Below are 71512 nucleotides of genomic sequence, written 5' to 3'. Positions count from 1 at the left end.
ACTGCTGCCATCGGAACAGCCCCCGAGCACACCATCTTGCAGTTGGTACAACAAGTTCGTCTCCCCTGTTCATGATGCAGTATCAGAGCAGATGGCCGTCTCTCCACCCTCCATCGATCCTTCGGAGTATTCACCACCGTGGATGTAGCCTACGAAGGCATGCTTCACGACAGATTGAACACGGGCAGACCCGGCGCGCTGAGCCGTTTCTATGAGGTCGGTGTGGACATCCGGCCCAGGGCCTGACTCGCCGATCCGGCCGATGAAGACGTGAATTCCGCCGAAGGGGACCCGGTAACCATACTCAATTGAGCCGGCCTCAGGGCCCCAGCCTTCATCGTCGATGTAGATCTTGCCGCGACGACTCTTGGTCATCCGGCCCACAACGTATCCCTTGAGCCCTTTGAAGTTGCCCTTAAAGAACTCAAATCCACCGTGCGCTAGCCCCATGGTGGGCGCCAACTGTCGTGGAATTGTCACGACAGATGTCCTAGATCAAGGACTTAGTCGTAGGGCCATCGCACTAGGAAGCTTAAAGGGGTTAATCAGGACAAAGGACACGAGAGAGGATTTTATACTAGTTCGGCCCCATACGATGAAGGTAAAAGCCTACGTCTAGTTGGGATTGGTATTGCTGAGGTTTCAATCTTCAAGAGGCTCAACTCGCCGGCTTGGTGATTGACTTGATTGTTTCTTCCCCCCAGCCGCCACCGGGTCGTCCCCCTTATATACACGGGTTGACGCCTGGTGGCTTACAGAGTCTCGGTCGGTTCATAATCGTGTTCGGCTCGATGACTTCCTTTACATGCCTTTCTTTACAAGTCTTTCCGCCCATATGGCGGTTTACAATAACGGGCCTTAAGCCGCCCCGAAGCCTTTAGGCTTTCTATATATACTAATAAATTATCATCTTGACTGTATATTGGGCTTATTACGTAACCCGCCATTAAGGCTGACCCGGCCCCTCCTGGGCGGCTTTTAGCTGATAGTAATATCCCCAACAGTGTCGTTGTCACTTCTTATTGTCAAGATCTTTGCATTGTGTTGACGTTGTGCTTCATTTGCAAAGTCAATGACGGTTTGTTGGGTCTCGCTCTTCTTCTTTAAGAAATACACCCAAGTGTATCTCGAGTAGTCATCCACAATCACCAAGCAATACTTCCTACCCCCAAGACTATCGAAGGATGGAGGCCCAAAGAGATCCAAGTGAAGGAGTTCCAAAGGCCTCTTTGAGTAAATGATAGTCGTGGGAGGGTGAGCCTTATCATGTAGCTTTCCTTCGATACAAGCACTGCAAGCACGATCTTTAGCAAAACTAACATTCGTTAGTCCACGGACATGGTCCCCCTTGAGAAGACTTTGCAAAGATCTCATATTGACATGGTCTAGACGGTGATGCCAAAGCCAGCCCACATCAACTTTAGCCATTAGGCATGTCGCGGTCTTAGTGGGTCGCTCCGAAAAGTTAATCACATATAAACCGTTCTCGACATGCCCAACAAAGGCTACTTTAAGAGTCTTGCTCCACAAGAGGGCCACAGTATCGATATCAAAGAAAGTGGCAAAGCCCATGGTTGCAAGTTGACGAACGGAAAGTAAATTGTATGCAAGGGACTCAACAAGCATGACCTTCTTGATCGTGAGATCATGAGATATGACCACCTTGCCAAGTCCCAATACCTTAGAAGATGAGGCGTCACCCCACTCGACATTGGTGGGCATGGATGGAATCCTGTGCACGTCCACCACCAAGTCCTTGCTTCCGGTCATTTGATTTGTAGCTCCGCTATCGAGCAACCATGATCCCCCACCGGAAGCAAACACCTACAAGAGATCAATGCTTGGTTTTAGGTACCCATTTTGTAATGGGTCCTTTGATGTTAGTAACAAGGGTCTTTGGAACCCAAATAGACCATTCAATGTATTCATGAGGAGAACCAACGAATTTGGCATAGACGTGCCCATCACTAGCACGACATAACATATAAGAAGGATTAAAGTCACCGGCTTTGATGAGAGGAGTCGCATTGCCCTTTGTAGCGACCAGACCTCAAATAGTCTAATCTCTATGCTCCGGTGTCATCCCTGGATCAGTAATGCTGACACCACACAGTACTCGGAGGATTTATAGCAGAGTAGCATCACACACTTATTACATCGAGTGTCTCAAAAGAGAACTTATTACAATAAATATGGCTTAAGGCCATCTAATAATGATAACAGCGGAAGGCTTGGAAGATAAGTGAGTCCATCAACTCCAACGGCATCACTGAGTATAGAACCACGACCTAAAAACTCCTTAATCATCATCTGAAAAGTCTGCAACATTAACGTTGCAGCCCGAAAACGGGTCAGCACATGGAATATGCTGGCAAGGTAACACATAGAGAATAATGGATTGAAACAGCTATACTATATGCATATTTGGCTGGTGGAAAGCTCTATGGTTACAGTTTTGCGTAAAGCCAATTTTTCCCTACTTCAAAGGAATAAATTTAATTACTATCATGGTGGTTGTTAAACATTGAGAATGGTTGACAGCATTCTCAATCCCAATTAAGCATCATCATTAAACAAAACCCAACAAAATTTATTTAGAGTAACATGTTGAGATTCACATGATAATCCAGGTACTAGATACTCAAGATGTCCATAACTGGGGACACGGCTAACCATGATTAGTTTATTACACTCTGCAGAGGTTTGCGCACTTTTCCCCACAAGACTCGATCGCCTCCGTTTGGTTTCTCGCACTACATGGTGTTTGAGAAGACGGATGACCGAGACATAGTCTTTCAGAAGTGCTAGCACCTTACGATTGGGTAGACCATACCATCTACATCCCCTACATCTGCTAGTCTACCATTGTAAGAGTTCGCACGACTTAGTCAACTATGCTAGAGCCCATAATAGCTTGTGGCCGCACACGGAAGTTTCTAGTACGAATAGTCTCATGATCCCTTTGAGCCTGGGTGGCGGTCCAAAAGAAAACAGGCAAGTCCTAGAATATGCAGGTGCCTCAATCCACCTAGATGTGTGTTTAAGTTGCCACCTTAGATAAACCATTAATTAACAAACTCACATCTGTCATGGATAACACTCACCCAATCCACGTCTACTAGCATAGCATGGCATAATAAGCAACGTAGAAGTAACTCCCAAAGGTTTGATAATAACAGGTAATAGGTGCTACCTCATCTACTTCCCATCCCACAATTTAATTAGATCCTAATCATGCAATGTGTGAGGATTGAACTAATGCAATAAAACTGGGTAGTAGAAAAGGTATGATCAAAGTGTTACTTGCCTTGTTGATGATCCGGGAAACCTAACGATTCAAAGTAACAGGCGGCGCACTCCGGGTATTCTATCGCAAACAAACAAACAAGCATACAATAAGTACTCATCTAATGCACAGGTAAAACTCAAATAAGAGATCTAACCAGAAGGTTAAACTTAAGAACTTCGGTTGGCAAAAAGAATCAAATCGAACGAAGCAACGAAAGTCAAACGGCGAAAGAAAACAACTTCGTTCTAGTAATCTGGATCTAGGGCAAATTTTACAGTAGCAAAATCTTGTTTAAGTTGGTTAAACGAATAAAGGGTTTCGAGACGAAACTCTAGGCGCTTGAATCGCCTGATTCCAATAAACGAGCGAAAAGTTATACTAAAACGAAAATCAGATCAGGAATCGCGATCAGAAAAATCGTGGATTTAATCCGAGAAAAAGAAAAATGACGAACGACGATATTTTTTCTCTTTTTTTCAGCACGGAAAACGAGGCGCGACGAACCTCGGCGGCGGGATCCGGCGGCGGCGGCGACTAGGGCGGCGGCTGGGCTGGGGGCTGGCTAGGGTTTCCCTCGGGGTGGGCTGCCTCGGCTTATAAAGCCCCCCCACCCCCCGGTCGGTGTCTAGGTCGGACACGGCCCGTTAAGTCGGTTCGTTTTTTTTAAATTATTCTACTCGGAAGAAAAATAAAAAGAAATACTAAACGGACTCCAAAAATTCCGAAATAAATTTTCGCGGGCTTCTAAAATCAAGCCGCACAAGGTGAACATTTATTTGGGCCCTAAATGCAATTTTGAAAAACGCACTTTTTTCCTAAATTCAAATAAAACACCGAAAAACTCCAAAATAAAATCTTATTTGATTTTATTATTAAATCCTCAATATTTCTTTATTGTGGGAAAGTCATTTTATTCCCTCTCTCATATTTTTGTAATAGAAATAATTGATGATAAAATAAATAAAATCAAATGATCCTATTCTCAAAATTTGAGAAAACTCAAATATGAAAATAACGAAATCCCCAACTCTCTCCGTGGGTCATTGAGTTGCGTAGAATTTCTAGGATCAACCAAAAAGCAAACTAAAATATGATATGCATTGATGATCTAATGTATAACATTCCAAATTGAAAATTTGGGATGTAACAAACCTACCCCCTTTAAGATGAATCTCGCCCTCGAGATTCGGGTTGGCTAGAAAATAGGTGAGGGTGGTCTTTGAGCAAATATTCCTCTCGCTCCCAGGTGGCTTCATCCTCCATGTGGTGGCTCCACTGAACTTTGCAAAACTTGATAACCTTGCTGCGAGTAACTCAGTTGGCAAACTCGAGAATCCTGACTGGTTTCTCCTCGTAGGTCAAATCGTTATCCAACTGAATAGTTTCCAAAGGCATTGTGTCTCTCAACGGTATGTCAGCCATCTCCGCGTGACATTTCTTCAATTGGGAAACGTGGAACACATCATGTACTCCTGACAATCCTTCAGGCAATTCCAATTTGTAGGCCACTTCTCCCATACGCTCCAAAACTCGATATGGTCCTACAAATCGTGGCGCTAACTTCCCTTTAACTCCAAAACGCTTTGTTCCCCGAAGTGGAGATACTCGAAGATAAGCTCTATCCCCAACTTCGTAAACTGTCTCCTTGCGTTTAGAATCTGCATAACTCTTCTGTCTGGACTGGGCTACCTTGAGCCTATCGTGAATCAACTTCACCTTCTGTTCAGACTCTTTAATCAAGTCAGGTCCAAACAACTGGCGGTCTCCAACTTCGTCCCATGACAACGGTGTCCTGCACCTCCTTCCGTACAAAGCTTCGAAAGGGGCCATCTTTAAACTGGTTTGATAACTGTTGTTGTAAGAGAACTCTGCATATGGCAAATTATTGTCCCAACTAGATCCGTAATCTAGCACACAAGCTCTCAACATATCCTCCAAAATCTGATTGACTCTCTCGGTCTGTCCATCTATCTATGGATCAAAAGTTGTACTGAATTCTAGCCTGGTACCCAAAGTTTCGTGCAACTGCTTCCAGAACTTTGAGGTAAACTGGGTTCCTCTATCTGATACGATACTCCTCGGAACTCCATGCAAACGTACGATCCTGGTCATGTATATCTTTGCCAACTTAGCACTAGTGTAAGTGGTCTTTACTGGGATGAAATGAGCTACTTTCGTCAATCGATCAACTACAACCCAAATCGAGTCATAGCCTGAACGAGTCCTGGGCAATCCCGTGATAAAATCCATGCCTAGCTTATCCCACTTCCATTCGGGTATCGGCAATGGTTGTAACAATCCTGCTGGCTTCTGATGCTCTGCCTTTACTCTCTGGCATACATCACAAACTGCTACGTACTCCGCAATATCCTTCTTCATTCCGGTCCACCAGAAAATATCCTCCAAATACATCTTGGTATTTCCTGGGTGAATTGAATACGGTGAGTCGTGTGCCTCTTGCAAAATCAACTTCCTAATCTCCGGGTCCTTGGGCACATAAACGCGGTCTTCAAACCATAGGGTGTCGTGCTCATCCTCACGAAATCCTTTAGCTTTTCCTTTTCTTAGTTTCTCCTTTATAGCGGCAATCTCTTTGTCAGCTTTCTGAGCTTCTCTGATTCTATCCATCAAAGTTGACTGAATCTCCAATGCTGCTACATAGCCTCTCAGAACTATTTCCAAACATAGTTCATGAAGATTTTCGGCTAACTCCCTTGGTATTTCTCCCATCATTAATGTATTGACATGGCTCTTATGGCTTAATGTGTCTGCTACTACATTAGCCTTTCCAGGGTGATAATGCAATTTCATATCATAATTCTTGATAAGCTCCAACCATCTCCTTTGTCTGAGATTTAACTCCTTCTGTGTGAAAATGTACTTCAAACTCTTATGATCCGTGTACACCTCACAATGATTTCCAATGAGGAAATGTCTCCATGTTTTCAAAGCATGCACTACGGCTGCTAACTCCAAATCATGAGTAGCATAATTCAATTCATGAGGCTTCAGTTGTCTTGAGGCATATGAAACAACTCTCCCTTCCTGCATAAGCACTGCTCCAAGTCCTCGACGTGAAGCGTCGCAATACACCTCATAATCCTTGGTCTGGTCTGGCAAAATCAACACCGGTGAAGTAACCAAACGTTTCTTCAACTCCTGGAAACTAGCCTCACACTCCTCTGTCCATATGAACTTGGTATCCTTCTTCAACAACTCAGTCATAGGCTTCGCAATCTTTGAGAAATTCTCAATAAATCTCCGATAGTATCCTGCAAGTCCAAGAAAACTCCGGATCTCTCCAACTGTTGTTGGGGCTTCCCACTTGGTCATGGTTTCAACTTTAGCGGGATCTACTGCTATACCTTCTCCAGATATAACGTGTCCGAGGAATCCTACTTCCTTCAACCAAAACTCACATTTGCTAAACTTGGCATATAATTGATGTTCTCTGAGCTTTCCAAGTACCAAACGCAAATGTTCCTTATGCTCCTCCTCATTCTTCGAATAAACCAGGATATCATTAATGAATACTATGACGAACTTATCCAAAAACTCCATAAACACTTTGTTCATCATGTTCATAAAATAGGCAGGTGCGTTAGTTAGACCAAATGACATAACGGTATACTCATACAGCCCATACCTGGTAGTAAAAGCTGTCTTCGGAATATCCTATTCTCGAATCTTCAACTGGTGGTATCCTGATCGCAGATCGATCTTGGAAAATACCTTAGCTCCTTGCAATCGATCAAACAGATCATTGATCATTGGTAGTGGGTACTTGTTCTTGATCGTTACTTCATTCAATCCTCGGTAATCAACAACCATCCTTAACGATCCATCTTTCTTCTCCACCAGAAGTACTGGCGATCCCCAAGGCAAAGAACTTGGGCGAATATATCCTTTATCCAGTAACTCCTTAATCTTCTTCTTAATTTCCACCAAATCCTTTGCTGGCATCCTATATGGTCTCTTTGATATTGGCCATGTGCCTGGCAGTAGCTCAATCAAAAACTCAATATCTCTATCCGGTGGCATGCCTGGCAACTCCTCCGGAAATACATCGGGAAAATCCCTTACCACTGGTACTTCCTCCTGCACAACTCCTATTAGGCAATTTACTTGAGTCCTCTTTGGCACATGCCGGGATACATACTTGATCCTTCTCCCTTCCGGTGTGGTAAGCAAAATTGACTTACTAGCACACTCAATATTCCCTTCATACTTTGATAACCAATCCATGCCTAATATCACATCCAATCCTTGAGATTCCAATACTATTAGGTCTGAGGGAAAAACATAGTTACCAATCCTTAATGGTAACCGATCACACCATAGACTAGCCACATACTCTGCTCCGGGCGAGGTTACTAACATGGGTGACCTAAGGGCTTGGGTTGGTAGGTTATACTTATCCACAAATCCCCTTGAGATGTATGAATGCGATGCACCAGTATAAAAAAGAACGAGTGCAGTAAATGACTTAACCAAAAACTTACCTATTACTGCATCGGGCTGAGCTTCAACCTCCTCCACGCTAACATGGTTCACTTGTCCCCTGTTAAAAGGGTTCGGCTTCTTTCCAGAACTTCCATTGCTATTTCCATTTTGTAATTCAGGACATTCATTGGCATAATGTCCGGTCTTCGAACACTTAAAGCAAGTGACTTGGCTTAAGTCCTTCTTGGCTGGGGTTGATGGGTTGGTGCGGTTCTGGCCATTGCTTCCTCCATTGCCATTACCATTTTTGGTGCCATTGTGATTGTGCGAGCTACCTCCTCCATGGGTATGCTGAAAATGTCCTCCCGGTCTAGGGGTAAAACGTGGCTTCTGCTGAGCTCCTGAATTGTACTTTCCTTGTCCATACTTCCTCTTGCGATTCTCAATTTGCTGCTACTTCCCTTCAATCATAAGAGCAAAATCTACCAACTCCTGGTAGTTGTTGAAAGTTGCTACCATCAACTACATGCTTAGCTCATCATTCAGTCCTTCCAGAAACTTCTCCTGCTTAGCTGCATCCGTAGCAACGTCATCTGCGGCATAACGTTCTAGCTTACTAAATTCCTCCACATACTGGCCAACTGTCCGTCCTCCTTGGCGCAAGTTGCAAAACTCACACTTCTTCATGGCCATAGCTCCTGCTGAAACATGGGCAGTACGAAAAGCCTGCTGAAACTGGTCCCATGTGACAGTGTTGACAGGGAAAGTGGCGGTGAAATTCTTCCACCATGATGCTGCGGGTCCTTCTAACTGATGTGCGGCAAACTTCACCTTCTCCGCATCTGTGCATCCTGCTGTGGTCAACTCCCTAGCTGTCTTGCGGAGCCAATCATCTGCTACTATCGGCTCGGTGCTACTGGAAAACACTGGCGGATTCAGCCTAAGAAAATGGGCTAAGTGGTCAACAGGTGGTGGTGGTGGTGGTGGGTTGTTGTTGTTGTTCCCCTGATTCGATTCTGGACTAGCAACTTCATCAACGTGTTCTGCTGCTGGATCAACTGGGTGAGCTCCGGTGGGAAGGAAAATCCGGGGTCATGTCTCGGAGGCATCTGAGGGTTTAGAAAAGATGAGATGTAAGAATAGAGGGGGTCTAAAGAGAAAACACTACCCATATGCACATGAGGCAAAACAAACAATTCACCTCAATCAATCAAACAAGGGCATACAATCGATCTATCTATCGCAAAAGTGCTCGGACTACTATATTTACATGGTGGGCTACTACTACTGATGAGGTGGTCTACTAGAAATATTCTTCGGTCATTGACTCCATAATATCTGCTCCAACCTCATCAACATAGTCATCATCGCTACTATCTGGTTCCGAGTCGGTGCTGTCGATGATGATGTAGTCTTCCGGGCTAATCTCCTTGGGTTCTTCGTCTTCATCTACTGGTGTAGGGCCTCCCATAAATATTCCAATCTTCTTGATCAGGTCATTATTCTTCTCCACCAATACTTCAATTTCCTCTTCATAATCTTCACGTGTAGCCTTGAGTTCTTCCTCCAGTTCCTTGATTCTTGTCTTAGCCTTCTTCAGATCTATCATGTCGGCGCACATCTGGTTCTCCTATCGTCGAATGTGCTGGTTTAACTCCTGGATAAAAGTTGCAATTGATCTATCCTTTCGGGTGCTGATCATCTCCCAGTGCTCATCTCGGCGCCCACAAATCTGGTAGATAGTATCCTTGAGATCCTTGCGGTAGACTTCTCCAATGCGTCCCATGGCGATGTGAGCTTCCATGCTCTTTCCTAGACTCCAAGTTGGTGCATCAAAAGAAAACTCTATGGGCTCGGTGACTGGCATGAACGTCCTTCCTGGAACTAGAACTTGAATCATCCAGCGCTCTTCTTCAGGTAAAGTGGCGTTGTAGGTTCCTGTGAAGCTTGGTACTCCTATATTCAGGTATCTAGTGACTTCCTTCAAGTGTCGTCCAAAGGGTGTATCTTCATCCGGTTGTGTGAACTTGTTCCTTGCATCCGCCATCCTAAAGAGTAGAAAAGATGAGAGGTCAGAAGAGAAGAGAGTGAATAGTGATCTAGGTCTTTAGCTTAGTGGTCGTGTCCTACAGTCAGCGTGTGCTCTCATACCATCTCTGTAGCGACCAGACCTCAAACAGTCTGATCTCTGTGCTCCGGTGTCATCCCTGGATTAGTAATGCTGACACCACACAGTACTCGGAGGATTTATAGCAGAGTAGCAATCACACACTTATTACATCGAGTGTCTCAAAAGAGAACTTATTACAATAAATATGGCTTAAGGCCATCTAATAACGATAACAGCGGAAGGCTTGGAAGATAAGTGAGTCCATCAACTCCAACGGCATCACTGAGTATAGAACCACGACCTAAAAACTCCTTAATCGTCGTCTGAAAAGTCTACAACATTAACGTTGCAGCCCGAAAACGGGTCAGCACATGGAATATGCTGGCAAGGTAACACATAGAGAATAATGGAATGAAACAGCTATACTATATGCATATTTGGCTGGTGGAAAGCTCTATGGTTATAGTTTTGCGTAAAGCCAATTTTTCCCTACTTCAAAGGAATAAATTTAATTACTATCATGGTGGTTGTTAAACATTGAGAATGGTTGACAGCATTCTCAATCCCAATTAAGCATCATCATTAAACAAAACCCAACAAAATTTATTTAGAGTAACATGTTGAGATTCACATGATAATCCAGGTACTAGATACTCAAGATGTCCATAACCGGGGACACGGCTAACCATGATTAGTTTATTACACTCTGCAGAGGTTTGCGCACTTTTCCCCACAAGACTCGATCGCCTCCGTTTGGTTTCTCGCACTACATGGTGTTTGAGAAGACGGATGACCGAGACATAGTCTTTCAGAAGCGCTAGCACCTTACGATCGGGTAGACCGTACCACCTACATCCCCTACATCTGCTAGTCTACCACTGTAAGAGTTCGTACGACTTAGTCAACTATGCTAGAGCCCATAATAGCTTGTGGCTGCACACGGAAGTTTCTAGTGTGAATAGTCTCATGATCCCTTTGAGCCTGGGTGGCGGTCCAAAAAAAACAAGCAAGTCCTGGAATACCCAGGTGCCTCAATCCACCCAGATGTGTGTTTAAGTTGCCACCTTAGATAAACCATTAATTAACAAACTCACATCTGTCATGGATAACACTCACCCAATCCACGTCTACTAGCATAGCATGGCATAATGAGCAACGTAGAAGTAACTCCCAAAGGTTTGATAATAACAGGTAATAGGTGCTACCTCATCTACTTCCCATCCCACAATTTAATTAGATCCTAATCATGCAATGTGTGGGGATTGAACTAATGCAATAAAACTGGGTAGTATAAAAGGTATGATCAAAGTGTTACTTGCCTTGCTGATGATCCGGGAAACCTAATGATTCGAAGTAATAGGCGGCGCACTCCGGGTATTCTATCACAAACAAGCATACAATAAGTACTCATCTAATGCACAGGTAAAACTCAAATAAGAGATCTAACCAGAAGGTTCAACTTAAGAACTCCGGTCGGCAAAAAGAATCAAATCGAACGAAGCAACGAAAGTCAAACGGCGAAAGAAAACAACTTCGTTCTAGTAATCTGGATCTAGAGCAAATTTTATAGTAGCAAAATCTAGTTTAAGTTGGTTAAACGAATAGAGGGTTTCGAGACGAAACTCTAGGCGCTTGAATCGCCTAATTTCGATAAACGAGCGAAAAGTTATACTAAAACGAAAATTGGATCAGGAATCGCGATCGGAAAAATCGCAGATTTAATCCGAGAAAAAAAAACGACGAACGCTGATATTTTTTTCTCTTTTTTTTGGCATGGAAAACGAGGCGCGACGAACCTCGGAGGCGGGATCCGACGGCGGCGGCGGCGACTAGGGCGGCGGCTGGGCTGGGGGCTGGCTAGGGTTTCCCTCGGGGTGGGCTGCCTCGGCTTATAAAGCCCCCCCCCCCCGGTCGGTGTCCAGGTCGGACATGGCCCGTTAAGTAGGTTCATTTTTTTTAAATTATTCCGCTCAGAAGAAAAATAAAAAGAAATACTAAACGGACTCCAAAAATTCCGAAATAAATTTTCACGGGCTTCTAAAATCAAGCCGCACAAGGTGATCATTTATTTGGGCCCTAAATGCAATTTTGAAAAACACACTTTTTTCCTAAATTCAAATAAAACACCGAAAAACTCCGAAATAAAATCTTATTTGATTTTATTATTAAATCCTCAATATTTCTTTATTGTGGGAAAGTAATTTTATTCCCTCTCTCATATTTTTGTAATAGAGATAATTGATGATAAAATAAATAAAATCAAATGATCCTATTCTCAAAATTTGAGAAAACTCAAATAACGAAATCCCCAACTCTCTCCGTGGGTCATTGAGTTGCGTAGAATTTCTAGGATCAACCAAAAAGCAAACTAAAATATGATATGCATTGATGATCTAATGTATAATATTCCAAATTGAAAATTTTGGATGTTACACCCTTTTTGACAGCGCCACCCTTCGCATTGTTCTCTTCTCCTTGGAAGCACTCTCTCCCTCCTTCACAAAAGTTTGCATGAGAGGAGGAGGTCGTTTGGTCTTGTCATTCTTCTTCTTGTTCTTGGACTCGGGCACATACCCAACCCCTTCCTTGGCCACAACTCCCTTTTGGTTGATCAAGAGGTCGTTGAGGTTCTTCTTGCCTTGTATGCAAGTTGCAAGACCTCTCTCAAGTTGCCCCTTTAGCTTAGCATTCTCCTCAACAAGATGCACATGCTCACAACACGGGTTAGTAGCATTTGCATTATCAATTAACATCATATGAGGAAAAGTGGCTTTTTCCTTGGTTAGCTTTACTTGAAGTTGATCATGAGACTCTTTGAGGCTAGCATGAGCACCCTTCAAGACCTTGTGAGCCTTGTCAAGTAGATCAAACTCCTCTTTGAGTCTAGCAAGATCAACCTCAAGTTCGGCCTTCTCGGAGTTTAGCACATGAGAAACAATGAGAACATGATCATAATCTTTCTTTAACTTAGCATGATCAACGTTGTGTGACTCCTCAAGAGCCAAACGAATACCACGCTCTTTTTCAAGAGCATTGGAAAGATCCGAAATCTCATCAGCATAGTCATGACTATGCCCTTCCATCTTAGTGATGGTATCTTCATGAGCCTTGATCATGTCATTGGCTTCACCAAGTTGTTCCAAGAGAGCAACAAAGTGCTTCTTGGATTTACCCTTAAGTTTTCCCATAAAGGCCTCAAACTCATTTGCCTCCACATTAGCTCCCTCATGTTCATCAATGCTATCCGTCGAAGAATGATGATTAATGATGGTAGTTTTCATGTTGGGGGTTACCTTGTTGGTGGCTTTAGCCATGAGGCACTTGGCGGTGATGCTCTCATTGGGTGAGTCGAAGAGAGACACCCGTGGAGTCATCGCAATGGCAACTAAGGCCATGGCAGCCAACTCACCATCTTCATCATCGTCATCATCCTCATTGTACTCTTCTTGTACCACCAATGCCTTGGGAGGAGTCTTCTTGGTGAAGTTGCTCTTGTTGGGGAACAACTTGGCCTTGTCCTTTCGGATGAGCTTGCCACCATTGTCTTCACTCTTCTCATACGGGCACTCCGCAACAAAATGACTCACATTGCTACAATTGTAGCAAGTCCTTACACGTTGCTTGCTCTTCGTGCCACTTGAGTTGTTTTTGTTAAAGTTTGGCCTCGAGTTTTTCTTGCTCCAAAATTGCCTTGAAGCAAGTGCCATGTGTTCATGATATGCATACTTTGTATCTTCGGGGTTGCTCTCCTCTTCTTCCTCTTCTTCTTCTTCAACGGAGAGCTTGGCCTTTAATGCAAGGTTGGGCTTCTTTGCACTTTGAGAACAAAGCACCGCATCGTCGTCGGTCTTGTCCAAAATGTTCATGGCCACAAACTCATCCAACACTTCACTTGAGGTCAAAGTGTGGAAGTCCGGTCTTTGACGAATGACGGAGGACATGGCCTTGTGGTAGGGCATCATTTCCTTGAGGAATTTGCGCTTGATCCAATTGTCATCCGTGTCCTTGCTCCTGTGATCTCGGAGTGAGACCGCAAGTTTGGTTACTCTCCGATAAAGCTCACAAGGTTCTTCATCTTCTTTCATTGCAAACTCATCGGCCTCATCTTGCACCACTTCATAGTTGGAGCGTTGAACGCTTGCGCTTCCCCGGTAGAGAGAGACAACACAAAGCCATGCGTCTTTGGCCAAGGCGAAGGGCCGAAGATGAGGTAGGTCTTTGGGTGGGATTGCATCTTGAATGATGAAGAGAGCATTCTCATTGAATTGATTATCCGCGGCTTCTCGAAGAGTGAAGTTGCTTGGATCATGCAGATAGAAACCTTCTTCAATGATTCTCCAAAGATTAGTGTTCACATGATTTAAATGATGTTTAAAGTGGTAAACCCAAGAATCAAAGTCCTCATTTTTCACAATCTTAGGGGCAGGACCGGTATGATTCAAATGAGTGGAAGGAACCGGTCCACCATAAACAAGTGGTGGTTCCACATGAGCAAAGATGCCGGTGCCATTCTTACCACTAGAAGAAGGAGCCTTTTCACTACTAGCTTCCCCCTTATCGGAGGTAGCATCCGTCACCTTGTCGGTGGGATTACCCACTTTCAACGGTGCGGTGGATAGTTTAAGCCCTTCAAGGAATTTAGTAAACATGCTTTCAACCTCGGTCGTCATGGAGGTTTTCAATGTCTCCAAGGCCACATTGAACTCCTCACGAGAGACCGAGGTTCCCCCATCGCCCGTAGACGAGATCGGATTCACACCGGAGTGTTCCTCCACACCGTCTACGGTATCAACCATACTCTTCGGACGGTAAAGTCCTTAATAAAGAGACGAGGCTCTGATACCAATTTAAAGGATCGATATGGTTGACTAGAGGGGGGTGAATAGGCAACTAACAATTTTTAGCTTTTCTTTAACAATTTAAACTTTGCATGAAAGTAGGTTGTCTAGATATGCAACTAGGTGAGCAACCTATATGATGCAACAAGGATAGGAACACAAGCAAGCAAGAGATATGACACAAATAATCTTGCACAAGTAAAGGCACAAGATAACCAAGAGTGGAGACGGTGGAGACGAGGATGTGTTACCAAAGTTCCTTCCCTTTGAGGGGAAGTACGTCTCCGTTGGAGCGGTGTGGGCGCACAATGCTCCCCAAGAAGCCACTAGGGCCACCGTATTCTCCTCACGCCCTCACACAATGCGAGATGTCGTGATTCCACTATTGGTGCCCTTGGAGGTGGCGACCGAACATTTACAAACAAGGTTGGGGCAATCTCCACAACTCAATTGGAGGCTCCCAATGACACCACGAAGCTTCACCACAATGGACTATGGCTCCGCGGTGACCTCAACCGTCTAGGATGCTCAAACACCCAAGAGTAACAAGATCCGCAAGGGATTAGTGGGGGGAATCAAATTTCTCTTGGTGGAAGTGTGGATCGAGGCCTTCTCAACCACTCCCGAGCAAATCAACAAGTTTGATTCGCTAGGGAGTGAGATCGGGCAAAAATGGAGCTTAGAGCAACAATGGAGCTTAGGGTTGGAAGAGATAAGTCAACGGGGAAGAAGGGGACCCCTTATATAGTGAGGGACAAAGATCCAACCCTTATCCACCTACCAGCCCGTGGCCAGCGGTACTACCGCACCAGGAAAGCGGTACTACCGTGGGGCCACGCGGTACTTCCGCTTGCTGCCAAGCGGTACAACCGTGCAGGCCTGTGGTACTACCGCTGCACCAGCAACAGCTAGGGCAGACTTGTGGCACAAGTGCTGAGGGCGGTACTTCCGCGGGCGCGGTACTACCGCTCCCCGCTTGCGATACTACCACAAGGCAGGAACCCCTAGCCTGGGAAGAGAGTGGATAAGGAAACATCCGTGCCTACTTCCGCTGAAAAGCAGAAGAAGCAAAAACCCGACACAGTACTACCGCAGAGGGGCGGTACTACCGCCTGACAGCTGAGCACGGTACTACCGCGGAAGGAAAGCGGTACTACCGTGGTAGGCACGGATGTAAAAACTTACATCCGCCCCTACTACCGCGGGGGAGCGGTACTAGCCTGGTGGGCCACGGTAGTGCAGCTCCAGGGGAGCGGTACTACCGTGGGCACCTGCGGTACTACCGCGCCGCAGCACGATACTGCCGTTGGTGCCTATGGTACTACCGCTCACCTGGGAGCAGTACTACCGCAAGCCAACACAGCAGCCAGAAACAAGGTGACGAGATAAACAACGGAGGAAGCTCCAAGGTGCAAGGGAAAGGAGGGAACAAGGAAGAAACGTGTACGTGATGATTCCACCCAAACCTTTCCGACACGGACCCCCTCTTAATAGTATGGCTTTCCTACGACTCAAATCCACCAAAAAGAAACGTAGAAAAGACGCCGTCTTCAACAGTCTTCGAGGGGCACCCAACCGTCTTGTGCCTAGTGATGAAATGTCTGGGATACTCAAGGCACACGATTAGTCCGCAAACGCGTTGTCATCAATCACCAAAACACCTTAGGGATAAATATGCCCTTACAGTGAGTTCGTCGAGTTAGTTCGTAAGATCTCAGCTGAGTTAGAACGTGGATCGGTAGGGGGGAAATATTCACATGCACCTCAGTGTTCGAACCTTAAGGGTTTTGCCGGAACCCGTGATCCGACATTTGGCGTGCCAGGTAGGGGTGCGTCGGAGTCTTTCTTCCGTCGATTCGCGCTCCACCATCTCCACGCCCTCTCCCCCATGGTGGGCGCCCTTCCAGCTGGATCTACTGGGGCCCGCATTGGCGCTCGAGGGCTCCGAGCCCTTGTCCCCGCCTTGCGGCAGGTGCGGTAGCCACCCAAGTTCAAGTCGGAGATGCCGTCGCGCTACAACGGCACGACGGACACGTCGGCTTTCCTGCTGGCGTATGAGGAGGCCATTCTGGAAGCCGGGGGCGATGGTAAGGTCATGGCCAACTGGTTCCCAATGGCCCTTGTAGGCGCGTCGCACGCCTGGCTCCTCCATTTGCCGGAGTCTTCTGTCGCCACCTGGGAGGAGCTGCGCAACCTCTTCATCACTCGCTTCGGGGAATCGGCGGCCCCCATCGTCGCAGCTCTTCTCGGTGGTTCACAAGCACCACCCTCAGATCGGCATGTCAAGCCGTACTTTTGCCAGATCGGCGTCGCTTCCAAGCGCCCGGGGGCTCTGCCTGGCTGGGCCGCGCCTGAGGCCGACCTCACCTTTGACTCAGAGGATCATCCTGCCTCCACCGTCGGCTCGGGTGCGCTCCCGATGCTGTGCGCGCCCACCATCTGCCACGTATCCATCACCAAGACGCTCGTTGCCGGCGGCGCCGGCCTCAATGTGCTCTCCGTCGAAGCCTTGAGCCTCCTTCACGTACCATTCGAGTGGCTCCGCCCCAGCAAGCCCTTCTCGGGGGTGGGCGGGGGCTCCGCCCGCTCCATGGGGCAGATCTGCCTCCCCGTGACCTTCGACACGCGCGATAACTACCACACTGAGCTCATCGACTTCGACATCGCCCGCATTGGCCTCCCGTACAACGCCATCCTCGGGTACCCAGCTCTGGCCCAGTTCATGGCAGCAACCCATCCTACTTACAACCTCATGAAGATGCCGGGGAGCGAAGGTGTCCTCACCATCAATGGGGACGCCAAGGAGGCCCTGGCGGTGCTCAAGCTTGCCCTCAAGGCCACCGCGATAGCACGACCCACTGACGTGGATACCTCCAAGGCCAAGGGAGCCGCACCAACCAAGAAGAAGCAGTTCTCCACTCAGGACAAGGCAGAAACCAAGAAACTGCCTGTTGATAACCCACAAGTATAGGGGATCGCAATAGTTTTCGAGGGTAGAGTATTCAACCCAAATTTATTGATTTGACACAAGGGGAGCCAAAGAATATTCTCAAGTATTAGCAGCTGAGTTGTCAATTCAACCACACCTGGAAACTTAATATCTACAGCAAAGTGTTTAGTAGCAAAGTAATATGATAGTAGTGGTAACGGTAGCAAAAGGTAATAGTAGTAAAAGCAATGTTTTTGGTATTTTGTAGTGATGATAGCAATAGCAACGGAAAAGTAAATAAGCGAAGAACAATATATGGAAAGCTCGTAGGCAATGGATCGGTGATGGAGAATTATGCCGGATGCGGTTCATCATGTAACAGTCATAACCGAGGGTGACACAGAACTAGCTTCAGTTCATTGATATAATGTAGGCATGTATTCCGAATATAGTCATACGTGCTTATGGAAAAGAAGTTGCATGACATCTTTTGTCCTACCCTCCCGTGGCAGCGGGGTCCTTACGGAAACTAAGGGATATTAAGGCCTCCTTTTAATAGAGAACCGGAACAAAGCATTAACACATAGTGAATACATGAACTCCTCAAACTATGGTCATCACCGGTAAGTATCCCGATTATTGTCACTTAGGGGTTAACGGATCATAACACATAATAGGTGACTATAGACTTGCAAGATAGGATCAAGAACACTCATATATTGATGAAAACATAATAGGTTCAGATCTGAAATCACGGCACTCGGGCCCTAGTGACAAGCATTAAGCATAGCAAAATCATAGCAACATCAATCTCAGAACATAGTGGACACTAGGGATCAAACCCTAACAAAACTAACTCGATTACATCATAGATCCCATCCAACCCATCACCGTCCAGCAAGCCTACAATGGAATTACTCACGCACGACGGTGAGCATCATGAAATTGGTGATGGAGGATGGTTGATGATGATGATGGCGACGGATTCCCCTCTCCGGAGCCCCGAACGGACTCCAGATCAGCCCTCCCGAGAGGTTTTAGGGCTTGGCGACGGCTCCGTATCATAAAACGTGATGATTTCTTCTCCTTGATTTTTTTCTCCCCGAAACTCAATATATGGAGGTGGAGTTGGAGTCGGAGAGGCAACAGGGGGCCCACGAGGTAGGGGCGTGCCCTAGGGGGGCAGGCGCGCCCCCCACCCTCGTGGCAAGGTGGTGGCCCCCCTAGCCTTCATCTTTGGCAGGTATTTTTCTTATTTTCTGAAAAGTGTCTCCGTGAAGTTTCAGGTCATTCCGAGAACGTTTGCTCCTGCACATAAATAACACCATGGTAATTCTGCTGAAAACAGCGTTAGTCCGGGTTAGTTCCATTCAAATCATGCAAGTTAGAGTGCAAAACAAGGGCAAAAGTGTTTGGAAAAGTATATACGTTGGAGACGTATCAACTCCCCCAAGCTTAAACCTTTGCTTGTCCTCAAGCAATTCAGTTGACAAACTGAAAGTGATAAAGAAAAACTTTTACAAACTCTGTTTGCTCTTGTTGTTGTAAATATGTAAAGCCAGCATTCAAGTTTTCAGCAAAGATTGTGACTAACCACATTTGCAATAACGCATAGGTCTCAAGTTTACTCATATCAATAGCATAATCAACTAGCGAGGCATAATAATAAATCTCGGATGACAACACTTTCTCAAAACAATCATAATATGACATAACAGGATGGTATCTCGCTAGCCCTTTCTGAGACCGCAAAACATAAATGTAGAGCACCTTTAAAGACCAAGGACTAACTAGACATTGTAATTCATGGTAAAAGAGATCCAGTCAAGTCATACTCAATGTAAACTAACAGTAATGAATGCAAAAGACAGTGGTGCTCTCGAACTGGTGCTTTTTAATAAGAGGACGATGACTCAGCATAGAAGTAAATAGATATGCCCTTCGCAGAGGGAAGCAGGGATTTGTAGAGGTGCCAGAGCTCGGTTTTTAAACAGAGGTGAATAATATTTTGAGCGCTATACTTTCATTGTCAACATAACAACCAAGAGGTGGCGATATCTTCCATGCTACACACATTATAGGCGGTTCCCAAACAGAATGGTAAAGTTTATACTCCCCCTTCCACCAACAAGCGTCAATCCATGGCCTGCTCGAACAACGAGTGCCTCCAACTAACAAGAGTCCCAGGGGGAGTTTTGTTTTCAATTATTTTGATTTAGTTTGCATAAAGCATGGGACTGGGCATCCCGGTGACCAGCCATTTATCTCGTGAGTGAGGAGCGGAGTCCACTCCTCTTGAGAATAACCCGCCTAACATGGAAGATACGGACAGCCCTAGTTGATACATGAGCTATTCGAGCATACAAAACGGGGTATTTATTTGAAGGTTTAGAGTTTGGCACATACAAATTTACTTGGAACGGCAGGTAGATACCGTATATAGGTAGGTATAGTGGACTCTTGTGGAATAACTTCGGGGTTTAAAGGATTTGGATGCACAAGCAGTATTCCCGCTTAGTACAGGTGAAGGCTAGCAAAAGACTGGGAAGCGACCAGCTAGAGAGCGACAACAGTCATGAACATGCATTAAAATTAATCAACACCGAATGCAAGCATGAGTAGGATATAATCCACCATGAACATAAATATCGTGAAGGCTATGTTGATTTTGTTTCAACTACATGCGTGAACATGTGCCAAGTCAAGTCACTTAAATCATTTAGAGGAGGATACCACCCTATCATACCACATCATAACCATTTTAATAGCATGTTGGCACTCAAGGTAAACCATTATAACTCATAGCTAATCAAGCATGGCACAAGAAACTATGATCTCTAGTTGTCATTGCAAACATGTTTATTCATAATAGGCTGAATCAGGAATGATGAACTAATCATATTTACAAAAACAAAAGAGGTCGAGTTCATATCAGCTTTTCTCATCTCAGGTAGTCCATCATATATCATCATAATTTCCCTTCACTTGCACGACCGAACGATGTGAATAATAATAATATTGCACGTGCATTGGACTAAGCTAGAATCTGCAGGCATTCAATAAACAGGAGAAGACAAGGCAATATGGGCTCTTGTGTCAGATCAACAACAATGCATATAAGAGCCTCTTTAACAATTTAATTATGGTCTTCTCCTATCAACCCCCAAGGAAATAAAATAAATAAAACTATTTACACGGGAAAGCTCCCAGCAAGCAAAAGAAGAACAGGAAATCTTTTTGGGTTTTCTTTTCAATTACTACTACAAGCATGGAAAGCAAACTAATTAAAAGCTACAACTATTTTTTTTTGTTTTTCTTAAGGTTTATTAAACACACAAGAAAGCATAAAAAAGGAAAATAAACTAGCATGGATGATACAATGAAAAAGTATGAGCACCGACATCTAGCAATGAGTGTGTGAGCATAAATGTAATATCGGTGAGAAATACGTACTCCCTCAAGCTTAGGCTTTTGGCCTAAGTTGGTCTATGGCCACGGCTAGCCTGGCGGATATCCATAATAATAGTTGGGGTCGTACTGCGATGAGGAAGAAGAAGGCTCCGATTGCCACTGGCTGTCAATCATCTCCGGATCCCACTGGTAATTAGACTGTCGTGAGGGATCAAATTGTGGTTCCTGCTCTGGCTCCTCGGCTGGTGCAGGGTTCCGGTAGGCTTGAATAGTCTTCAACGGAACAAGGTACGTGCCTGAAGATAGATCAAACAAAGAAGGAGCAGGCAGGGTAATAGTCTCAGGGTGATGTTTATTAAAGAACAATTGATATTTAAGCTCTCGTGCCCTATTCTTAACAATAAAATCATGTGCCACCATAATTTTATAATCTAGATAAACACGAGACAGCACTTTTTCTTCCCTCTCAGCATGCCTAATAGGTATGTTAAAATGTGCAACTAGGCGTGAAGCATAGATGCCTCTAAAGATGGGGCCCTTTGTATGGTTCAGACTTAACCGTTTAGCAATAATACCGCCCATACTAAAAGTGTTATCACTGTATAAACCTTGGAGCAAAATAATAATATCAGGGATACTAAGGTTTCCACAGTTTCCGCGACCAATTAAGAAACAACTAGCAAATAATGCAAAGTAACGTAAAACCGGAAAATGTATGCTAGTGATTCGTACATCAGAAACCTTCCTTGTTTCCCCTACAGTGATAGTATCAGTAAATCCCTCCACGTCATCATGATATGGTTCTTCTGTCTTTCCCTCAAAAGGGACTAAACAAATCCGACAAAAATCATAAAGTGACATCTCCTTATGCTCATCATATAAATGAAACTCCACCGTAGGTGGTGAGTTCCTAGAATGAAAATGAAAGTTTTGCACAAAGGTATTTGTGAGTAAGAGATACTGATCGCATTGGTCGTGGAGGAAAGTGGTTAGGCCTGCATTATGAGCCAATTCATGAAAATCTTCATAAATCTCGGCTGCTCTCAAGAAATCCTCGGAAGGCCATTCACACGCCCGAACCTCCGCGGTGCACGGCAAATTATACTTAGGCTTCGGTGCCTTTTCCTTCGAGCTTTGGCTCGATGATCCCCTCAATAATCTCCTCATCATTTTCTGAAAAAATCTGAAATTTTTAGTAACTTCAAAATAAAAGTAAACCAAACTCAATAATATTGATAGCAACTACTCCTACAAGTGCCTAGGGCCTATATCATGCATCAAAACTACTTTTGACCACATAAATTTGACATGCAAGCTCAAGAACAGGGTCACCTAAGCAGAAAAAATTTGCAATGAATAAAGCACTAGAACAAAAACTAATTGGACCAATGGGGGAGTCACATACCAAGGAACAATCTCCCCAAGCAGTTTTGTGAGAGGTGCTTTGAGTAAGGAGATCGAAAATGGCAGCAAAACGAGCTTGGACTCGGGTTTGAGCTGGTTATTCGTGTTTGGGGGAGGAAGGAGTGTATGGGTGAAAGGATAAGTGGAGGAGGGCCACCGTGGGCCCACGAGGCAGGGGGCGCGCCCTCCACCCTCGTGGGCAGGTGGCTGGGCCCCCTGGTGTGTTCTCAGTTCCATAAATCCTCAAATATTCTAGAAAAAATCATATTTATTTTTCAGGGCATTTGGAGAACTTTTATTTTCGAGGTATTTTTATATTGCACGGATTATCAGATAACAGACAGACAAATATTTATTCTTATTTTATTTAATATAAATAACAGAAAGTAAAAGTGGGATACAGAAGGTTGTGCCTTCTAGTTTCATCCATCTCATGATCATCAAAAGGAATCCTCTAACAAGGTTGATCAAGTCTTGTTAACTAACTCATTTCGAATAACATGGAACCGGAGAAATTTCGAATAACACTATGTTACCTCAACGGGAATATGCACATCCCCAATAATAAGAATATCATATTTCTTCTTGACGGTAGGAAGAGGAAATTCAAAACCTCCAAATATAATCGATGGAATCTTTCCAATAGAGTTGATACTATGAACTTGAGGTTGTTTCCTCGCAAAGTGTACTGTGTGCTCATTACCATTAACATGAAAAGTGACATTGCCTTTAGTGCAATCAATAACAGCCCCTGCAGTATTCAAAAAGGGTCTTCCAAGAATAATAGACATACTATCATCCTCGGGAATATCAAGAATAACAATGTCCGTTAAAATAGTAACATTTGCAACTACAACAGGCACATCCTCACAAATACCGACAGGTATAGCAGTTGATTTATCAGCCATTTGCTAATATATTTTAGTAGGTGTCAACTTATTCAAATCAAGTCTACGATATAAAGAGAGAGGCATAACACTAACACCGGCTCCAAGATCACATAAAGCAGTTTTAACATAGTTTCTTTTAATGGAGCATGGTATAGTGGGTACTCCTGGATCTCCAAGTTTCTTTGGTATTCCACCCTTAAAAGTGTAATTAGCAAGCATGGTGAAAATTTTAGCTTCCGGTATCTTTCTTTTATTTGTAATAATATCTTTCATATACTTAGCATAAGGATTGGTTTTGAGCATATCAGTTAATCGCATACGCAAAAAGATAGGTCTAATCATTTCAGCAAAGCGCTCAAAATCCTCATCATCCTTTTCTTGGATGGTTTGGGAGGAAAGGGCATGGGTTTCTGAACCCAAGTCTCTCTTTCTTTACCATGTTTCCTAGCAACAAAGTCTTTCTTATCATAACATTGATTCTTTGATTGTGGGTTATCAAGATCAACAACAGGTTCAATTTCTATATCATTATCATTACTAGGTTAAGCATCATCATGAACATTATTATTAACATTATCACTAGTTTCAGGTTCATTACCAGATTGAGTTTCAGCATCAGAAATAGAAATATCATTTGGATTCTCAGGTGTTTCAACAATAGGATCACTAGAAGCATGCAAAGTCCTATCATTTTTCTTTTTCTTCTTTTTAGAAGAACTAGGTGCATCTAAATTATTTCTCTGAGAATCTTGCTCAATTCTCTTAGGATGGCCTTCAGGATACAAAGGTTCCTGAGTCATTCTACCACCTCTAGTCATAACTCTAACATCATAATCATTATCTTTACTATTCAATTCATTGAGGAAATCATTTTGAGCTTTAAGTACTTGTTCTACTTGAGTGGTAACCATAGAAGCATGTTTACTAATAAGTTTAAGTTCACCTTTAACATTAGCCATATAATCACCCAAGTGTACAAGCATATTTGAATTGTATTTTAATTGTCTACCAAAATAAGCATTAAAATCTTCTTGCTTAGCCATAAATTTATCAAACTCATCTAAGCATGGGCTAGCAATTTTAGTAAATGGGATTACATCTTTATCATATCTATAGAGAGAATTTACCTTTACTACCTATGTCGGGTTATCAAGACCATGAGTTTCTTCAATAGGTAAAGGATTTGGATTATATGTTTCTTCAACAGGCAGTAAATTAATTCCATGTATTTCTTCAATAGGAGGTAAATTCTTAACATCTTCAGCTTTAATACCCTTTTCTTTCATAGATTTCTTTGCCTCTTGCATATCTTCAGGACTGAGAAATAGAATACCCCTCTTCTTCGGAGTTGGTTTAGGAATAGGCTCAGGAATTGGCTCCGGAGGTGTCCAATTATTTTCATTTTTCAACATATTATTCAATAGAATTTCAGCTTCATCCGGTGTTCTTTCCCTGAAAATAGAACCAGCACAACTATACAGGTAATCTCTGGAGGCATCGGTTAGTCCATTATAAAAGATATCAAGTATTTCATTTTTCTTAAGAGGATGACCAGGCAAAGCATTAAGTAATTGGAGAAGCCTCCCCCAAGCTTGTGGGAGACTCTCTTCTTCAATTTGCACAAAATTATATATATCCCTTAAAGAAGCTTGTTTCTTATGAGCAGGGAAATATTTAGCAGAGAAGTAATAAATCATATCCTGGGGACTATGCACACAACTAGGATCAAGAGAATTAAACCATATCTTAGCATCACCCTTTAATGAGAACAGAAATATTTTAAGGATATAAAAGTAGCGAGTTCTCTCATCTTTAGTGAATAGGGTGGCTATATCATTCAATTTAGTAAGATGTGCCACAACAGTTTTAGATTCATAACCATGAAAAGGATCAGATTCAACCAAAGTAATTATATCAAGATCAACAGAGAATTCATAATCCTTATCAGTAACAAAGATAGGTGAAGTAGCAAAAGCAGGGTCAGGTTTCATTCTAGCATTTAGAGATTGCTTACTCCATTTAGCTAATAATTTTTTAAGTTCAGTTCTATTTCTGCAAGCTAAAATAGCTAAAGAAGCATCTTGATCAAAAACATAACCCTTAGGAATGGCAAGTAGTTCTTCATCATCACTTTCATCAGTATCATCAGATTCAATATTTTCAATTTCTCTAGCCCTAGCAAGTTGTTCATCAAGAAAAGCACTAAGTGGCATAGTAGTATCATGCATAGAGGTAGTTTCATCATAAGTATCATGCATAGCAGAAGTGGCATCATCAATAACATGTGACATATTAGAACGAATAGCAGAAGCAGGTGTAGGTGTCGCAAGCTTACTCAAAACAGAAGGTGAATCAAGTGCAGAGCTAGATGGCAGTTCCTTACCTCTGCTCATAGTTGACGGATAGATCTTGGTTTTTGGATCTCTCAAGTTCTTCATAATGATAAGCAGATATATATCCCAAGTGACTCAAAGAATAGAGCTATGCTCCCTGGCAACGGCGCCAGAAAATAGTCTTGATAACCCACAAGTATAGGGGATCGCAACAGTTTTCAAGGGTAGAGTATTCAACCCAAATTTATTGATTCGACACAAGGGGAGCCAAAGAATATTCTCAAGTTTTAGCAGCTGAGTTGTCAATTCAACCACACCTGGAAACTTAATATCTGCAGCAAAGTGTTTAGTAGCAAAGTAATATGATAGTAGTGGTAACGGTAGCAAAAGGTAACAGTAGTAAAAGCAATGTTTTTGGTATTTTGTAGTGATGATAGCAATAGCAACGGAAAAGTAAATAAGCGAAGAACAATATATGGAAATCTCATAGGCAATGGATCGGTAATGGAGAATTATGTCGGATGCGGTTCATCATGTAATAGTCATAACCTAGGGTGACACGGAACTAGCTCCAGTTCATTGATATAATGTAGGCATGTATTCCGAATATAGTCATACGTGCTTATGGAAAAGAAGTTGCATGACATCTTTTGTCCTACCCTCCCGTGGCAACGGGGTCCTTACGGAAACTAAGGGATATTAAGGCCTCCTTTTAATAGAGAACCGGAACAAAGCATTAATACATAGTGAATACATGAACTCCTCGGTCATCACCGGTAAGTGTCCTGATTATTGTCACTTCGGGGTTAACGGATCATAACACATAATAGGTGACTATAGACTTGCAAGATAGGATCAAGAACACTCATATATTGATGAAAACATAATAGGTTCAGATCTGGAATCATGGCACTCGGGCCCTAGTGACAAGCATTAATCATAGCAAAGTCATAGCAACATCAATCTCAGAACATAGTGGACACTAGGGATCAAACCCTAACAAAACTAACTCAATTACATGATAGATCCCATCCAACCCATCACTGTCCAGCAAGCCTACGATGGAATTACTCACGCACGACGGTGAGCATCATGAAATTGGTGATGGAGGATGGTTGATGATGACGATGGCGATGGATTCCCCTCTCCGGAGCCCCGAACGGACTCCAGATCAGCCCTCCTGAGAGGTTTTAGGGCTTGGCGGCGGCTCTGTATCGTAAAATGCGATGATTTCTTCTCCTTGATTTTTTTCTCCCCGAAACTCAATATATGGAGGTGGAGTTGGAGTCGGAGAGGCAATAGGGGGCCCATGAGGTAGGGGGCGCGCCCCCCATCCTCATGGCAAGGTGGTGGTCCCCCTGGCCTTCATCTTTGGCAGGTATTTTTCTTATTTTCTGAAAAGTGTCTCCGTGAAGTTTCAGGTCATTCTGAGAACGTTTGCTCCTGCACATAAATAACACCATGGTAATTCTGTTGAAAACAGCGTTAGTTCGGGTTAGTTCCATTCGAATCATGCAAGTTAGAGTCCAAAACAAGTGCAAAAGTGTTTGGAAAAGTAGATACGTTGGATACGTATCACCGGTCGAGGAGGACGGGTCCTTAGGGGCAACCTTTAGCATAGGCGCCAACCTTGAGCCTGGTCAGGAGGAGGCGCTAGTGAAGTTCTTGCGTGCAAACAAGGGAGTGTTCGCCTGGGAGCCCGATCAGCTGGTAGGGGTCCCAAGAGAGGTAATAGAGCACCACCTGAAGGTGTGCCCCAACGTACGCCCTGTGAAGCAGAAGGCAAGGTGGCAGTCCATGGAGAAGCAAGCTTTCATCGTCCAAGAAACCCGCAAATTGGAGGCTGCGGGTGTCATTCGCGAGGTTCGGTACCCCGAGTGGCTGGCGAACCCCGTCGTCGTTCCCAAGAAAGGTGGGAAGGAGCGGATGTGCGTCGACTTCACCAACCTCAACAAGGCCTACCCCCAAGATCGGTTCCTGCTTTCACGCATCGACCAGATCGTCGACTCCACCGCCGAGTGCGACTTGCTATGATTCCTGGATGCGTTCTCAGGATATCACCGCATCAAGATGGCGGTAGAAGATGTGGAGAAGACAGTCTTCCTGACCCCGTGTGGGGTGTACTGCTACACTTGCATGCCGTTCGGGTTGCGCAACGCGGGCGCAACCTTCCAGCGGCTCATGCACATCGCCTTAGGGTGACAGCTCGGGAGAAACACTGAAGCCTACATCGATGACATCATGGTGAAGTCTCGGGAGGCGGGGACCTTGATCCAAGACCTGGAGGAAACCTTTGAAAGCCTTCGCAGGTGAACTTGCGGCTCAACCCGGAGAAGTGTATGTTTGGCGTCCCTTCCGGCAAGCTGCTGGGTTTCCTGGTGTCTCACACGGGGATCGAGACCAACCCAGAGAAGGTCAAGGCCATTGAAGACATGAGTCCACCGCAGACCCTCAAAGAAATGCAGAAGTTCGACTACATCGGGTGACTGTGTTAGGGCGCTTCATCTCCAAGCTGGGGGAGCGTGCCCTACCCTTCTTCAAGCCGATGAAAAAGAAGGGCCTATTCAAGTGGACCCTAGAGGCCGACCAAGCTTTTTAAGACCTCAAGAGATACCTGACCAGCCCTCCAGTGATGGTGGCGCCACGACCTTGCAATCCCCTAGTGCTCTATCTTGCCGCCACCCCGTACTCAGCCGACGCGGCTCTGGTGGCGGTTCGGGACGAACACCAAGCCAAGGGCACATCATGTCGTGCCACGCCTAAAGCAGAGATGACGCAAGACCAGAAGGGCGCCACGAGGGCCGTAGCAGCAGCGGTAGAGGATCAGGCTCGGCAGGACAACGCCCCCCAGACTCGCGAAGACTTCGGCAAGCGATCAAGCGTCGGGGACTCTACCACCTCAGGAGGCACCCCAGCTTCCGGAAGATGCAAACCTCATCAGCATGCCTACCCTCGTCGAGCACCCGGTATACTTCGTCAGCACGGTGTTGCGGGATGCAAGAGCACGGTACCCCATGCCTCAGAAGCTCCTACTCACGCTCCTGGTAGCCTCGTGAAAGCTGCGACACTACTTCTAGGGCCACCCCATCAAGGTCATCTCAGCTTACCCATTGGAGAGAGTGCTCAGGAGCCCCAACTCTGCCGGAAGGGTCGCTGAATGGAACATCGAGTTGTAAGCATTCCAGTTGGAGTTCAGTACTACCAGGGTCATCAAGGGATCAACGCTCGCTGATTTCATGGCAGAATGGACAGACTCCCCGACGCTTGAAGTAGGCGAAGACCGGTCCCTCTCGCCGGGAAGCGAGGTGCCTGACGGCTGGGTCATGTATTTCGATGGTGCCTTCGCGTGCCAGGGCACGGGGGCTGGAGCAGTACTCATCTCGCCCACTCAGGACAAGCTCTACTACATCGTGCAGCTCTGCTTCCAGCAGGGCGAGAAAGTCTCCAACAACATTGCAGAATATGAGGGCCTCATAGCCGGCCTGAAGGCTGCAACGGCGCTGGGGGTGAAGCGTCTCACTGTCAGGGGCGACTCACAACTCCTCGTCAACTTCTCCAACAAGGTATACGAGCCGAAGGACGAGCACATGGAAGCATACCTCGCAGAGGTGCGCAAGATGGAGAAGCAATTTCTGGGCCTGGAGTTGCAGCATGTGCCCCATGGCACCAACAAGGAAGCTGACAACATCGCCAAGAGAGCATCCAAGTGACAGCCCCAGGAGCCTGGCGTCTTCGAGGAGCGGCACTTCAAGCCATCAGCAACACCACCGCTTTCAAGAATAGCTCAGCCTCGGGAGGAACTCCTGCAGCCGCCCTCCATAGGAGCCCCGGCCTGTGGCCCAACCTCGGGAGCGCGCCTACTCCTGGCGCTCGAGCCCAGGAGGGATGCTAGACCAAGGAATTCAAGGAATACCTGATGCAAGGGATGTTGCCGGAAAAGGAGGAGGATGCGGAGCGCGTGGCCCGTCAGGCCACAGTATATTGCCTCCGGGACGGTGAGTTATACAGGAAGCGACGAAATGACGTTTCATTGCGTTGTATCTCCAGGGAACAGGGGAAAGAGCTGATAGCCGACATACACGGCGGGGACTGCGGGCACCACTCATTGTCGTGAACCCTCGTCGGCAAGGCATTCCGAAGTGGATTCTACTGGCCTACGGCGCTCAATGACGCAACTGAGCTGGTGAAGTACTGCGAGGCCTGCCAATTCCACGCCAAGCAGATCCATCAGCCAGCTCAGGGACTCCAGACCATTCCACTCTCGTGGCCGTTCACAGTCTGGGGGCTGGATATTCTGGGCCCGTTTCCTTGGGCGCCAGGGGGCTATCGATACCTCTACGTCGCCGTCGACAAGTTTACCAAGTGGCCGGAGGTTGAAGCCGTCCGTGCCATCCCAGCTGGCTCCGCAGTCAAGTTCATCAAGGGCCTCGTGAGCCGTTTACGGTCCCCAACCGCATTATCACCGATAACGGCTCGCGGTTTACTAGTAATCTCTTCAAGTCATACTGTGCTAACCTTGGAACGCAGATCTGCTACGCCTCGGTAGCACACCCAGGATCAATGGCCAGGCCGAACGCGCCAACACGGAGGTCCTGAGGGGCCTCAAGACCAGGACCTTAAAGAAGAAGCTCGAAGCCTGCGGCAGGGGCTGGCATGACGAGCTCCATTCCGTGTTGTGGTCGATCCGAACCACCACCACCAAGCCAACGGGCGAAACCCCGTTCTTCCTCGTCTACGGAGCAGAAGCAGTCCTCCCTCGTGAGGTCAAGCATCGCTCCGCACGGGTCCTAGTGTTTGATGAGACGTAGCAGGACGCCACACGGGGGATGGACCTTGTGCTGGGGGAGGAACGTCGCCGTGAAGCTGCACTACGGGCGGCAAGATACTAGCAGGCGATGCGGCGGTACCACTGTCGCGGCGTCCGTTCCAGGACTCTTGAGGTGGGTGACCTCGTCCTGAGGCGGGTGCTCTCCAGGGAGGGGTTGCATAAGCTCTCACCCATGTGGGAGGGCCCATTCAAGGTCGTCCATGTCTCCAGGCCTGGCGCCGCGCGCCCGGAGACACAGGACGGGATACCCATCCAGAACGCCAGGAACATCCAACTCCTCCGGAAGTTCTACCCATGAAGAAAGGCCCAGTGCCTGTGTAGAAGGCCCGATGCCTGTGAAGAAAGGCCCAGTGCCTGTGAAGAAGGTCTGGTGCCTGTGAAGAAAGGCCGAGTGCCTGTGAAGAAGGACCGGTGCCAGTGAAGAAAGGCCCAGCGCCTGTGAAGCAAGGCCCCGTGCCTGTGAAGAATCACCATCCGTGACACTCTCACGTAATAATGAGTGGGGCTGTACATGCCCCGGAGCCTCAGGAGTGCCGCCCTTGGGCCTCGAGGGCTCCCTCCCATGCCGAGTGGCAGCACTTAGCTCCGCACTGGTGAGAAGATGTCAAAGACTAGACTAGGTGCCGGACGCGGCTTTTCATTTGCTTTCTGAAGTTGGCTCGCCCCTCTTTTAATTGAAATTTGCTTTCTGGTGTCTCTTGTTGGTCCCATTTTATCGCTTTCTGCCTCTGTTTCTGCCTTCGCCTCTTTGGTCGACCTGTACTCTCCCTCGCGTCCCTCGCGAGGGGGCTGAACAGGTAACTTCGTGAGCTTCCTCCTTCTGTCTTTTCGTGAGGCACCCTTGTTCGAGCCCACAACCTGGTGCACCTCTCCTAATCCGTGCCCCACGGGTATCGCAACGCAAAGCATTGGGTCAAGGCCAGCGGTGCCTATGACCAAGCCCGGGTGAACGATAAACCTCTTGACGAATTTTTTGCAGTTCCTAAGCACATATCAGGTCAAGGAGGCCTCGACGAGTACTAGGAAGCAAGTGCCTCGTGAGGAGGAGGCCACTCAAAACAAGTCAAGCTAAGTTATCCTTATATAAAACGACGATGTTGCGACACGGCACAGGAACGGCAAACATAACATAACAATTGAGATCATAGTTTGATACACGCCCCTCCGGGGCCCATTCTGGTTTCTTTCTGATGCAAGAAGGAAAAGAAGAACAAAATAGAAGCGGCGCCTACAGCGGTCCACGGGGACAGGCCCCAGCGTCTTCCTGAGCTCAGCCGGACCCCTCCTCGCGCTTCACGGAGGCGCGGCGACGAGAAGACCCACCACCGTCTTTGAAGCGGGCACGGTAGCGTGGCGGCTGGTCGTAGCCGCCACTGCTGGAGCTGTCGCTGGCAGAAGAGCTGCCATAGCCGGATGAGATGCGGTCGGCACCAAGGGCGGGTTCACCCTCATCTTCGTCGAGGCCGTCGCCAAGGCCGAGCACCTCCTCGCCGTCATTCACCTCAGGGCAGCACCCAGCGCGATGACCATCTTCCCCAAACACCCTCACATAGAGGGTCGCATCATTGTCGTACTTGAAGTGGAGGGTGCACCGCCTGCCCAGACCGCGCGCGCGGGCAAACGTATGCCAACCGTGGGCCAGAGCTATATTGCCCGCAGCAGAGACCTCGACCGCGACCCAGGAAGCCCTGCTGCAGCAGTCATCTGCCTGTAGCCAAAGCCCGCCTTAACCTAAGGCCGGCAGCTCGTCGGCGAAGAAGCGCGGGAGCTGAAGCCAGTTGCCGGCCGGATTCTCCGACTAGACGACGAACTCCGGCAGCATCTTCGCCGAGTGGAAGCGCGGCCGGGGAGGCCGCCTGACCACGGCACGTCTCCCTTCATCAACGGGACCGCCACAACCGGAGCGACCCCTGCCCCACGAAGCGGCACCACCACGGCTGTGCGGGGCCGCGGCGGGGGTTGCGGTGTGCTTGCGTGGACAGCCACATCCACGCTTGGGCACCGAAGAGCCGGGCCCCTCGCGAGGGGCCTTCCCCTTCTCCGCGGCAGTGAACCTCCTCGACGGCGTCATTGGTAGCAGGAGAGGAGCAAGGAAGGAGAAGAAGCGGAAGAGGCAGAGGAAGGATGGGCAGCGGGGGCTCTGCCCCCCTCCCATTTATACCAGGAGAAGGCCAACTAGCGCCCCCCACGATCACAGGTAATGATGGTTTTCCTTGCATGTCGCATGGACTTGTCAAGTCGGGAAGTTGTCGAGGGAGCGTGGGGAAGCGGGGACGCCCACGTCTAATCAACCGCCATGTGTCGACCAAGGCCGCAAGCTATTGGGGCCCGCGGCACTCCACACTTGACCCTTGGCTTCGCCTCGAAGCCAAGCCCGAGCGCGCCTTGGGCCCGGGGGCTACTGTCGATGTTCTGGGAACGGGGGTCCCCAGACTTGTGTAACACCCACGATGCGGCTATATCTCCTACGTGTCGGAGCATGACTTAGAGGCATAACCACATAGTAGGCATGTCGCAAGAGGGGTAATATTTACACATCCCATGTACTGGACAAGAAAGGGATAAAGAGTTGGCTTACAATCGCCACTTCACACAATACATGAATATAGCATTACATCATCCAGATACAATCAAGGTCCGTCTACGACACCAAAATAAAAGAAGACCACCCCTGATGCTAGATCCCGGATCGCCCCGACTGGGCTCCACTACTGATCAACTGGAAACGAAACAACACAGCGAACACGATCTTCATCTAGCTCCTCCTTGGGCTCGGTTGCATCACCTGCATGGGTATCAACGACACCTGCAACTGGTTTTGGAAGTAAACTGTGAGTCATGGGGACTCAACAATCTCACACCCTTGCGATCAAGACTATTTAAGCTTATGGGTAGGGAAAAGGTATGAGGTGGAGCTGCAGCAAGCACTAACATATATGGTGGCTAACTTACGCAAAAGAGAGTGACAAGAGAAGGCAAAGCACGTTCATGAACTAGAAGGGATCAAGAAGTGATCCTGAAACTACTTACGTTCAAGCATAACTCCAACACCGGGTTCACTTCCCGGACCCTGCCGAGAAGAGACCATCATGGCTACACACGCGGTTGATGCATTTTAATTAAGTTAAGTGTCAAGTTCTCTACAACCGGACATTAACAAATTCCCATCTGCCCATAACCGCGGGCACGGCTTTCGAAAGTTCAAAACCCTGCAGGGATGTCCTAACTTAGCCCATCACAAGCTCTCACGGTCAACGAAGGATATTCCTTCTCCCAGGACGACCTGATCAGACTCGGAATCCCGGTTACAAGACATTTCGACAATGGTAAAACAAGACCAGCAAGACCGCCCGATGCGCCGACATCCTGATAGGAGCTGCACATATCTCGTTCTCAGGGCAACACCGGATGAACACTATGTACAACTAAAACCATCCCTCAAGTTTCCTCGAGGTGGCGCCGCAAGTGGCTCTGTTTCGGACTAACACTTAGAGAAGCACTGGCCCGTGGGGGTTAAAATAAAGATGACCCTTGAGTCTGCAGAACCCAAGGGAAAAAGGCTAGGTGGCAAAAGGGTAAAACCAAGGTTGGGCCTTGCTGGAGGAGTTTTATTCAAGGCGAACTATCAAGGGGTTCCCATTATAACCCAACCGCATAAGGAACGCAAAATCAAGGAACATAACACCGGTATGACGGAAACTAGGGCGGCAAGAGTGGAACAAAACACCAGGCAAAAGGCCAAGCATTCCACCCTTTACCAAGTATATAGATGCATTAATTAAATAAGAGATATTGTGATATCCCAACAATTATCCATGTTCCAACATGGAACAAACTCCATCTTCACCTGCAACTAACAACGCTATAAGAGGGGCTGAGCAAAGCGGTAACATAGTCAAACAACTGTTTGCTAGGACAAGGTGGGTTAGAGGTTTGATGTGGCAATATGGGAGGCATGATAAAGCAAGTGGTAGGTATCGCAGCATAGGCATAGAAATAGAGCGAGCAACTAGCAAGCAAAGATAGAAGTGATTTCGAGGGTATGGTCATATTGCCTGCAAAGTTCTTCGAGTAGACGAAAGCTTGAACCTCGTAAGCATACTCAACGGTTCCTTGAACACGAACTCGTCTCCTGGCTCTACCCAAGGCAAGAACACAAGCAAAGGAAACAACAATCAACCACGGTGCAATGCGCAAGCAACATGATGCAAAACATGGCATGATATGCGGGATGTAATATGCAATGCATATGCGTGCTCCGGAAGGAAAAGATTGAACCAGGCCTCAACTTGGCAAACCAAGAGTGCCGCTGGAAAGATGAGTTGATTTCGGTCGAAATCGATATAAAGATCACCGGAATCGGATGCATGGTTTGCAAATGGCAAGCAAGACAAGAATGGAACAATCCTGCGATTAACAACATGATGCCATCTAAAATGCAACAAGAAACTAAGCTACTACACTCCAACATAGCAACAAAGCACATGGCAGTGATCCACTCAAGATGCTTGACAAAAGATGAACACTGAGCTACGGCTAAATCACACAATAGCAGGTTCAAACAAGCATGGCAAAAATGCAAAAGATAACAACATCTCAGACTTAGTGAAAATAACATGTCAGGAATTAACATCAGGAAGCAATGTTTAGAGCAAGATAACAACATGCTACAGGAACATTACATGGCAAAGCAAGGCATGGCATAAAACTACTCAAAGCATATAACAAAAATCCCTTACTGACTATAAGCCAAAAAGGATCAGAATATATGATGGCACCCATGTAAACATAGCAAGTTCCGTTAACAGATTCAGACTTAGCAGAAACTGGACATGGCATAAACAGAGTTATGAAGGCATGTTAACGAGCTCGATGCACTCACCACAAGGCATTGCATGACAAACTAAGCATACACCCAGCAAGAAGACATGATCAAGTAGCTAACCATGGCAAGAACACTATCATAGCATGCATGGATCAACTACAACAACCTCGGCAAAATTGATTAACACGTAAACAATCTGCCAGAAACATTTTATAGCAAAAGTAGAGCAAGATTGAGTCATGCTATGGCACTCCATAATTGCAAACAAAGACATGGATGGATAGAACATAACAATATCTCAAAAACATCCTTACTGAACATGCTCAAAAGAGGTATGGATCACTCTGTAGCAACATGAATACATGGCATAAAAATAACACCAGGGAAATGACTTGGAGGAATTCTAAGTCCCTGAAATCAGCAACATCACGAGAGCTACTTTGCATGCTAGTGCTAGTCACCACATTGATCACAAAAATACATGGCATACACCCCTGTAAAGATGGCATGGCATATAACAAAACACATGCAGAGCTCATACTCATATGCAGCACACATTAATCATGGCAAAAATGACAAATGTCCATAAACTAATAAGAATCAGCACCTAACATTACATAGAACTCTTGCAACAGCATTTAGGGCATCAAGATGAACTCAAATGAACATGGTGCAATGGAATGAAATGAAGTGCACATCCAGACGAACAATTTGATATGCTACACGCCCAAAACAGAGCTACGGATGCAAAGTTATGATGCGATGAATATGGGCACATGAATCTGGAAACTTCGGGGACAGTGAAAATTATACCCTCTAAGAAGTGGACGGGGAGATGCGGGACGAGGCGATCCGGGACGGGCGTGGGCACGTTTGGTTCGCCGAACTGGTGGATCTCATCCGCCCGGGCGGATCTCATCGGAGGATGGCCGGAGTTGGCGGGGGTGGCCGGATTCGGCGAGGGGAGACCGGATCTGCGGCGAGGACGAGCTCCGGTGGCCGGAGCTGGTGCAGCCGCGGCGCGGGGAGGCCATGGCAGCGGGCGGCGCGGCAGGGAACGGCGGCTGGAGGCGCGCGCGGGCGGCGAGCGGCGCGAACCGCGACGGGGCAGGCACGGGGGCGCGGCAGCGGAGGGGGTCGGGCTTCGGCGGCGGCGTGGGGCGCTCGGGTGCACGGCGCGGGGCCTGGAGCGGCTAGCGGCGGCGGCCGCGGCCGGCACGGGAGGCGGGCGGCGGCGGCCGCGGCCAGCACGGGAGGCAGGGCGGCGGAGCAAGGCGAGCTCCGGCGAGTGGGAGCGGGTGGCAGCGCGAACGGGCCCCGATGGGCTCGAGCGGGCTCCGTGCGGGCCTGGGCGGGCCGCGGTGGCTGGCGCGGTGGAGGAGGAGAGAGAGGGCGGCAGCGCTGACGTGGCAGACATTGATTCGTCGGTCGGCGTCGGCGGACATGTCCGGGCGTCTCGGACGCGTCCGGTGGCGGCGGGGGAGGCTAGGCTAGGGTTTCATCCGCAAAAATGGAGGGGGAAACACCTATTTATAGGTAGAGGGAGCTAAGAGAGTCCAAATGAGGAGCGGTTTTCGGCCACGCGATCGTGATCGAACGACCGAGAGGATGGAGGGGGTTTTGGTGGGTTTTGGTCCACTTTGGAGGGGTGTTGGGCTGCAACACACACAAGGCCTTTACAGTTCCTCGGTTAACCGTTGGAGTATCAAACGAAGTCCAAATGGCACGAAACTTGATAGACGGTCTACCGGTAGTGAACCAAGGTCGCTTGGCAAGTCTCGGTCCAATCCGAAAATGTTTAACACCCGCACACGAAAAGAGGCAAAAGGGGACGCCGGAGGACATAGGAGTGCCGGAATGCAAAACGGACAACGGGGAAAAGCTCGGATGCATGAGACGATACGATGCATATGATGACATGATATGAAATGCATGACACGCATACACATGACAAGGCAACGACAGTGAAATAACTGGAAGACACCTGGCACATCGGTCTCGGGGCGTTACAACTTGCTTGCCTGCGGCCGACGGCGTGGCTTTGCTAGCAGGCCTATATGGCCCATCCTCATCAATAAGGCATTCAAGACCTTCGCGAGGGGCCAAGCCTCGCGAGGCGGACGATGCAAGACCTTCTCAGGAGCGGCCTCGCCAGGCAGGCTCACGAGGGGCGGAGAGATCAAGGCACGACAAACCTTGTGAGGTTCTCATGACGTAAGCAGTGACGATCGAGACCAGGCGGGCACCAGCGCGCACAATGTCCTTGTTTTCTCTTTGGTGCTAAGGGGACAAGCGCAGGCGCGGAGTACCGAGGCATCAAGCAAAGGTTTCTATATCGGTGCAACAAGACCAAGATCAGAAGGACGGCAAGACGGAGGTCACCATGGAGCTCAAGGCGGCGTCACCACCAGAGCCTTTTGCAGGCGAAGACCATTTTTGTCAAGATAAACTGTACTAGTTGTCCCCTTTCAAATTGGCCATTGTTGGCTCCCATCCCGCTCAATATTTGGGAAGAGAACCAGAGCCTCTATAAATAGGGCTAGCCACCACCATCGGTGGAGAGAGGGTGAATCAGATCCTCACACACACAAGTTCACCAAGCACAAAAACACCTCAACCTCAGGAGGCTGTTCTTCCCCTTATACTGTTCATCATCAGCCCCAGAGGCAATCCACCATCACCACACTGGGGTAGGGTATTACACCACAACGGTGGCCCGAACCAGTATAAATCATATGTCCTTTGTGTTGCGAGTTCGTTGAGTTAGTTCGTAAGATCTCAGCTGAGTTAGGACGTGGATCGGTAGGGGGATCTTCGCGCGCACCCCAGTGTTCGAACCTTAAGGGTTTTGCCGAAACCCGTGATCCGACAACATTTATGTGCATATTTTTCGTGTAGAGCTTATCTTAAATCGAAACATCGTTATATAGATCGGAAGAGACAAGAATTAGAAGGTTACCAGAGGTAGGAGAAGATATCAGGTGCTCACATCCCTCTTGTATTCTCTTGTGCAATGGAACCCACTACTTACGCTGGATCTAGCTCATCTTCATTAAAAAAAGAAATGACCGATTTGGCCGTTTCTAATGGGCCTACCTAAGAAATGTTTTAAGATTCGTACTATGCGGACCAAACAGTGAACGTAGAGCCCATTTTCATTCCACGCGGACTTGACTGGCAACCGCAACCGCGAACCAACCTTTGGTTGAGATGGTTAGGTGGACAGTGATATCCTTAACCCATCAGGGTTCAAATCCTGGTGCTTGCATTTATCCTGAATTTATTTCAAGAATTCCGGCGATACACTTTTAGTGGGAGGAGACATTCCCATCGACTACAAGGCGCCTACGGTGACTTCGTAAAATCTCAAAATGATATGCCGGTTCAGTCTCTCGAAGGTGCTCATAAGGATAGGGTGTGCGTGTGTGCGTTCATAGGGATGAGTGTATGCGCGCGTATATGAGCGCTTAGGTCTGTACCGATTGCTAAAAAGAAAAGACTGGCAACCGCAACCAAATGCGTCCTTAGAGTTGCCCTAACAAGGAAACCGCGGGCTCACCCGCCCACGCTCCGGCGGCCGCCAACGATTTTCCCCTCCTCTCACACCGGGCAGCGTCTCTCGCTCCGACCGCCTTTATCTCGCCAATGACGCCGGCTCTCCCCTCCTACACGGCACACGCCGATTCCTTTCCACCATGGCTGCGCCGGCGCCGCCAACCACAAGCTCCAAGCCGCCCCTCCCCCCGCGGCTCGCCGTGCCGCTCGCCCTCGCGCTCCTCCTCGCTCTCGCATTCGTTGCCGACTTCCTCTCCTATTCCTCCGCCATCAGCCCGGCCGTCTCCTCCTCTTCCAAGACGGTAGCTAACCACCCTCCCCGCCCAACTCTACTTGGGTTCTCATCGACGTTGCCTTGACATGGACGCGCGCCACCGTTCAGTCTCTCGTGTGCAGGTAAAGGAGGGTAATATTGACGATACGAAGCTTCGCAATGGATCACCGGCGGTGAGACACCTCAACGCCACGTTCTCGGACCTGCCGGCGCCGCACTGGGAGTGGGAGGAGATGCCGCCGGCGCCCGTTCCCCGGCTTGACGGGGCGTCCGTGCAGATCGGGGACCTCCTCTACGTCGTCGCAGGGTACGGGAGCCTCGACCATGTGAGTAACTCAAATCACTCACTTCGTGCAGACTGCAGAGTTGTTGCCTCGTTGTTCCTTAACCTCTATTTTTTTATATATATATAGCGAGTAGGATTTCACACTTGAGAACTGAGATGAGATGATTACTCGTACTCCTAGCCGCCGCTGGTAAATGCTCAGCAGTGCCCTGTTATGGATGAAGCAAGCAAATCATATAGCTGAGCAATCTCATATCCTGCGACCGCCCTACTCTGGAGTAGAATTCTAACGCAGGATATTACGAAGGACGGTTAACAACTTAACATTGCAAGTATTAGCTGTAAATTAATTTGATCTACTCCAGACTTGTGCTGAAAACTGCTACTACCAGTAGTGTAAAGGTTAAAATAGTAGCTGACTAACTGTATATTTGGATTTGAATCACAAGTTTACAACTGATGCTTCAGCAGAAGTAAAGCAAGTCTGATTATGTTTTGTTTGGCAAATGGTTACCGCGGCCACAGGCTGACACGAACCCCATTTGTGATATTTTGCTTTGCTTCACGCCATTTCAGGTCCATTCTCATGTGGATGTGTACAATTTCACTTCTAACACATGGACTGGAAGGTTTGATATGCCCAAGATGTCAAATTCACATTTAGGGATGGCCTCAGATGGGAGATACATCTATGCAGTGTCTGGACAATTTGGTCCACAGTGTCGGCCAGCTGTGAGCCGTAATTTTGTTCTAGACACAAAGTTAAGGAAGTGGGACGAATTGCCTCCTTTACCTGTTCCTAGGTATGCATTTCAGCCTATAATTACCTGTTCAATAGACTCAAAATTGGTGCATATGCGTTGCTGTAATATTCGTTTTGGCTGCTATCAATATCTATATGTTCCTTCTGACTTTATTCTGTTCAAGCATTGCTTATCCAGTTTACTGTTTATCACACACAAGAGGCAAGACAGTTGCATAATCCAATAGTGGCAATCATGTTCGTTTGTAATTTAGTGCCATGATAATGCCGTAACTGATATTCGCTCATATCCCGTGAGTCAAATTGTACTACTGTATTCTTAGCTTGATATTGTTAACAGTTTGTTCAGACATACTCCTAGAATCTCATTCAATATGCTCCATTGGCCCTGTTTTGACTGCAGCTATAATGCTGGAGCTATGAAATGGTCCATGCTTATACTATATGCTGTTATAACTATCAAGATCCGAAGCTTACTCTATAACATGCTGTAGGTATGCACCAGCTACTCAACTTTGGCGTGGGCGGCTTCATGTGATGGGTGGTGGCAAAGAAGACCGCCATGAACCTGGATTAGAGCACTGGAGCCTTGCTGTGAAGGATGCCAAAGCATTGGAGAATGAGTGGCGAGCTGAAATACCGATACCACGTGGTGGACCTCATAGGTGAATTTGTGTGGCTATTGTTATGCATTATTTATATGCAATTGCCCATTGAGATATTCACCTCTTTCTAAGCTTTCTAAGAATAAAAATAGGTGTCCTGTGCTTGAAGACTAAATATCCATTGATTTGTAGTACTATTGGCACCCTCTCCGTGGATAGGGGATACTTCTTAGAATTATTTTCAGATGAACAAATATGTCGATAATTTCTTACATCCATCTTTTGGCAGGGCATGTGTTGTTGCTAACGACAAACTCTTTGTGATTGGTGGTCAAGAGGGAGACTTCATGCCTAAACCAGGGTCACCTATTTTTAAATGCGCAAGGAGGCATGAGGTATGTATGTGCATGCTAATATAACATCAAACCTTGAAATATAAGAGTGCTTCCTGTACACGACATTTCTCTATTTTGCAACCAAGATATGCATTTTTCCATGCTTAGTAACGTACAATATAAAGCATACACGGGAAAGTTGAATACTCATACGTTTTCTCTAACAAAAAGCGTTGCTGCACCTAGTAAATGTGCTTTCTTGTATTCAGGCTTTAACCTATTGTTGTGCAATAACTGATAGTCTTGATTCACGGTCTGTCGCTAAAGTTTTTACCAGAAGCATGATTATGTTAGATATTGTTTTGCAGGTTGTTTATGGTGATGTGTATATGCTAGACAATGAAGCTAAATGGAAGCAACTGTCTCCAATGCCAAAGCCAGATTCCCACATAGAATTTGCATGGGTCGTTGTTAATAACTCCATAGTAATTGTTGGCGGAACTACCGAGAAGCACCCTATCACCAAAAAGATGATTCTTGTTGGTGAAGTCTTCCGGTTTGATTTGGAAACATTGGTGTGTTCTATCTTATATGTAAATTATTTTGCTTGTTCATATTAGCTATGTTATGATTATTTTCCTCTGAATATTAGGACATGACTAAGTGGCTTAACATTTGCCATGCCATTTTTTGCAGAAATGGTCAGTCATTGGTCGTATGCCTTTCCGGATCAAGACAGCCTTAGCTGGTTACTGGGATGGTTGGCTCTATTTCACTTCTGGGCAGAGGGATAGGGGACCTGATAATCCAAGTCCTAAGAAAGTTGTTGGTTCTATGTGGAGAACGAAACTGCACGTCTGGTGTCCAATGTTTGAACCAGAGGTTTCTGTATATTCTTAACCTACTCCCTCCGTCCCAAAATCAGTGTCTCAAGCTTAGTACAATTTTGTACTAAAGTTAGTACAAAGTTGAACACTTACTTTGGGACGGAGGGAGTATATGTGTTCCCATTTTCGAGCAGCTAGAGTTCCTACGAGCTGACTTGTATTCTGCTTCACCATTGTGAATACTGTACCTATCTTGAGTATCACTACAAATCTGAATTTCTAGGAAACCGGCTTCAAATTTGGCAGAGTATTTTAGCCTTGTAAGCAGTGCTGCCTTATGCAGAAGTTCCTTGTGGATCATATATGTGTGCCTGTCTCCATTTTCTAATTGATATGGCGTTCCCAGCAGTCCTTGCAAACTTTCTGCTGTTCAGTTCTTAATGTTGTTTACTTGTTGTGGTTCTCACGTTTGGAATTGGAAGCTGGATTTTGGAGATGTGTTTCATTCAAACAACCGAAAGCAGCCTTTGGCAACAATCTTGCCGTTCGGTAGAGGTTATCAACTAGCAACTTTTGTGGAGGATATGTTCTTCGCTGGAAATATTTAATATTGAATGGATGAAAGCTATTATATGACCAAGTTTCTTCCTAGCTGTACAAACAGAATGGTGTTGAATTTGCTTCTCCCCTTTGCTTTTTGGCTAATCTGTAAACGTTATGATGCACTTTGATCTAAATACCTCGAGGTCACCGATTTGAATAGCACGCCATAGCGTTCTGACTTCTGAGCAATGTCCCGCTAAATGAAATTAGTGTACAATCATCCTCTATTGCATGACATGGCTTCGCTATAGCGGATTTTAAGAGCTACGCTATTTTGACATAGCATGCTATTTTTTTTTCATTGCTCAAGACACATCCATTACTGTTGTTCATACATGGTTGTGGGCTGTGGTTGCGTACTTGCCTTTAACAATTGAGATAGCTAGCTGCCTTTTACAATTTGCTATTGAAAATGAATCATTTTTTGCTGATATTTTCCTCACACGTTTGCCTTGAGACAATTATTACAATTGATATGGCAAAGATCCTTTTTTTGTCTTACTGCCTTTTACAAATTATGAAGACTCTTCCCATTTTCTGACCATGTCATATATCTCTCTTTTGGAATTTAATTCTTCAAGCACACATAAGCAATGATCGTTGATTTCAATCTTTCTGTAAAGATAATGATTTGAAAAAGGTAACCATGACAAATTATTTGCATATTTAATTATTTGTTTAGGGCGGCAGTAGCCTTGACAACACAATTCCAGCACCAACCATTGCTGCACCTTTTCTTCAAGAACTAGTTTGCCCACTAGAACAATTATTGGACCAATAATAACATTACTAATTTTTTGTTACATTATACTTTTCCTAGTGCAGTTGGCGGATGACGCGCTGGCTGGATGACAGTGACCGAGGCATTCAGGCCTAAACTTTGCCAGCATTCGCAGGGCACTGGCAGCTTATCACCTTCATTAGTAAAATCTGACCTCCTTTGTGCCCTAGACGCCCGGCCGGTTTGGCGGTGGCGCGCGTCTGGCCGCCGACGAGCCGTCGTTGTCGTCGCTGGGCAACTTGCATGGTCACCAACTCCCACCACAGAGATGTGTCGACTTCATTTTGCAAGTACTGGTACAAGTATGATGGTAATTCCATTTGAATGGTCGAAATTCCCATTTGAGACCAAGTTGATCTTCAAGACGGACACGAGGGGCAACTGTTACACGCAGCACAGGCCAATTACTTTGTTCATTAAATTAGGAAGGGGATTTTACCGGCAGCACAGGTCTACATCGAAATCATACGTGATCATGGCTAACTAATGCTTTCCCCTCGACCTCAGGCACGCTGCCGTGGTGTGGTTCATGGCGGGCAATGGCAAGCTGGGTGTGTGCTGGCTGCTCCTTTTCTGAACACTTTTCCTTGGCAGTTTCTTCACGTGGCGGAACCAATCAAACACGGTTGATCCTCAGTGGGTATTCTTTTCAGTGTATATTTTTCTTCTTTCTTTTATTTTGTCAAAATGGGATCTGCTTTGACTCCAGACCCGATCACCCGATACATTCGTCATGGCAGCACATGACCCAAACGCAACCATTGAGAAAATAATTAACTGGTTATTTGGATAATGTAGACAAAGAAAGAGCCAGACGCTACTAGTGTTCTTTTTTTTTTGAATTTTCACCGGGGGCGAGGGGGGGGGGGGGGGGGGGGGGGGGGGGACCCCCTCCGCCACTTGAGTATTGCGTAAAGAGGCATAGCCCTTAAAGTCAGATTACATAGAGACGGAGAGATATACAGGGGAGAAGAGGAGAACTACATCAGACTACATCAGACTATCTCACCCCTGTTTCGAAGCACCGACAACCAAACATCTATGTGGGAGCGATCGGCAACTTTCAGCCGAGCACGCCAGAGCACCGCCTCATCTCTGCAGGCCTTCAACGTAGCAACAAGGGACTGCGGATCCTCTCTGAAGACGACAGCGTTCCGTCGCTTCCAGAGCCTCCAGCAGCAGAGTAGGACGAAGGCTGCCGGCGAGGCATCACCAACCGCCGGAGAGACATCCAGGCGATGAAGAGACCCAACCACAGCCTCATTTGGCGACACGCCGATGCTACGCCAAAACTGCACCGCGAACGGGCAGCCAAAAAAGAGATGGTTGGCGGTCTCCAGAACAGCATCACAGCAGGGGCACCCTGCCTCCGCCGCCGTGAGGATGGTCTTACGGCAAAGCACATCCCGTGTGTGGATGCGAGACATGGAAAGCAGCCACCCGAAGAATTTGACTCGCGATGGCGCCCGGGACGACCAAAGGAAGGATGCCGACGGAGACTCCACCCCACCGAAGCGTGAGAGGGCGTAAACACCACGGGACGAGAGACCTCCACCGGGGGCAGCGCACAGAGCGGCGACTCGGGAGTCCGGTCCACTTGCTGGGGGGAATCATCCATCAGTAGTTGGACAACAGCGCACTCCTCCACGGCCCTAGGGGTGAGCCGGGGCACCAGCAAGGCACGCACCCCTTGCCTACGCGCCGCCCACACCGAGGTCTCCGAGCAGGCCGCGTGGGTGTAGAGGGCAGGGAAGGCAACCCGGATCACCCCACAGGCGAGCCAGTCATCGTGCCAGAACGAGGTCGCTCTCCCGTCCCCAACAGCGCCCCTGGTGAGGGATCGGTAGACGGGCAGCAGACCTAGGAGGGCACCCCAATGCTCGCCTTGGAGGGGGGAGCGGCCGCGCCCAAGGAGGGCCCGTCCATCTGAAGGAAATATGCCCTAGAGGCAATAATAAAGTTATTATTTATTTCCTTATAATCATGATAAATGTTTATTATTCATGCTAGAATTGTATTTACCGGAAACATAATACATGTGTGAATACATAGACAAACAAAGTGTCACTAGTATGCCTCTACTTGACTAGCTCGTTAATCAAAGATGGTTATGTTTCCTAACCATGAACAATGAGTTGTTATTTGATTAACGAGGTCACATCATTAGTAGAATGATCTGATTGACATGACCCATTCCATTAGCTTAGCACCCGATCGTTTAGTATGTTGCTATTGCTTTCTTCATGACTTATACATGTTCCTATGACTATGAGATTATGCAACTCCCGTTTACCGGAGGAACACTTTGGGTACTACCAAACGTCACAACGTAACTGGGTGATTATAAAGGAGTACTACAGGTGTCTCCAATGGTCGATGTTGGGTTGGCGTATTTCGAGATTAGGATTTGTCACTCCGATTGTCGGAGAGGTATCTCTGGGCCCTCTCGGTAATACACATAACATAAGCCTTGCAAGCATTACAACTAATATGTTAGTTGTGAGATGATGTATTACGGAACGAGTAAAGAGACTTGCCGGTAACGAGATTGAACTAGGTATTGGATACCGACGATCGAATCTCGGGCAAGTAACATACCGATGACAAAGGGAACAACGTATGTTGTTATGCGGTCTGACCGATAAAGATCTTCGTAGAATATGTAGGAGCCAATATGGGCATCCAGGTCCCGCTATTGGTTATTGACCGGAGACGTGTCTCGGTCATGTCTACATTGTTCTCGAACCCGTAGGGTCCGCACGCTTAAGGTTACAATGACAGTTATATTATGAGTTTACATGTTTTGATGTACCGAAGGAGTTCGGAGTCCCGGATGAGATTGGGGACATGACGAGGAGTCTCGAAATGGTCGAGACGTAAAGATTCATATATTGGATGATATGGTTAGGCCAAGGGGTCAAGCCTATGAGGCTTTAGATCGGTGCAAAAGGAGTTTTGCGGAGTTCAGGGGGCCAAACGCCGGAGACCCTGGCGTCTGGCCCTGGGCCAGACGCCGAGGCCCATGGCGTCTGGCCAGACGCCAAGGATTGTGGCGTTTGGTCCTGGAGTCCGAGTGGGACTCTTGCCTTTCGGGCAAAACCGACTTTGAGGAGGCTTTTGCTCCAAGTTTCGACCCCGGGGCTCAACATATAAATAGAGGGGCAGGGCTAGCACCAAAGGTACAACAAGTTGATCCACGTGATCTATTCCTTAGCCGTGTGCGGCGCCCCCAGCCACCATATTCCTCGATAATACTGTAGCGGAGTTTAGGCGAAGCCCTGCTGCTGTAGTTCATCAAGATCGTTACCACGCCGTCGTGCTGACGGAACTCTCCCTCGACACTCGGCTGGACCGGAGTTCGAGGGACGTCATCGAGCTGAACGTGTGCTAGAACTCGGAGGTGCCGTAGTTTCGGTGCTTGATCGGTCGGGCCGTGAAGACGTACGACTACATCAACCGCGTTGTGCTAACGCTTCCGCTTACGGTCTACAAGGGTATGTAGACAACACTCTCCCCTCTCGTTGCTATGCATCACATGATCTTGCGTGTGCGTAGGAAAATTTTTGAAATTACTACGAAACCCAACACCATCCAGCTGGCCCCAAACCCAGGCGGCCCATCGGGACGGCACACCGGAGTGAAGGCGATGGAGCAGCTTGAGGAGGAGGCAATCGTTCTGGACTCCAAGCGCCCGGACTCCGAGCCCTCCCTCTGCCTTGGCCCGGTAGACGCGGTCCCAGGCGACGAGGCATTGAGCACTAGAAGCCCGGTCTGCAACATTCCAGGAACGCCCGGCGTAGCCCGTCCAGCCTAGAGATAATGGTCGGCGGAAGGCGCATGGCAGCCATGGCATAAGTGGGGATGGAGTCCAGGACCGCGTTGATGAGCACCAAGCGTCCTGCCGGGGATAGCAGCCTCGCCCGCCACTCCGCCAAGTATCGATCAACCTTGGCGAGCATGGGAGCAAAATCTTCGAGCTTGAGCTTGTCGCAGGAGAGCGGCAACCCCGGATAAGTTTGTGGGAAGGAGCCCACCGTGCACTCGAATGCAGCCACTACGGCCTCGAGCACCTCCGGGGCAACATGCATGGGGACGAGAGTGCTCTTGGTGAAGTTGATGACGAGGCCCGTCGCGGAGGCGAAGAGGTCAAGGATGCCACGCAGCCGAGTCGCCCCCTCTGGGCAGGCGCGCATTATGATCAGAGTGTCGTCGACGTACTGGAGCACCACAGGCGGCGCCCCCTCACATAGCAGATGTCGCAGAACCCCGTCCGCCCGGATCATGCGCTGGAGCACGTCGGCGACCAGGAGGAACAGGTATGGTGAGACAGGGTCCCCCTGCCGCAGCCCCTTGCGGACCGCGAACCACCTCCCAGGCACCCCATTCAGGAGGACGACAACCTTCGAGGACTTGAGAATGAGATCCATCCAATCACACCAAGCTGCCGGGAACCCCCGAACCTCCATGATCCGTCGAAGGCTGGGCCAGGCAATGGAGTCGAAGGCTTTGGCGAAGTCGAGCTTGAACACCAGCGTCGGGGCCCCCCGCTTGCAGCAGCACTGCACGAGCTCCGCCGCATAAACGAAGTTCTCCGAGATGCTGCGCCCAGTCAGGAAGCCGGACTGGTCCACGTCGATGAGGTCGCCGATCTGACGCTGGAGGCGCGAAGTCAGCCCTGGATAGAGGATTTTAACGTCCCCGTTCTGAAGAAAGACGGGGCGAAAATTGCCAGGTGAAGGCACGCCCTCCTTCTTGGGGAGCAGAGCGATGAGGGCCCTGTTTATCCCGTCGAGGCACGCGATGCCGCCATGCACCTCGTCAAAGAAGCACTGAAGGTCTCCAGAAACCGCCGACCAGGCGGCCTGGTAGAAGGCGGGGCCAAGCCCGTCCGGGCCAGGGGCGCTAGTCCGGTCAAGCACAAAGACCGCGGCGCGGATCTCCGCCCTGGAGAAGGGCGCCACCAGCGGCGCACCGTCGACCGTAGGCGCGCCGGCGTACAGGGACGCCAGGTCGAACCCCTAGGAGGTGCGGGGGGCCCGGCCCAGCAGGTTGCAGTAGAACCGCCGCAGCGCCGCCTCCTTGGCGCTGTGATCAACCAGCTCAACACCGTCGACCGCAAGCACCCGGATGGCGTTCCCCCGATGCCGCTGAGACGCCCGGGCATGGAAGTATCTGGTGTTCTCGTCACCTTCCGCAACGGCCCGACACTTCCCCCGCTGTCGCCAGTAGGCGGCTTGCCGCGCCACAGAGCCAGCCAACGCAAGGCGGGCATCACTCCGCAGCTCGGATTCGGCCAGGGAAAGCCGCCGGTGCTCCTCCAGGTAATCTAACAAGTCAATCAAGAACTGGCAGTTGTTATCAAAAACAGGAATGAACTTGTGTTGTCGTTTCCAAACCTTGGCCGCAGACCTGAGACATTTCTTCTGGCGGGCAAGGCGAGTCGCAGCACAGGGAGAGCTAGGGGCGCGCGACCAGGACGGCAAAACCGCAGGGAGGAACAGAGGGTCCAGCAGCCAGGAGGTTTCGAAAAAGAAACGCCCCGCCGACGGGATGCAGGTAGAGACGGAGACAACCAGGGGGACGTGGTCGGAAGTGATTCTGGTGCGAGAAGCAAGCGTGGAGTCCGGGAAGAGGGAGTCCCAGGCTGCGTCGAAAAAAGCCCGGTCGAGCCGGGCGAGAGTGGGAGGATCACGTTTATTAGACCAAGTGTACAAGCGATCAGTGAGAGGGAGTTCCAGCCATGCCAAGGCGTTGATCATGGCGTTGAAAGCGGACGCGCGGCTGGCGTCAAAACGATCGTCGTTCTTCTCCCTAGGCAGGCGGATGAGATTGAAGTCCCCCACGATCAGCCTTGCCCCATCAATGGCTGGCGACAAGGAGAGCATATCATCGACAAAGGTCGCAGTAAGAGAGTGGTCAGCCGGGGCATAGACGTTAGTTAGGGAGAAGGAGAGGTCGGAGACCGTGGAGGCAAGCTTAGTGGTAAGAGAAAAACACGACCGAGCGCAACTGACAAGGGACAGCTTACGGGGATCCCAAGCCGTGATCACCCCCCCTCGAGACCCATCGGCGTCCTTAGTGACAAACTCAGAGAGATAGGGGGAGGAAGGACCAAGCTTTGAACAGATCAAGAGCCGCGAGCTTGGATTCTTGGAGGCACACCACAGTGGGGGACACGGACGAGATAGAGTTACGAACGAGATCACACTTATCAAGGTCCCCAAGGCCCTGAACATTCCAGAAAAAGAAAGACATGCATTGAACGCGACTAGCCATGGACACCAGCAGGCACCCAAGGGGGGATACAAACACACACGCTACAACGGGAGTAAGACACCACGTCACCCAACCTGACAGCAATAAGGGAAGAACGAAGAAGCAACAAGGCTCGGGCAACACAGCCAGGAGCGGAAACAACCAGGACTCTAATCATGAAGAGGAGCCGACACCGACGAAGACTTGACAGCAGCCGCCGCACGCAGCCCCGCGACGGACGCCGAGGACAGAGGCTGCACCACCGCATCGATGACACGGTCACGCGCCGCCTTGGCCTGGAGACGGGAAGAGCACCCAATCAGGGCGTCCTTAAGAGCACGATGCTTGGCCGCCTTGTTCGCAATTGGAACGAACGCACCCGTGTCAGCCAGAGCCAAACGCGCGCTGCGCCGCTCCGCCTTCTCCCCCAGCCCCGCAAGCCGCGAGCCCGCGCCAGGATCCGCTGCGGGCGGGGGGCAGGGGTAGAAGGGGATAACGGCGCGGAGCGATATGGGCTCTTGTCCCCAGCCCCGGGAGCAGGAGAGGGCGAGTTAAGGCCGAGGGCCCCCACATCCCCCCCCCATCCCCGCCTTGGGCAGAGACAGTCGGGCTACCCGCTCCCTCCCCCCCCCCAGCGACCGGATTAATGGAACCCAGCATGGCTTCAGCGGGGACGGGGCAATCCGGGGGCGAAACATGGCACGCGATGGGACGGGGCAGAAGAGCGGGAAGGCATGACCTAGGCGGAGGCAAGCAGCTACGAGCCGAAAGGCTACAGCGGCGCCCATGCGCATTAACCGAGCGCTTGAAAGCGGCGGGTGGGGCGGACGCGCGGGACTCGAGGGCGATCGAAGCCAACGCGCGCGCCTCGGCCACCGACAGACACAGCTTGAGTTGCACCGCCGCCGACGCGCCGACGCGGGACTCGACCATGAGCTTGGCGACGGCCTCGCTAGCCACTTGGATGGAGAAAATCAGGGGCTCCGTCTGCACCGCCACAAGGCGAGCGGGGCGTGCGCAGAAGAGGATTGAGGCAAGGGTGGAGAGAGAGACAGCGGAAAGAGGGGGGCCCCGTCGCGGGGACGACCACCCACACCGTCCCAGGACTGAGAGGCGAGCCAGGACGAGGGTTGAAGACGACACTGGACCGAAGGGAGGAGAAAACACGGTCTTGGAAGGCTTTACCTGGACGAGGCACGACGCGGAAAGCTCTACCCGAAACGTGAGACTTCTTGCCGCCGTCAGAACCGCCAGGTCGACGGCCAAGAGCTGGAGCAGACGGCGCGGTGGGCAGTAGGGGGTGGGTGGGTGGGGGGGTGAGTGGCGGCGGGCGGGGTTGAGATGGGCGGGGCGACGGTGGGGCGTCGGCGGGATCGCCTGGCCTGTCGCCAGAGCTCACGCCCGACTCCGTCTCTCCTCCGTACACTACTTGTGCCCGCCACTAGTGTTCTCTATATCTGGGCACAAAGTTGGGAGTGATCACTAAAGGATCAGACAACGGTAGTTGTTTGTGACGTGGCACATGCTCCATATTTTGTTGGAAGAAGCCTCTACAAGTCACTCGCATGCAGTGGCGGATTCAGGAATTGAACTTAGCCGGGGCGGAACATTTGAGGTACAAATTATTTGATTGACAAACGCAAATCCGCTGAACCAAAGCTCATAAAATTCAAATATGAAGCTAGATGCACTCAGAAATTAACATAACCAATGATTAGGAACAGTTTGAGATTCTCAACAACTAGGCGATGTTCCATCAAAAATCACAAAATCTAACATGAATGTCATAGAGAACTACTAACATGAGAGCACCTTCGGGAATCCTACCTTGTGGCCGCCTCCTCCCAAAAAATTAGGGATCTCTGCCTCCCGCCGGCGCTGTCGACGTTCCGCCTTGTTTTCAATGGTCTTAGGGCCATGAGGGTGTCGTGGATCCCGCCTTTACCCATGAGAGGGTTCCGTTTTTAGATGTGTCTTCGAGATTTATTAGGGGTTTGTGTCCTGCTTGGAAGGCGGGACGGCGGCGGCTGGTTGAAGATGAAATAAGGTCCTCCCTGCCTAGCCCTCATTCCGGTGGTGCATCTAGCATTGTCGGTGGGCATGTGGAGGCGTGTCTCTGGCGGATCTATGTTTGATGGATTTGCTCAGATTTGTTCGTGTTTATCTATGTTCGTGTGTTTTTAGGTTGGATCACTCCGATCTACAGTACTTTTCATTGACGGTGGTTGTTGTTTGGTGAACAAATTGGATATCAATATAGAGTATGTCTTGGAACAAGTATTGGAGTTGGACTACTTGCTGATTGTCTGATTGCGCTTGGAGTTGGACTACCTACATAAATTGAAGGTCAACAGCATAAGGAAATGGATTGGCTCTGGACCAGGTGCACGGTGGCCGGCGGCCGGGCCGCCGCCGAGGCGGAGCTCTGTGGCGGCTAGGTTAGTCTCGCTAGTCTCTGGCTGCGTGGCTCGATTTGAGAATTGGGGTGTGGACTGCTACTGGGCTTGTGCGTGACCGTGGAGCACAAAACGAATCGTATTATTCGTATGGGTTCGTATACGGGATTTCGGCTACCCGGGGCGGCCGACCATAGTCGCCCCTACCTACCGTGGCGCCGCCACTGCTTGCATGTCAAGTACCAGCGCAAAGAGATGGTTGAGGTCATATACGATAAGCACATGTCTTTTGTACGAACATTTTTTTAAACTTCATTGAGAGTAGAAAAAAATCAGATTTATTATAAAGATTCACTTGAAATACAAAGTATCTATCGAGGTCAATGAACCACTGAAGGACCATTGTTGCCGCCAAACGAGCCGCCGACTCGCGATTGTTGCCGCTCTTGTACTGAAGCCGGACTGACCTTGTCGATAACAGCCGGGAAGTCAAGGACTAGCACCCCGGAGCTGCAATCATCGTCGTTGAATTCTTGAATCGATCTAAAGAACCTTAGACCAAATATAGCCGTCGCGTACGAATGACGAGAAACTCTAACCTCGCCGCCCCAAGGAGCTAGCAGGCATCTAGCTGGAGCTCCGTCTAATCCATCCCAACGAACAAACTTGAGGAGGATCGAAACCCGAAAGACTGACTCGAAGAAGGAGCGCCGCCATCCTTCCAAATGCCACCCCTGCGTGGACTAAAACCCTACAGATCTATCGAGATTCTAAGACCACTGAACAACCACTATTGCCGCCAGAACGAGCCGCCGACGCGCTGTTGTCGCCGCTCCCTTACTAGAGCCGGCTTGACCTTGTCGATGATAGCCGGAAAGTCTTTGTGCATGTGCCCCTAAGGACCAGCGCCCTAGAGCCGCAATCGTTGTCGTTGAACTCTTGCATAGATCTGAAGCACTTGAACCAGATCTCGTCACATGACGAAAAACCCTAACCTCACCGCCCCAGGGAGATGGCATGAATGTAAGTTGGAGCTCCATTGACTACGTACATATGGACGGACTCGTATCCTGAAAGATAAACTCGAAGAAGAAGTGCCGCCATCCCTCCGAGCGCCGCACTTGCAATGACTAAAAAACCTAACCTAAACTACTAGCCGGAGCGGAGGCACTAGGATTCGCCTCCTCGACACCAATTGTCGGAGCGGCAGGCAAAGGGAAGCCGAATCCACAGGTTGGCCGATGAAATTTGGAGGGAAGAGTTTGTTGGAAATATGCCCTAGAGGCAATAATAAAAGTGTTATTATTATATTTCTTTGTTCATGATAATAGTCTTTTATTCATGCTATAACTGTATTATCCGGAAATCGTAATACACGTGTGAATACATAGACCACAATATGTCCCTAGTGAGCCTCTAGTTGACTAGCTCGTTGTGATCAACAGATAGTCATGGTTTCCTGGCTATGGACATTGGATGTCGTTGATAACGGGATCACATCATTAGGAGAATGATGTGATGGACAAGACCCAATCCTAAGCATAGCACAAAGATCGTGTAGTTCGTTTGCTAGAGCTTTGCCAATGTCAAGTATCTCTTCCTTTGACCATGAGATCGTGTAACTCCTGGATACCGTAGGAGTGCTTTGGGTGTATCAAACGTCACAACGTAACTGGGTGACTATAAAGGTGCACTACAGGTATCTCCGAAAGTATCTATTGTTTTATGCGGATCGAGACTGGGATTTGTCACTCCGTGTAAACGGAGAGGTATCTCTGGGCCCACTCGGTAGGACATCATCATATGCGCAATGTGACCAAGGAGTTGATCACGGGATGATGTGTTACGGAACGAGTAAAGTGACTTGCCGGTAACGAGATTGAACAAGGTATCGGTATACCGACGATCGAATCTCGGGCAAGTAACATACCGATAGACAAAGGGAATTGAATACGGGATCGATTGAGTCCTTGACATCGTGGTTCATCCGATGAGATCATCGTGGAACATGTGGGAGCCAACATGGGTATCCAGATCCCGCTGTTGGTTATTGACCGGAGAACGTCTCGGTCATGTCTGCATGTCTCCCGAACCCGTAGGGTCTACACACTTAAGGTTCGATGACGCTAGGGTTATAAAGGAAGCTTGTATGTGGTTACCGAATGTTGTTCGGAGTCCCGGATGAGATCCCGGACGTCACGAGGAGTTCCGGAATGGTCCGGAGGTAAAGATTTATATATAGGAAGTCCTGTTTCGGCCATCGGGACAAGTTTCGGGGTCATCGGTATTGTACCGGGACCACCGGAAGGGTCCCGGGGGCCCACCGGGTGGGGCCACCTGCCCCGGGGGGCCACATGGGCTGTAGGGGGTGCGCCTTGGCCTACATGGGCCAAGGGCACCAGCCCCAAGAGGCCCATGCGCCTAGGGAACCCTAGAGGGAAGAGTCCTCAAGGGGGAAGGCACCTCCGAGGTGCCTTGGGGAGGATGGACTCCTCCCCCCCCTCTTGGCCGCCGCACCAGATGCCATCTGGAGGCTGGCCGCCGCCCCTTGGGGTGGGAAACCCTAAAGGGGGCGCAGCCCTCCCCTTCCCCTATATATATGAGGCCTAGGGGCTGCCCATAACACGCGATTTGATCTCTCGTTGGTGCAGCCCTGCCCCTCTCCCTCCTCCTCCTCTCCCATGGTGCTTGGCGAAGCCCTGCGGGATTGCCACGCTCCTCCACCACCACCACGCCGTTGTGCTGCTGTTGGATGGAGTCTTCCTCAACCTCTCCCTCTCTCCTTGCTGGATCAAGGCGTGGGAGACGTCACCGGGCTGTACGTGTGTTGAACGCGGAGGTGCCGTCCGTTCGGCACTTGATCATCGGTGATTTGAATCACGACGAGTACGACTCCATCAACCCCGTTCACTTGAACGCTTCCGCTTAGCGATCTACAAGGGTATGTAGATGCACTCTCCTTCTACTCGTAGCTGGTCTCTCCATAGATAGATCTTGGTGACGCGTAGGAAAATTTTTGAATTTCTGCTACGTTCCCCAACAGTGGCATCATGAGCTAGGTCTATTGCGTAGATTCTTTGCACGAGTAGAACACAAAGTAGTTGTGGGCGTTGATGTTGTTCAATATGCTTACCGTTACTAGTCCAATCTTGTTTCGACGGTATTGTGGGATGAAGCGGCCCGGACCGACCTTACACGTACTCTTACGTGAGACAGGTTCCACCGATTGACATGCACTTGGTGCATAAGGTGGCTAGCGGGTGCCAGTCTCTCCCACTTTAGTCGGAACGGATTCGATGAAAAGGGTCCTTATGAAGGGTAAATAGCAATTGGCATATCACGTTGTGGTCTTGCGTAGGTAAGAAACGTTCTTGCTAGAAACCCATAGCAGCCACGTAAAACATGCAACAACAATTAGAGGACGTCTAACTTGTTTTTGCAGGGTATGCTATGTGATGTGATATGGCCAAGAAGAATGTGATGAATGATATGTGATGTATGAGATTGATCATGTTCTTGTAATAGGATTCACGACTTGCATGTCGATGAGTATGACAACCGGCAGGAGCCATAGGAGTTGTCTTTATTTTTTGTATGACCTGCGTGTCATTGAAGAACGCCATGTAAACTACTTTACTTTATTGCTAAACGCGTTAGTCATAGAAGTAGAAGTAGTCGTTGGCGTGACAACTTCATGAAGACACGATGATGGAGATCATGATGATGGAGATCATGGTGTCATGCCGGTGACGATGATGATCATGGAGCCCCGAAGATGAAGATCAAAAGGAGCAAAATGATATTGGCCATATCATGTCACTATTTGATTGCATGTGATGTTTATCATGTTTATGCATCTTGTTTGCTTAGGACGACGGTAGTAAATAAGATGATCCCTTACAAAATTTCAAGAAGTGTTCTCCCCTAACTGTGCACCGTTGCTACAGTTCGTCGCTTCTAAGCACCACGTGATGATCGGGTGTGATGGATTCTTACGTTCACATACAACGGGTGTAAGACAGTTTTACACAGCGAAAACACTTAGGGTTAACTTGACGAGCCTAGCATGTGCAGACATGGCCTCGGAACACGGAGACCGAAAGGTCGAGCATGAGTCGTATGGTAGATACGATCAACATGAAGATGTTCACCGATGATGACTAGTCCGTCTCACGTGATGATCGGACACGGCCTAGTTGACTCGGATCATGTGATCACTTAGATGACCAGAGGGATGTCTATCTAAGTGGGAGTTCATAAGATGAACTTAATTATCCTGAACATAGTCAAAAGACCTTTTGCAAATTATGTCGTAGCTCGCGCTTTAGTTCTACTGTTTAGATATGTTCCTAGAGAAAATATAGTTGAAAGTTGATAGTAGCGATTATGCGATCAGTAGAAAGCTTATGTCCTTAATGCACCGCTCAGTGTGCTGAACCCCAACGTCGTTTGTCGATGTTGCGAACATCGGACATACACGTTTTGATAACTACGTGATAGTTCAATTAAATGGTTTAAGTAGAGGCACCAAAGACGTTTTCGAAACGTCGCGGAACATATGAGATGTTTCGAGGGCTGAAATTGGGATTTCAGGCTCGTGCCCACGTCAAGAGGTATAAGACCTCCGACGATTTTCTTAGCCTGCAAACTAAGGGAGAAAAGCTCAATCGTTGAGCTTGTGCTCAGATTGTCTGAGTGCAACAATCACTTGAATCGAGTGGGAGTTGATCCTCCAGATGAGATAGTGATGTTTCTCCAAAGTCATTGCCACCAAGCTGCTAGAGCTTCGTGATGAACTATAACATATCAGGGATAGATATGATGATCCTTGAAATATTCATGATGTTTGACACCGCGAAAGTAGAAATCAAGAAGGAGCATCAATTGTTGATGGTTGGTGAAACCACTAGTTTCAAGAAGGGCAAGGGAACAAAGGGATACTTCATGAAACGGCAATTCAGCTGCTGCTCTAGTGAAGAAACCCAAGGTTGAACCCAAACCCGAGACTAAGTGCTTCTGTAATAAGGGGAACAACCACTGGAGCAGCATTACCCTAGATACTTGGTAGATGAGAAGGCTGGCAAGGTCGATAGAAGTATATTGGATATACATTATGTTAATGTGTACTTTACTAGTACTCCTAGTAGCACCAGGGTATTGGATACCGGTTCGGTTGCTAAGTGTTAGTAACTCGAAATAAAAGCTACGGAATAAACGGAGACTAGCTAAAGGTGAGCTGACGATATATGTTGGAAGTGTTTCCAAGGTTGATATGATCAAGCATCGCACGCTCCCTCTACCACCGAGATTGGTGTTTGCGTTGAGCATAGACATGATTGGATTATGTCTATCGCAATACGGTTATTCATTTAAGGAGAATAATGGTTACTCTATTTTTGAATAATACCTTCAATGGTCTTGCACCTAAAGGAATGGTTTATTGAATCTCGGTCGTAGTGATACACATTTTCATGCCAAAAGATATAAGATAGTAATGATAGTACCACTTACTTGTGGCACTGCCATGTAAGTCATAATGGTATAAAACGCATGAAGAAGCTCCATGTTGATGGATCTTTGGACTCACTCGTTTTTGAAAAGTTTGAGACATGCGAACCATGTCTATTGGTGTATATGCATGAAGAAACTCCATGCAAATGGATCGTTCGGACTCACTTGATTTTGAATCACTTGAGATATGCAAATCATACCACATGGGCAAGATGACTGAAAAGCCTCATTTTCAGTAAGATGGAACAAGATAGCAACTTGTTGGAAGTAACACATTTTGATGTGTGCAGTCGAATGAGTGCTGAGGCATGCAGTGAATATCATTATGTTCTTACTTCACAGATGATTCGAGTAAATGTTGAGTATATTTACTTGATGAAACACAAGTCTGAATTATTGAATGGTTCAAGTAATTTCAGAGTGAAGTAGCAGATCATTGTGACAAGAGGATAAAATGTCTATGATATGATCATAGAGATGAATATCTGAGTTACGAGTTTTGGCACACAATTAAGACATTGTGGAAATTGTTTCGCAATTAATACCGCCTGGAACACCATAATGTGATGGTGTGTCCGAACATCATAGTTGCACCCTATTGGATATGGTGCGTACCATGATGTCTCTTATCGAATTACCACTATCGTTCATGGGTTAGGCATTAGAGACAACCACATTCACTTTAAATAGGGCACCACGTAATTCCGATGAGATGACACCGTATGAATTATGGTTTAGAGAAACCTAAGTTGTCGTTTCTTAAAAGTTTGGGGCTGCGACGCTTATATGAAAAAGTTTCAGGTTGATAAGCTCGAACCCAAAGCGGATAAAATGCATCTTCATAGGAAACCCAAAACAGTTGGGTATACCTCCTAATTCAGATCCGAAAGCAATATGGATTGTTTCTAGAATCGGGTCCTTTCTCGAGGAAAAGTTTCTCTCGAAAGAATTGAGTGGGAGGATGGTGGAGACTTGATGAGGTTATTGAACCGTCTCTTCAACTAGTGTGTGACAGGGCACAGGGAGTTGTTCCTGTGGCACCTACACCAATTGAAGTGGAAGCTTATGATATTGATCATGAAACTTCGGATCAAGTCACTCCCAAACCTCGTAGGATGACAAGGATGCGTACTACTTCAGAGTGGTACGTAATCCTGTCTTGAAGGTCATGTTGCTAGACAACAATGAACCTACGAGCTATGGAGAAGCGATGGTGGGCCCGGATTCCGATAAATGGCTTGAGGCCATAAAATCCGAGAGAGGATCCATGTATGAAAACAAAGTGTAGACTTTGGCAGAACGGCTCGATGGTCGTAAGGCTAATGAGTACAGATGGATTTCAAAAGGAAGACGGACAATGATGGTAAATGTCACCATTAAGAAAGCTCGACTTGTCGTTAAGATGTTTTCCGACAAGTTCAAGGAGTTGACTACGATGAGATTTTCTCACTCGTAGCGATGCTAAGAGTCTGTTGGAATTATATTAGCGATTACTGCATTATTTATGAAATCTTGCAGATAGGATGTCAAAACATTGTTTCCTCGACGATTTTAATGAGGAAAGGTTGTATGTGATACAACCGGAAGGTTTTGTCAATCCCGAAAGATGCTAATAAGTATGCAAAGCTCCAGCAATCCTTCTAAGGACTGGAGTGAGCATCTCGGAGTTGGAATGTATGCTTTGATGATGATCAAAAATTTTGGGTTTGTACAAAGTTTATGAGAAACTTGTATTTCCAAAGAAGTGAGTGGGAGCACTATAGAATTTCTGATGAGTATATGTTGTTGACATATTGTTGATCAGAAATGACGTAGAATTTCTGGAAAGCATATAGGGTTATTTTGAAAGTGTTTTTCAATGGAAAGCCTGGATTAAGCTACTTGAACATTGAGCATCAAGATCTATAAGGATAGATCAAAATGCTTAATAATACTTTCAAATGAGCACATACCTTGACATGATCTTGAAGGTGTTCAAGATGGACCAGTCAAAGAAGGAGTTCTTGCCTGAGTTGTAAGGTACGAAGTTAAGACTTAAAGCTCGACCACGGCAGAATAGAGAGAAAGGACGAAGGTCGTCCCCTATGCTTAAGACGTAGGCTCTTCAGTATGCTATGCTGTGTACCGCACCTGAAGTGTGCCTTGCCATGAGTCAGTCAAGGGGTACAAGAGTGATCCAAGAATGGCTCACAGGACAGCGGTCAAAGTTATCCTTAGTAACTAGTGGACTAAGGAATTTTCTCGATTATGGAGGTGGTAAAAGAGTTCGTCGTAAAGGTTACGACGATGCAAGCTTGACACCTATCCGGATAGCTCTGAGTAGAGAGACCGGATACATATAATGGAGCAATAATTTAGAATAGCTCCAAGTAGAACAGTTGTTTGGAATAGCTCCAAATAGAGCGTGGTAGCTGCATCTAGGAGATGACATAGAGATTTGTAAAGCACACACGGATCTGAAAGGTTCAGACCCGTTGACTAAAACCTCTCTCACAAGCAACATGATCAAACATAAAACTCATTGAGTGTTAATCACATAGTGATGTGAACTAGACTACTGACTCTAGTAAACTCTTGGGTATTAGTCACATGGCGATGTGACCTGTGAGTGTTAATCACATGGCGATGTGAACTAGATTATTGACTCTAGTGCAAGTGGGAGACTGTTGGAAATATGCCCTAGAGGCAATAATAAAAGTATTATTATTATATTTCCTTGTTCATGATAATTGTCTTTTATTCATGCTATAACTGTATTATCCGGAAATCGTAATACACGTGTGAATACATAGACCACAATATGTCCCTAGTGAGCCTCTAGTTGACTAGCTCGTTGTGATCAACAGATAGTCATGGTTTCCTGGCTATGGACATTGGATGTCGTTGATAACGGGATCACATCATTAGGAGAATGATGTGATGGACAAGACCCAATCCTAAGCATAGCACAAAGATCGTGTAGTTCGTTTGCTAGAGCTTTGCCAATGTCAAGTATCTCTTCCTTTGACCATGAGATCGTGTAACTCCTGGATACCGTAGGAGTGCTTTGGGTGTATCAAACGTCACAACGTAACTGGGTGACTATAAAGGTGCACTACAGGTATCTCCGAAAGTATCTATTGTTTTATGCGGATCGAGACTGGGATTTGTCACTCCGTGTAAACGGAGAGGTATCTCTGGGCCCACTCGGTAGGACATCATCATATGCGCAATGTGACCAAGGAGTTGATCACGGGATGATGTGTTACGGAACGAGTAAAGTGACTTGCCGGTAACGAGATTGAACAAGGTATTGGATACCGACGATCGAATCTCGGGCAAGTAACATACCGATAGACAAAGGGAATTGAATACGGGATCGATTGAGTCCTTGACATCGTGGTTCATCCGATGAGATCATCGTGGAACATGTGGGAGCCAACATGGGTATCCAGATCCCGCTGTTGGTTATTGACCGGAGAACGTCTCGGTCATGTCTGCATGTCTCCCGAACCCGTAGGGTCTACACACTTAAGGTTCGATGACGCTAGGGTTATAAAGGAAGCTTGTATGTGGTTACCGAATGTTGTTCGGAGTCCCGGATGAGATCCCGGACGTCACGAGGAGTTCCGGAATGGTCCGGAGGTAAAGATTTATATATAGGAAGTCCTGTTTCGGCCATCGGGACAAGTTTCGGGGTCATCGGTATTGTACCGGGACCACCGGAAGGGTCCCGGGGGCCCACCGGGTGGGGCCACCTGCCCCGGGGGGCCACATGGGCTGTAGGGGGTGCGCCTTGGCCTACATGGGCCAAGGGCACCAGCCCCAAGAGGCCCATGCGCCTAGGGAACCCTAGAGGGAAGAGTCCTCAAGGGGGAAGGCACCTCCGAGGTGCCTTGGGGAGGATGGACTCCTCCCCCCCTCTTGGCCGCCGCACCAGATGCCATCTGGAGGCTGGCCGCCGCCCCTTGGGGTGGGAAACCCTAAAGGGGGCGCAGCCCTCCCCTTCCCCTATATATATGAGGCCTAGGGGCTGCCCATAACACGCGATTTGATCTCTCGTTGGTGCAGCCCTGCCCCTCTCCCTCCTCCTCCTCTCCCATGGTGCTTGGCGAAGCCCTGCGGGATTGCCACGCTCCTCCATCACCACCACGCCGTTGTGCTGCTGTTGGATGGAGTCTTCCTCAACCTCTCCCTCTCTCCTTGCTGGATCAAGGCGTGGGAGACGTCACCGGGCTGTACGTGTGTTGAACGCGGAGGTGCCGTGCGTTCGGCACTTGATCATCGGTGATTTGAATCACGACGAGTACGACTCCATCAACCCCGTTCACTTGAACGCTTCCGCTTAGCGATCTACAAGGGTATGTAGATGCACTCTCCTTCTACTCGTAGCTGGTTTCTCCATAGATAGATCTTGGTGACGCGTAGGAAAATTTTTGAATTTCTGCTACGTTCCCCAACAGAGTTTGCCCTAGCAATCAATTGTTAGGGAAGTGCAACGAGAATGCAACGGAATTTTATGATTTATATGTCACAAAAATTACATGATTAGAATCTTCTTTCGAATAAAAATTCAACCATAGACTTTTTATAGCATACTATAAGGGGCGTGCTACACGTCGGTCGGCGAAATCCGCCACCCGTCCGATTTGTTGATGCAGCATGTCCATATCGTTCCTCTTGCAACAAGACCTTTGTTGCAAAACCTTCACTTCTCTAATTTTCTATAACACAATCCTTATTGTAAAACCTTCTCTTCTCTAATTTCCTGACAAGACTCATGTTGCGCAAACATCTTTTTCTCTAATTTTCTGCAACAGTACTCTTATTGTAGAAGTTGTAAACTCATATCCGACACATCTAATTTTCTGCAACAAGACCTATGTTGCAAAAATTGCAACAACATCTCCGGTCGTGTCTCGCACTTGCACAGTCGTCGTCCGCTGCCACCATTCTACAACACCACCGCTGTTGCAGAGATGAGATGAGAAAGAGAGATGTGCTCATGTAGACCACGTGTTGAGCAAGGGAGGTGGCGGACGCCCTACGCTAGATCGGCCGACTGATTAAAATCATTTTCCATAATATAAATCATATGTTGTTAGTTATATACTCCCTCTGTTCATGAATAAGTACTTCTACCTTTTGTGTTAAGTCAAATATTTTTAATTTTGATCAACTTTAGAAAAAAGCAGTAGCATATATGAAATCAAATTGACATATTATGAAAGTACATTTTAAAATGAATTTAGTGATACTAATTTAGTGTCATGTTGTTATTTTTTTCTATAAAGTTGATGCAGATATACATTTATTCGTGGACGGATGGAGTAAATAGTTAAAATTTGATTCAAAGTACGAAGGAGTCTAATAAACCCGGAGACGGCGAAAGTACAATATAAAAAATGCGTATTCCTCTGAGATTTTAGGTAGTTTTGTAAAATAAAATTCGATTTTGCTCCCTGTCCGTGAGGCTACGAACCGTAGCCAGCCATGTGGAACCTTTCTGGCATCCTTCACACGCAAATCGAAAGGCACCTTGCAAAGGCACCTACACCGTCCTGGGATCCCCGCCACGTGTCCCTTCACTTCCCCGGCGTCGCACGCAACACCGGAGATACCCAAAGCACAGATCTCTTCGCTCCCTCGCCACTCCAACCTGCTCCCCCACCGTTCTGTAAAAAAAAAACACCTGCCCCCCACCGACATGTGGGCTCGCCGCTCACCAGTGCGGCCCCACGTGCCCCCGAGCAGAATAAAAGGGCCCACTTCCTCGTCCCCGCCTTCCAACCGCCGGCATTTTACACCTGTGCGGCGTACCCCTCCTTCCTCCCCTTTCCCGCCCTCATGGCCAACGGCGACCGCCTCGCCGGAGCACCGTCCCCGCCGCCTATGCCGCCGCCGCTGCCTCCGTCACTAAGCAGGCCGCCGAATCGGCCACTGTCGGAGAACCACCTGGCGATCTCCGTGCCGCTGCTCTCGCTCGCCGGCTCCGGCGCCGACGCAGACGCGCCGCTGGCGCGGTGGCTCCGGCGGCTCGAGGCGTTCCTCGCGGTGTCGGGGCTCTCTGCCTCGACCCCTCTCGGCGTGGCCTTCGCGGCGTCCGCGCTGGCGGTGGTGGGCGTCGCGCTGCCCGCGATGGCCGTGAGCCTCTCCCCATGCCGCAAGCACGAGCGGGTCTGCGACGACTTCGAGGTTGAGATGTTCGAGGTGTGCGTCATGATGTCGCAGGCGGCGGCCGCGGCCGTCGCCGTCGCCTGCGTGTCGCGGAAGATGGCCATGTACGGCCTCCGCAAGTTCCTCTTCGTTGACCCGGAGCTTGGCATGCGGATCCGCTTCCAGAAGGAGTACGTCGTCAGGATCCAGGTGCTGTCTCGCAGAGCTCAATTTTGGCGTGTGCTTCCATGACTTGCGGACGAATGCCTAGTAGTAACTTTTCCATATGGCCCGTTGATTGGGGGAATTTTTGTGAGAGCTTTGGTATCCTGATTTAGCTGTGAAATGAGGCAAGGAACTTGTCTGGATTCATCTTCAAAGCGAGCAGCCGGATGAATTTCTTGTTATACTGACTAGTAGATGATCAAGTGCAACCGTGCTCCGCGCCATTTTGTCGAAACATAGTGCAACTGAATGATAAATTAAGTGAAATCAGGGAGCATATGATTGCTTTGCGTTGTGCATGGATTTAGGAAGAAACAATACATTGGGAGTCTTGAGACTGTGGATGTAAGATGGTGCTTAGATTCAGGAGGTTTCCTTGTTGCAGCCCATCTGCTAACCTACTGAAAATCTGAAACCTCCTGTCTGGATCCTTTTTTTAATATATATTTCTGCCGCCCTGGATTCATGGGCCTGTCCTTACTTGAGGGTGGGTCGAGGTGATCGATTCTCGGTTATATATGTTGTAGTATATGCATGTCAGCATGTGCCTGCTTGTGTCCGCATGTGAGCGGGGCCATGGGTGTGTTGCAGTCATGCACTGGCAGGTTTGTGTTTGTGCCACATGTCTGTTTGATTAGTCTCTACTAGTCATAGGTTTAGTTATTTCTAGTGGAAATTTGAATTATGAAATTCCGTGACTAGGACTGCAAACATTATTCATTCATCACTCATAATGTGTATGAGTTTTGTCATTCGATTTTTGTGTTGACAAGTGCTGCGACCCCAATGACAGGACTTCTTCCGAACACTTATGTGGTGGATATTGCCATGCCTTGCTGTGAAGGTCACTCGAGAGATGTTCCGCTTTTCCCACATGTTCCATCAGTCAATTTGGAGGTCATGCATTGTGCTATTTGCTTCCATCATGTCATGGATGTATTTGACCACAATTGTGTTGTCTTCCTGCATGCTTTTCAACTTGGTTTGCAATCTACAAGTTATACACTTTGATGATTACGGAAAAGTTGTAGAGCAAGACGCGGATCCTCTAGTCTATTTGAAAGAGCACCTGCAGCTCCGCCATAATCTCTCCAAAATCAGTCACAGGTTCCGCATGTTCCTTTTGCTGCTCTTCTTTTCTGTTACAGCAAGCCAGTTCGCCATTCTTTACAAGACAACAGCATACAACGGGCCAATCAATTTCACCAATGGTGGTGATATAGCTGTGAGTACCATATGTTCGTTTATTCCAAAAACATCATAAACTTCCCCTTCTGTATGTGGTGTAAATAATATCAGATCATAAATTTTCTGCTGCAGGTATCTTCAGTTGTTCAAGTTGTAGGCCTTGTCCTTTGTTTACATGGAGCTGCTAAAATTTCTCACAGAGCTCAAAACATTGCCGCAATAGCTAGTCGATGGCATGCTTTAGCGACATGCTCGAGTGATTCTACATACGTGAGCACCCCAAATGATTCTGGGAACCTTGTGCCCTTTCCAGCGCATATGTTTCTGAGAGATTACTCGGAAAGTGACTTGGAGTCTATGGAAAGTGGCTCAATGCAAGGCAATTCTCATAACACAGCTCAATTGGCATCTTATATGTCTTCATACCACAAGAGAGAATCGCTTGGTTAGTAAGCTAATGCTTCCTTTAAATTTTGCATTGATAAACCTCGCTTTAAAGCTTCCTTCAAGTTGTGTCGCTAAATCTTTTTTTTTATGCTAGCAGTACATGCATAATGTTTTATTTTCCTTCATACAGTGCTCATGCATTTTATTCTACACTTGTGCACTGCAGTGCTCTATCTGCTAACCAACCCTGGGGGCATCACACTATACGGTTGGATTGTCGACCGGACATTCCTCAACACGATCCTGATGCTCGAGCTAACCCTTGTGCTGTTTGTGCTCAGCAAGACCGTTGTGATCCCAGTGAAAACGTTAGTCAACAGTTACATGAGTTTCCCATGAATGGAGTTTGGCGCAAGCTTTAACATTCCGATTTTGGTTTGAAGAGTGTGACACCCAGACACATAGTAGGGTTTGTACACCACACTGGCGAAGATCGGTGCCACCATCGGCAAAGTTGATCCTTCTTGAAGACTAAAATGAACCCGGATCTGAGAACAGCAAGGTTGGTGTTTCTTGATGATTCCCTGCTTGGAGCTTGATCTTTGGGGGCAATGTCTCTTGAACACAAGATTCCGGCTAACGCGAAGCATGCAATTGTTAGACATGGGTTCCCTTTGATCATTGGACTGTATGTAGGATGTTGGGCTCGGTTGTGTTGTGTACAGTTTTTGGACCCGAAGCCAGCATCCCTCTCCCTCCCCATGTGAAGTGATATGGCTGTGCATATGTACATCTGCTCTTGTATTACCACTTGATATCTATGACAAATTCTTTTTTTAACAGTTTTGTCAATGCTACTGGATTGTGTTGCTGCATATTTTTCTTGGCGTAAAGTGGAAAACAATCGAACAAATAATCTACTGTATATGTTATTGAAGCAAACTTTAGGGAGAACGGTCGCTCTGAAAGCACATGAATTCCCACGTTAGTGACAAGAAAAGGGGATTGAAGAAACATTTATGCCTATAGATATACTTCCTTTTGGCACCATCGATCAGAGATTCCAAAGGCGCACAATGTTTCAGCAGAGCACGCAGAACGACAGTCATCATGGAAATTAAACTAGATAACCAGCGAGCATTAGAACATTTCTCAAAAGGTACCTAACATAGCATCTTACTACAGGCAGAAGATCAGAGAGGTCATTAAAAATCACAAGTTGGCATGCAGCATCTGGAGTTCGAAATCAGCAAGAGATCACAACCCTAAGATCTAACACCCCATGTTTTGGATTTCAGGCTCTTGTGCTTCAGAACTGGCCATCCGTTCTACCCCAGCTCTTAGCTAATGTTGGATCCATCTGAATAGCCACCATTCACAACATCCAAAGGTTATCCAGGACAGATTAACCTAAAGAGGAAGTCAACAAAACTGTCATGAGTGTTAGGTTGACACTTGAATTAGATAGATCATTTAATACTTGCTGAAGTAGAACAGAGAAATTGAATATTAACATGAATAGCAACCCGCTTTGCTGGCAACTTCTAAACAGAATTTCCTGCCAGCAAAAGGCTAGAGGCTGGAGAGATCCTTCGTCTTTTTCCTAGTAGACATTCCGTGCAACGAACCATTATTATCAGTAGCCATCTCCCCCCTTTTCCTCTTTTGCTTCCTGCTGGAGAGGGTGCAGTTCCTCTTCAATTCCAAAACCCCGATTGGCTTGTCAAGGACATCTTCACTTGATTTCCCTTTGCATAACATACCAATCACAGCCCTAGATGGTGTAGGGAGATCACATTCATCTTTTTCATCCAGTGAAGTCAAGGATGCACTCCCGGGGTTTTTCAGCCAATCCATGATAGGGTTTTCTTTATCATATAGTGCAACATCCATCATCAATCTGCAAAGATCGAGCTCTTTTTTCCCCTTGCCATCCTTTTCTTCCTTATCTGTTTTAGATTGTTCGAACCGCAGGTTAAGATTGTATCGGACATAGACCAACTTGTGAAGCTTTTCAGAGGTAAGCTGATTTGTCGCTTGTGCATGCATCAATGCATATGTGCTCCAGTTTCGCTCGCACCTACTAGAGGACATACATCAGGACACAATTCGGATCGCATAGCCCTGAAGGAGTTTTACTTCTCCTCCAAAATACGACCACCAAGAAGCTGGGTCCAATGTGCTAGCATTTTTTAACGTCGAGCAATATCTTTGTCAAACCTCCCGCTAGAAGAACGAAAAGTTTCGAACTGGTCCAGTGCCGCCACTGCATTTGCAGGTGATTCTGCAACCTTCTCAATTGCCATCGTGAATGCTTGCATGTAATCTGGATTGCTTGCAAGATCATGCTTGTAGTGGGCTTCAGGATCAAGCACACCAGCTGTAGAAGAAAGAGAGTTAGATAAATTCACAATGGATGAAGGCCATTAAAAATAAGACACACAGTAACTTAGTCCTTACCTGCAATCATAAGAGTGCCATCATATAGATCTGCAACCCTCCTGTCAACCACATCCATGAAATCGTTCAAATCTTCTGAACCCTCCGGGAAAAGAGATTGTAATTCATCCCTAGCAGCAATCATTCTAGGCATAAATCCAGAAATTGACCTAGTCTTAGGTGAGTCTGCGTGCTGAAGTATGGCATAAAGTGGTCGGATTCTATCTAGTACCCATTTGACATCTTCCCACCAGGAGCACCTTATCAAGCAGTCATACTCCCTGCTCCAAGGGCCATCTTCCCACTCATTCGAGATCATCCACTACCTGAGCTTGTCTTTGTTATCCCAGTAACTTTGTAGACACATAAAGTCAGTTCCGAACCTTGCGGCATTGGGTGGGATCAACTCTCCACCAATCTTGGTTTTCATTTGAGCGTGCAGAGGTTCAGAATAACTATAGAAAAACCTATATATCCGCTTGGCACTGGAGAGCACCGCATCAACCTTGGGGATATTTCCAATTTCCATCAGCATGAGATTAACAGTATGAGCCGCACATGGCTGCCAAACAATGTGCAGATACTCCTTGATGAGTTGCCCGCACGCTTCCTTGAAGTTTGATCCATTCTGTGTCACAATTTGAACTACGAAGCCTTGCCCAATCTCCTCCACAACCACCTTCCTAATCAATTCATAGAGATACGGAACACTCTGCATGCGTCCGGTGGCATCAACAGACTTGTGAAAGTACATGCACCTATCGCAGGAGATCATGAAGTTTACGATGGTTGTCCCAGTAGGTCCTATCCATGAGTCACACATCACAGTAACACCATACAGATCCCACCAACCTTTCCATTCGGTCACACGCTCCATCAATTCGTCATACTCGGACTGCAGGCATGGCCAATCAATTTCTGAACCTGTAGGAACGTCCTGAACCACCGGACCAAGTTGTTGCGTCAATCTCATGGCCTCTTGGAAATGCGGGCAGTCGGCTTTCTCCCCAGGAATGCCATTGGCATGGAAAAACTTGGCCCAAGCCTGCCCAAGCTCCTTAGCTGAATCCTTTTGGAGAACCCCCTGGAGCCGAGGTGGGGCGGGTGCCCTGCGGCAGGAAAGGTCTGAATATATGCTTAAGTCAGTAGTCACTCTCTGCCTACGACTTGGTGCAGACTTGTTCTTTCCACCAGCAACAGTACGACCTGCAATCCGTGTAGGTAAAATTTTCTTAGACCGACATATTCCACCATAGCAACAATCTGTTAGGGGGAGGAGGGATATACCCCATCATATGAACATCCTATCGGAGACAGGAGGCATGTTGCATCACAGATAATGTTCTCGGAGAAACATTCCACATTTCCACCACAGATCAAGAACCATACAAGTGGTACGTATCATAACCTAGTGCATTTCGTAGACTGAACCAAACAATGTGGCGATCTACAAGTAGGAGTAGGGAGGAAAGCAAAAGGTGTTGGCACTGCCGCAACCCTAACGCCGTTTGAACCCCGACCCACAACAGATGGATGAGCTCTACAGATCGTTCGGGGACGAGTTCGAGTAGAAGGCTATTAATTAACAGTACCTGAGCGCAAGGCCGCGATGCCAGGGGGGCAGCTGCTGCTGCTGCTGTTGCTCCCGTCATCAGAGCCTGACTCCATGCGGGGATTGGAGCTCTTGGTCTGGTTCTGGGGAAGACGAAGAAGCCGCCGCCGGATTGTTGGGGGATGTTCTGTTTCTGAGCGTATTATTGGGCCGTTGGGGGATTTTGGGGGGAGAAGCAAGCAGCAATAATACGGCCCAAGTGAATTTCATGAGGTGGAAAGGCTGCATGAAGGTTTGGGAATTTCCTATTTGCCGCTCGTTGCGGCAAGTTGTCGGAGAAACGCACAGGCGAGCGGGCCAACCGACGCGACTGGGCCGGCCCAGAAGGTTCCCTGAACCGGTTTTTTGTTTTTTATTTTTCTTTGTGGTCAGGTTTTTCTTTTTCATTTTGCTGTTTTCATTTTTTTTCTTTTTCCAGAAATGTTCAAGATTCAAAAAAGTTCAAATTTTGAAAAATGTTTCTGTTTTAAAGTTTTGTTCCTAAATTCAAAAAAGTTCCTTATTTACAAAATATTTCTGTTTTCAAATTTTGTTCTGAAATTTCAAAAATTGTTCGAGTATTTTCTAATTATTTTTTCAAAACAATGTTCACGAATTTTCGAAAATTTTCATTTTTTATATTTTATTTTTCAAGTTAATTTTTATTTTTGAACTTGTTCGAAAATTTCAAAAATTGTTCAGATTTAAAAATATGTTATCATTGTGAAATTTGTTTACAAATTCAATATGTTAGGGGGGGGAGGGATATATCCCATCATATGAACATCCTAACGGAGACAGGAGGCATGTTGCATCAAAGATAATGTTCTTGGAGAAACATTCCACATTTCCACCACAGATCAAGAACCATACAAGTGGTACGTATCACAACCTAGTACATTTCCTAGACTGAACCAAGCAATGCAGCGATCTACAAGTAGGAAGGAAAGCAAAGGGTGTTCGCGCTGCAACCCTAACGGCGTTTGCCCCGACCCACAACAGATGGATGAACTCTACAGATCGTTCGGAGACGAGTTCGAGTAGAAGGTTGTTAATTAGCAGTACCTAAGCGCAAGGCCGTAATGCCGGGGGGGGGGGGCAGCAGCTGCTGCTGCTGTTGCTCCCGTCATCAGAGCCTGACTCCATGCGGCGATTGGAGCTCTGGGCCGGTTTTGGGGAAGATGAAGAAGCCGCCACCGGATTGTTTTTTTAGTGGTGTAACAATTAACAACTCGGAATGTTTTCAGAATGGCTCATGGAAATTCAGTCTTCTATGGATGAAAGTCACCGCCGGATTGTTGGGGGGTGTTTTGTTTCTGAGGGTAGTAGTGGGCTGTTGGAGGATGTTGGGGAGAGGAGCAAGCAGTAATAATACGACCCAAGTGAATTTCATGAGGTGGAAAGGCTGGATGAAGGCTTGCAGCGAGGAGAGCTCCTGTTCGGCGCCTTAGGCGCGCCCGAACAGGTGGCTGATGCCCACTGTAGCTCCTTTTTGGGTTGGCCCGTGATGGCAATGTTGGGGAACGTAGTAATTTCAAAAATTTCCTACGCACACACAGGATCATGGTGATGCATAGCAACGAGAGGGGGAGTGTTGTCTATGTACCCTCGTAGACTGTAAGCGGAAGCGTTTATCAACGCGGTTGATGTAGTCGTACACCTTCACGATCCGTCCTGGTCAAATACCGAACGTACGGCACCTCCGCGTTCAGCACACGTTCAGCTCGATGACGTCCTTGCCTTCTTGATCCAGCAAGAGGGGCGAAGTAGTAGATGAGTTCCCGGCAGCACGACGGCGTGGTGACGGTGTTGGTGAAGAACAATCTCCGGAGTGCTTCGCCTAAGCACTACGAAAACTATGACGGAGGATAAACTAGAGGGGACGGGGTAGCCGGCACACGGCTTGGTGTTTCTTGATGTGTCTTTGGTGCTAACCCTGCCCCTCTATTTATATGTTGAGCCCTGGGGTCGAAACTTGGAGCAAAAGCCTCCTCAAAGTCAGTTTTGCCCGAAAGGCAAGAGTCCCACTCGGACTCCAGGACCAAACGCCACACTC

General features: G+C 47.7%; 3 protein-coding genes across 7 annotated transcripts; 2 read left to right on the top strand and 1 right to left on the bottom strand.

Moving 5' to 3' along the window:
* Positions 1-38822: 38822 nt before the first annotated feature.
* Positions 38823-42350, top strand: LOC123147478 (kelch repeat-containing protein At3g27220). 2 transcript variants are annotated; one of them, XM_044566736.1, is made up of 7 exons: positions 38823-39157; positions 39258-39455; positions 39992-40218; positions 40673-40843; positions 41073-41178; positions 41487-41693; positions 41815-42350. In XM_044566736.1, exons 1-7 carry the CDS (start codon positions 38996-38998, stop codon positions 42016-42018), a joined length of 1275 nt encoding a protein of 424 aa, XP_044422671.1. In that variant the 5' UTR covers positions 38823-38995; the 3' UTR covers positions 42019-42350. The 2 variants fall into 2 exon arrangements, with proteins under 2 accessions (XP_044422671.1, XP_044422669.1); XM_044566734.1 differs by having other exon boundaries at positions 38825-39157; positions 39238-39455.
* Positions 42351-63265: 20915 nt separating this feature from the next.
* On the top strand, positions 63266-66266 carry LOC123147476 (uncharacterized). Its single transcript, XM_044566728.1, has 4 exons — positions 63266-63836; positions 64645-65076; positions 65172-65484; positions 65653-66266. Exons 1-4 carry the CDS (start codon positions 63318-63320, stop codon positions 65823-65825), a joined length of 1437 nt encoding a protein of 478 aa, XP_044422663.1. The 5' UTR covers positions 63266-63317; the 3' UTR covers positions 65826-66266.
* A 165-nt stretch (positions 66267-66431) lies between these two features.
* LOC123147477 (uncharacterized) lies at positions 66432-69629 on the bottom strand. 4 transcript variants are annotated; one of them, XM_044566731.1, is made up of 4 exons: positions 69458-69629; positions 67887-69071; positions 66941-67806; positions 66432-66836 (listed from the first exon to the last, which is right to left on the bottom strand). In XM_044566731.1, exons 1-2 carry the CDS (start codon positions 69531-69533, stop codon positions 68188-68190), a joined length of 960 nt encoding a protein of 319 aa, XP_044422666.1. In that variant the 5' UTR covers positions 69534-69629; the 3' UTR covers positions 66432-66836; positions 66941-67806; positions 67887-68187. The 4 variants fall into 4 exon arrangements, with proteins under 4 accessions (XP_044422666.1, XP_044422667.1, XP_044422668.1 ...); XM_044566732.1 differs by having other exon boundaries at positions 66953-67806; XM_044566733.1 differs by having other exon boundaries at positions 67055-67806.
* Between the last annotated feature and the right edge of the window lie 1883 nt (positions 69630-71512).

Source organism: Triticum aestivum, chromosome 7A (assembly GCF_018294505.1).
Source record: "Triticum aestivum cultivar Chinese Spring chromosome 7A, IWGSC CS RefSeq v2.1, whole genome shotgun sequence".
In the NCBI taxonomy this organism is placed as follows: domain Eukaryota; kingdom Viridiplantae; phylum Streptophyta; class Magnoliopsida; order Poales; family Poaceae; genus Triticum; species Triticum aestivum.
Note: the sequence above shows the minus strand (reverse complement) of the source record. Positions and strands in the feature narration are given on the sequence as shown.

Excerpts from the sequence above, each read along its gene's own strand:
- LOC123147478 (XM_044566736.1), top strand. The coding sequence starts at position 38,996 with ATGGCTGCGCCGGCGCCGCCAACCACAAGCTCCAAGCCGCCCCTCCCC. Across the intron at positions 39,158-39,257 it reads TCTCCTCCTCTTCCAAGACG|GAGGGTAATATTGACGATAC; the intron begins GTAGCTAACCAC and ends GTGCAGGTAAAG. Across the intron at positions 40,219-40,672 it reads CCTCCTTTACCTGTTCCTAG|GTATGCACCAGCTACTCAAC; the intron begins GTATGCATTTCA and ends AACATGCTGTAG.
- LOC123147476 (XM_044566728.1), top strand. The coding sequence starts at position 63,318 with ATGGCCAACGGCGACCGCCTCGCCGGAGCACCGTCCCCGCCGCCTATG. Across the intron at positions 65,077-65,171 it reads CCAATGGTGGTGATATAGCT|GTATCTTCAGTTGTTCAAGT; the intron begins GTGAGTACCATA and ends TTTCTGCTGCAG. Across the intron at positions 65,485-65,652 it reads CCACAAGAGAGAATCGCTTG|TGCTCTATCTGCTAACCAAC; the intron begins GTTAGTAAGCTA and ends TGTGCACTGCAG.
- LOC123147477 (XM_044566730.1), bottom strand. The coding sequence starts at position 69,533 with ATGGAGTCAGGCTCTGATGACGGGAGCAACAGCAGCAGCAGCAGCTGC. Across the intron at positions 69,072-69,457 it reads CATCGCGGCCTTGCGCTCAG|GTCGTACTGTTGCTGGTGGA; the intron begins GTACTGTTAATT and ends CACGGATTGCAG.